Below are 72,089 nucleotides of genomic sequence, written 5' to 3'. Positions count from 1 at the left end.
CGCAAGTGACAAATAAAATTTGATCTATGGATTATATTTCTATGTTTGGTTGCGGCTGCCACTTTGCCTTTTACAAATTTCAAAATACAATTATGAGAAAAACATAGGCCTACCATTTAGAAAGAAAATGCCTATTGCTGAAAAGAGAAGACTTCTCTGTCTGTATTAGAAAATTTAAACTTTTGAGAGATTCTCAGCGAACAGTACTGTTTTTCAAAGTAGTTTATCTTCAGATATTGGCACAAGCCATTGGCCAATGAGCAAATAGCCTGGAAAGTTTATTTTGTAGCCTAATGTAGTCCATACTATATATATACAAATACATATACAGTTGAAGTCGGAAGTTTACGTACACCTTAGCCAAATACATTTAAACTCAGTTTTTCACAATTCCTGACATTTAATCCTAATAAAAATGCCCTGTTTAGGCCAGTTATTTTTTTATTTTTTTTATTTCACCTTTATTTAACCAGGTAGGCTAGTTGAGAACAAGTTCTCATTTGCAACTGCGACCTGGCCAAGATAAAGCATAGCAGTGTGAACAGACAACACAGAGTTACACATGGAGTAAACAATTAAGTGAGGAGCACCACTTTATTTTAAGAATGTGAAATGTCAGAATAATAGTAGAGAGAATGATTTATTTCAGCTTGTATTTCTTTCATCACATTCCCAGTCAGTCAGAAGTTTACATACACTCAAATAGTATTTGGGAGCATTGCCTTTAAATTATTTAACTTGGGTCAAACGTTTTGGGTAGCCTTCCACAAGCTTTCCACATGAATTTTGGTCCATTCCTCCTGACAGAGCTGGTGTAAATGAATCAGGTTTGTAGGCCTCCTTGCTCGCACACGCTTTTTCAGTTCTGCCCACACATTTTCTATAGGATTGGAGTCAGGGCTTTGTGATGGCCACTCCAATACCTTGACTTTGTTGTCCGGATAGGGGGCAGTATTTTCACTTTGGATGAATTGCGTGCCCATAGTGAACTGCAGCCTACTCTGTCCTAGATTGCGAATATATGCATATTATTATTACTATTGGATAGAAAACACTCAAGTTTCTAAAACTGTTTCAATTATGTCTGTGAGTATAACAGAACTCATAGGGCAGGCAATCTTCCAAACAAGAAGTGAAATTCTGAATGTGGGGCAACTTTGACGTCATCGCCCCCTCCTTTCCCAACAAGATATGGATCTGGTAGCACTTCCCACGCCTTCCACTAGATGTCCTCATTCAGTAGAAAGTGGAATGGAGCATTTGCTGTGAACTTTGACCGAATGGGAGGGGAAATAGTCAGTGTCCCGACAGAATGTCATTTTCCTGTGGCGCATTTCTCTGTGGGTGCTACCGCTGTTCCATTTGGCTCCAGCTGAAAACGTATGATGGTTGGAACGTTATTGCATATATATGATAATAACATCCTGAAGATTGATTCTCTACTTAGTTTGACCAATTTATTCGACCTGGAATATATCTTTTGGAAGTTTTCGTGCGAGTTATCCTGGACCAGCAGTCAGTTTTTGGGCACGTGAGCTGAAAGTGATAGCAAATGCAGCTACTTGGACACTAGTATTGGACATTATGGAACAAAACAATGATTTATTGTGGAACTAGGACTCCTTGCACTACATTCTGATGAAAGATCATCAAAGGTAAGGGAATATTTATGATGTAATTTCGTATTTCTGTTGACTCCAACATGGCGGAGAAATACTTTTACGTCTGAGCGCCGTCTCAGATTATTGCAATGTTAGGCTTTTTCCGTAACGTTTTTAAAAAATCTGACACAGTGGTTGCATTAAGAACCAGTGTATCTTTAATTATATGTATCTTTAGTCAAAGTTTATGATGAGTATTTCTGTTATCTGGCGTAGCTTTCTATAAGTCCTCCGGATATTTTGGAGGCAGTTCTGAACATGGCGTCAATGTAAACCGAGATTTGTGGATATAAATATGCAATGTATTGTGTAACATGTTATATGAGTGTCATCTGATGAAGATTTTCAAAAGGTTAGTGATTCATTTTATCTCTAATCCTGCTTTTGTGACTCTATCTTTGGCTGGGAAAAATGGCTGCGTTTTCCCTTTGATTTGGTGGTGGTCTAACATAAATATATGTTGTGTTTTCGCTGTAAAACATTTAAAAAATCGGATATGATGGGTAGATGAACAAGATGTTTATCTTTCATTTGAGTTATTGGACTTGTTAATGTGTGAAAGTTAAATATTTCTAAAGAATATTTTTGAATTCCCTGCGCCACCTTTTCAGCTAAATGCCATAACAGGCCATTTTGCCACAACTTTGGAAGTATGCTGTTGTTTTATTTCTTTAATTACCTATTGTTCACCTAATACATTTTTTTGCACTATTGGTTAGAGCCTGTAAGTAAGCATTTCACTGTAAGCTCTACACCTGTTGTATCCGGCGCACGTGACGAATAAACTTTGATTTGATTTGATGCTTGGGGTCATTGTCGATTTGGAAGACCCATTTGCTATAGACCAAGCTATAACTTCCTGACTGATGTCTTGAGATGTTGCTTCAATTTCTCCACATAATTTTCCTTCTTCATGATGCAATCTATTTTGTGAAGTGCAATGGTGTTACGTTCTGACCTCTATTTCTGTTGTTTTGTATTTATTTAGTATGGTCAGGGCGTGAGTTGGGTGGGCAGTCTATGTTTGTTTTTCTATGTTTTGGGGCATTTCTATGTTTTCGGCCTAGTATGGTTCTCAATCAGAGGCAGGTGTCATTAGTTGTCTCTGATTGAGAATCATACTTAGGTGGCCTGGGTTTCACTGTGTGTGGGTGGGTGATTGTTCCTGTCACTGTGTTTGTTGTCACAGGATAGGACTGTTTTGCGTTTTCACATTTCTTGTTTTTGTTAGTTTGTTCATGTGTAGTGATTTATTAAAACATGAATAACCACCACGCTGCGCTTTGGTCCGCTTCTCTTCCTCCTACAGACGAACGCCCTTACAAATGGTTTCTCCTGCAGCAAAGCACCCCCACAACATAATGCTTCCACCCCCGTGGAATGGTGTTCTTTGGCTTGCAAGCCTCCCCCTTTTTCCTACAAACATAACAATAGCCATTATGGCCAAACAGTTCTATTTTTGTTTCATCAGACAAGAGGACATTTCTCCAAAAAGTACAATCTTTGTCCCCATGTGCAGTTGCAAATCGTAGTCTGGCTTTTTTATGGCGGTTTTAGAGCAGTGGCTTCTTCCTTGCTGAGCGGCCCTTCAGGTTATGTCGATATAGGACTCGTTTTACTGTGGATATAGATACTTCTGTACCTGTTTCCTCCAGCATCTTCACAAGGTTCTTTGCTGTTGTTCTGGGATTGATTCACACTTTTCTCACCAAAGTACGTTCATCTCTAGGAGACAGAACACGTCTCCTCCTGAGCGGTATTATGTCTGCCTGGTCCCATGGTGTTTATACTTGCGTACTATTGTTTGTACAGATGAACGTGGTACCTTCAGGCGTTCGGGAAATTGCTCCCAAGGATGAACCAGACTTGTGGAGGTTTACAATTGTTTTTCTGAGGTCAAGGCTGATTTATTTTGATTTTCCCATGATGTCAAGCAAAGAGGCACTGAGTTTGAAGGTAGGCCTTGAAATACATCCACAGGTACAACTCCAATTGACTCAAATGATGTCAATAAGCCTATCAGAAGCTTCTAAAGCTATGACACAATTTTCTGGAATTTTCCAAGCTTTTTAAAGACAAAGTCAACTTAGTGTATGTGAACTTCTGATCCATTGGAATTGTGATACAGTGAATTATAAGTAAAATAATCTGTCTGTAAACAATTGTTGGAAAAATTACTTGTGTCATGCACAAAGTAGATGTCCTACCCGACTTGCCAAAACTATAATTGTTAACAATAAATTTGTGGAGTGGTTGAAAAACAAGTTTTAATGACGCCAACCTAAGTGTATGTAAACTTCCGACTTCAAATCAAATCAAATCAAATTTTATTTGTCACATACACATGGTTAGCAGATGTTAATGCGAGTGTAGCGAAATGCTTGTGCTTCTAGTTCCGACAATGCAGTAATAACACGTAATCTAACTAACAATTCCAAAACTACTGTCTTGTACACAGTGTAAGGGGATAAAGAATATGTACATAAGGATATATGAATGAGTGATGGTACAGAGCAACATAGGCAAGATACAGTAGATGGTATCGAGTACAGTATGTACAAATGAGATGAGTATGTAAACAAAGTGGCATAGTTTAAAGTGGCTAGTGATACATGTATTACATAAGGATACAGTCGATGATATAGAGTACAGTATATACGTATGCATATGAGATGAATAATGTAGGGTAAGTAACATATAAGGTAGCATTGTTTAAAGTGGCTAGTGATATATTTACATCATTTCTCATCAATTCCCATTATTAAAGTGGCTGGAGTTGAGTCAGTGTCAGTGTGTTGGCAGCAGCCACTCAATGTTAGTGGTGGCTGTTTAACAGTCTGATGGCCTTGAGATAGAAGCTGTTTTTCAGTCTCTCGGTCCCAGCTTTGATGCACCTGTACTGACCTCGCCTTCTGGATGATAGCGGGGTGAACAGGCAGTGGCTCGGGTGGTTGATGTCCTTGATGATCTTTATGGCCTTCCTGTGACATCGGGTGGTGTAGGTGTCCTGGAGGGCAGGTAGTTTGCCCCCGGTGATGCGTTGTGCAGACCTCACTACCCTCTGGAGAGCCTTACGGTTGAGGGCGGTGCAGTTGCCATACCAGGCGGTGATACAGCCCGCCAGGATGCTCTCGATTGTGCATCTGTAGAAGTTTGTGAGTGCTTTTGGTGACAAGCCGAATTTCTTCAGCCTCCTGAGGTTGAAGAGGCGCTGCTGTGCCTTCTTCACGATGCTGTCTGTGTGAGTGGACCAATTCAGTTTGTCTGTGATGTGTATGCCGAGGAACTTAAAACTTGCTACCCTCTCCACTACTGTTCCATCGATGTGGATAGGGGGGTGTTCCCTCTGCTGTTTCCTGAAGTCCACAATCATCTCCTTAGTTTTGTTGACGTTGAGTGTGAGGTTATTTTCCTGACACCACACTCCGAGGGCCCTCACCTCCTCCCTGTAGGCCGTCTCGTCGTTGTTGGTAATCAAGCCTACCACTGTTGTGTCGTCCGCAAACTTGATGATTGAGTTGGAGGCGTGCGTGGCCACGCAGTCGTGGGTGAACAGGGAGTACAGGAGAGGGCTCAGAACTCACCCTTGTGGGGCCCCAGTGTTGAGGATCAGCGGGGAGGAGATGTTGTTGCCTACCCTCACCACCTGGGGGCGGCCCGTCAGGAAGTCCAGTACCCAGTTGCACAGGGCAGGGTCGAGACCCAGGGTCTCGAGCTTGATGACGAGCTTGGAGGGTACTATGGTGTTGAATGCCGAGCTGTAGTCGATGAACAGCATTCTCACATAGGTATTCCTCTTGTCCAGATGGTTTAGGGCAGTGTGCAGTGTGGTTGAGATTGCATCGTCTGTGGACCTATTTGGGCGGTAAGCAAATTGGAGTGGGTCTAGGGTGTCAGGTAGGGTGGAGGTGATATGGTCCTTGACTAGTCTCTCAAAGCACTTCATGATGACGGATGTGAGTGCTACGGGGCGGTAGTCGTTTAGCTCAGTTACCTTAGCTTTCTTGGGAACAGGAACAATGGTGGCCCTCTTGAAGCATGTGGGAACAGCAGACTGGTATAGGGATTGATTGAATATGTCCGTAAACACACCGGCCAGCTGGGCTGCGCATGCTCTGAGGGCGCGGCTGGGGATGCCGTCTGGGCCTGCAGCCTTGCGAGGGTTAACACGTTTAAATGTCTTACTCACCTCGGCTGCAGTGAAGGAGAGACCGCATGTTTTCGTTGCAGGCCGTGTCAGTGGCACTGTATTGTCCTCAAAGCGGGCAAAAAAGTTATTTAGTCTACCTGGGAGCAAGACATCCTGGTCCGTGACTGGGCTGGATTTCTTCCTGTAGTCCGTGATTGACTGTAGACCCTGCCACATGCCTCTTGTGTCTGAGCCGTTGAATTGAGATTCTACTTTGTCTCTGTACTGGCGCTTAGCTAGTTTGATAGCCTTGCGGAGGGAATAGCTGCACTGTTTGTATTCGGTCATGTTACCAGACACCTTGCCCTGATTAAAAGCAGTGGTTTGCGCTTTCAGTTTCACACGAATGCTGCCATCAATCCACGGTTTCTGGTTAGGGAATGTTTTAATCGTTGCTATGGGAACGACATCTTCAACGCACGTTCTAATGAACTCGCACACCGAATCAGCGTATTCGTCAATGTTGTTATCTGACGCAATACGAAACATCTCCCAGTCCACGTGATGGAAGCAGTCTTGGAGTGTGGAGTCAGCTTGGTCGGACCAGCGTTGGACAGACCTCAGCGTGGGAGCCTCTTGTTTTAGTTTCTGTCTGTAGGCAGGGATCAACAAAATGGAGTCGTGGTCAGTTTTTCCAAAAGGGGGGCGGGGCAGGGCCTTATATGCGTCGCGGAAGTTAGAGTAACAATGATCCAAGGTCTTTCCACCCCTGGTTGCGCAATCGATATGCTGATAAAATTTAGGGAGTCTTGTTTTCAGATTAGCCTTGTTAAAATCCCCAGCTACAATGAATGCAGCCTCCGGATAAATCGTTTCCAGTTTGCAGAGAGTTAAATAAAGTTCGTTCAGAGCCATCGATGTGTCTGCTTGGGGGGGGATATATACGGCTGTGATTATAATCGAAGAGAATTCTCTTGGTAGATAATGCGGTCTACATTTGATTGTGAGGAATTCTAAATCAGGTGAACAGAAGGATTTGAGTTCCTGTATGTTTCTTTCATCACACCATGTCACGTTGGCCATGAGGCATACGCCCCCGCCCCTCTTCTTACCAGAAAGATGTTTGTTTCTGTCAGCGCGATGCGTGGAGAAACCCGTTGGCTGCACCGCTTCGGATAGAGTCTCTCCAGTGAGCCATGTTTCAGTGAAGCAAAGGACGTTACAGTCTCTGATGTCCCTCTGGAATGCTACCCTTGCTCGGATTTCATCAACCTTGTTGTCAAGAGACTGGACATTGGCAAGAAGAATGCTAGGGAGTGGTGCACGGTGTGCCCGTCTCCGGAGTCTGACCAGAAGACCGCCTCGTTTCCCTCTCTTTCGGAGTCATTTTTTGGGGTGCTGCATAGGATCCACTCCGTTGTCCTGTTTGTAAGGCAGAACACAGGATCCGCGTCGCGAAAAACATATTCTTGGTCGTACTGATGGTGAGTTGACGCTGATCTTATATTCAGTAGTTCTTCTCGACTGTATGTAATGAAACCTAAGATGACCTGGGGTACTAATGTAAGAAATAACACGTAAAAAAACAAAAAACTGCATAGTTTCCTAGGAACGCGAAGCGAGGCGGCCATCTCTGTCGGCGCCGGAAGTCACTGTATGTGTGTGTGTGTGTGTGTGTGTGTGTGTGTGTGTGTGTGTGTGTGTGTGTGAGTGAGTGTGTGTGTGCAGTACCAGTCAAAAGATTGGACACCTACTCATTCCAAGGTTTTTCTTTATTGTTACTATTTTCAATGTAGTAGAGTAATAATGGAGACATCAAAACTATGAAATAACACATATGGAATCAAGTAGTAACCAAAAAAGTATTAAACAAAACAAAATCTATTCAATATTTGAGATTCTTAAAAGTAGCTACCCTTTGCCTTGATGATAGCTTTGCACACTCTTGGCATTCTCTCAACCAGCTTCTTGAGGTAGTCTCCTGGAATGCATTTAAATTAACAGGTGTGTCTTGTTAAAAGTTAATTTGTGGAATTTCTTTCCTTCTTTATGCATTTGAGCCAATCTGTTGTGTTGTGACAAGGTAGGGCTGGTAAACATTAGATAGCCCTATTTGGTAAAAGACCAAGTCCATGGTAAGAACAAGAACAGTCCATGGCAAGGCAAGAACAGCTCAAATAAGCAAAGAGAAACGACAGTCCATCATTACTTTAATACATGAAGGCCAGTCAATCCGGAAAATGAATGGAAATGTGTAAGTTTCTTCAAGTGCAGTCACAAAAACCATCAAGTGCAATGATGACCGCCACAGGAAAAGAAGACCCAGAGTTACCTATGTGATAAGTTCATTAGAGTTACCAGCCTCAGATTGCAGCACAAATAAATGCTTCAGAGTTCAAGTAACAGACACATCTCAAATCAACTGTTCAGAGGAGACTGCGTGAATCAGGTCTTCATGGTCAAATTGCTGCAAAGAAACCATTACTAAAGGACCAATAAGAAGAAGAGGCTTGCTTGAGCCAAGAAACACGAACAATGGACATTAGACCAGTGGAAATCTGTCCTTTATTCTGATGAGTCCAAATTTGAGATTTGGATTCCAACCACCGTGTCTTTATTAGACGCAGAGTAGGTGAACGGATGATCTCCGCATGTGTGGTTCCCACCGTGAAGCATGGTGGAGGAGGTGTGATGGTGCTATGCTGGTGACACTGTCAGTGATTTATTTAGAATTCAAGGCACACTTAACCAGCATGGCTACCTCAACATTCTGCAGCGATACACGATCCCACCTGGTTTGCGCTTAGTGGGGCTATTATTTGTTTTTCTACAGGACAATGACCTAACACACCTCCAGGCTGTGTAAGGGCTATTTGACCAAAGAGAGTGATGGAGTGCTGTATCAGATGACCTAGCCTCCTCAATCAACCGAGCTCAACTGAATTGAGATAGTTTGGGTCGAGTTGGACCGCAGAGTGAAGGAAAAGCAGCCAACAAGTGCTCAGCATATGAGGGAACTCCTTCAAGACAGTTGGAAAAGCATTCCTCATTAATAACCTCTTATGGCTGCATCCCTTGTTCTCAATTTCTGCCTGAAGACATACCCTAATCTAACTGCCTGTAGCTCAGCCCTTGAGGCAAGGATATGCATATTCTTGGTATCATTTGAATGGAAACATTCTGAAGTTTGTGGAAATGTTAATTGAATGTAGGAGAATATAACACAGTAGATCTGGTGGAAGAAAAGAGAAAGAAAGTGCATACGTTTTCTGTTTTTTAAATGACCTATAACTATATGCAACAGTGCAAATAACTATATACAACATCTCAAAAAGCAATTCTAACACACACAATTATTTTTATTTTTTTAAATATTAGAAAATAAATATTTAAAAAACAGTACACCCTTTGGAAGTCCTCTACACAATATTTTGCTGCCTGTGCCATGTCCCATAGCAGTCTCTTTCTGATGTAAAGCAGAGGCAAACTGAACAAGTGGTGCAGGTCATGCGACACAGAACACAACGACGCCTCCATGCTGTGCCCTTTTGGCCCTGAGGCCTGCAGTAATGAACTGTGGCATATGAACACCACTGGAGGCAGGAGTAGAGGGGGCAGAGGTAGAGTGGGCAGCTTGGCACCGGGGGCAGAGGTAGAGTGGGCAGCTTGGCACCGGGGGCTCCCAGTCGGAGTCGCTATCACTGTGAAAGAAAACATTTAAAAAAATATTTGTATTGTATGAGCCTTTTCGCGTCACATAAAATAAACAGATATGTATTGTATAGAGCATAGGGAACAGTCACTAAGGTGAAGTGCTGTTCCATTCAACTCCGGCCATTGTTGTGGGCCTGCCCTCCCCTGGAAAGCACCCAATGGCTATTTCATATGGAAATGGAGAGGAGTAGCAGGCGCAGTGGCCATGTGTGTGTTTGCTGTTCTACTCCATTCCATTTGAATAAAAAAATGGAAAATATATATATCTGACATGGAATATATATATATATATATATATACATACACACATACATATATACACACACACACACACACACAGACACACACACACACACACACACACACACACACACACACACACACACACACACACACACACACACACACACACACACACACACACACACACACACACACACACACACAAACAAACAAACCACACATTTTATTGCAAATTGCAAAATATACATATATTTTTTTGCCAAAAATATATATATTTCATAAAACGGCATTCGCACTTACCCGTCCAGAAGTACGTCCTGTCCTTGCAGAAACAGCTCCTCAGCTTCTGTTTGAATCATAACACTCACAGATTCCTCAAACAAAAATCTGTCTCACTTTCCAGATCAATCTCCTCTATAATCTGGTGCAAATCTGTATACTTAGACTTTGACTTCACTTTTCCTGATTTATTCGCCTTGATGTCTTCAATGAAATCGTTGAAAATACAACTTTCAAAAATACTGCTGTGCGTAACAAGCGTCACAGCAACTCCTCTGATAGTCAAGGCGAGAATGGAGTTCCTTACGCATGCATTTACAAACAAGGAATGGTGGTCCAACCCAAAACCATTACATACTGGTGTTGACCTCAGTTCATTGGCTATCTACCCAGCTAGATTTCAAGAAGATCAGTGGTCATTGGGCAGAAATAGTCAATCAACGAAGCTTCGCTAAAATTATTGGTGCGCAAGGTAGTCATTGCTCGTTGTCTTCAAATCAGTTCACTTCGGTCAATACTCCCCACAAAAAAACAATGACGTTTGGCTGTGTTGCAAACATCCAGGGGAATGCACTGAAACCCACCATGACTAGATAAACAATGGTTTACCGTGTGTAATTACGTCGAATGCTCTGTAAAAAATTGATAGAGATGGAATTCACGGCACAACGGGTTACAAAATGTTTCGATTTAGGCTATAAAAATGTATTTTATCAAAGAAAACGGCACTTCATTTGATCACTGGGACCCTCAGGAAGAGAAATAAGAGCAAGATATCAGAATGTAAGTCATAATTCTACCTTCAGATGTGAATGTGTAAAAAATGTCATGGCGGAAAATGTTTTTGTTGTTGAATGCTCTTCTCATGGTATTTGTTCTCTGTAATAGCTATTTTAAATCGGAAAACGTAGTTTGATTAGCAAGATTCTAATCTTTTGAAGGGTGTAAGACACTTGCATTTTCAAGAATGTTTAATGTTACGACATCGTATTTTTAGTTTTCACTCTGAAATTTCCCCTGATGTTGATCCCTGTACGGGGATTGCAGCCATAAGAGGTTTTAAGCTGGTTAAGAAAATGCCAAGAGTGTTCAAAGCTGTCATCAAGGCAAAGGGTGGCTACTATGAAGATTATGAAATATAAAATATATTTTGATTCGTTAACACTTGTTAATGCTAATTTGTTAACACTTTTTTTGGTTACTACCTGATTCCATATGTGCTATTTCATAGTTTTGATGTCTTCACTATGATTGCATAATGTAGAAAATAGTTTAAAACAAAGGGGGAAAAAGTCCACCAGCGAAGGGAAAAGGTGATTGTAGAGAGCAAAGATGCAAGAAGGAATTATACAATGAGCAAAGTGATCATGCTGTTTGTATGTGGCTGCTTTAAAAGTGAACTGTTCTTGTGGGTGATCAGGTGTGTACTCATTCCGCCAAATTCTGTTGAAAAACTTTTCTTAAATAGAAGCAAACGGAATGAAACAGGGATAAACATACCTGATCAGCTAGTATTCAAGAGTGTGCAAGGCAGTATTGAATGTGTTACTGTCACCTTGATAACTCAAATTATCTCTCGACCTGTGCACCTACACTACCATTCAAAAGTTTGGGGTCACTTAGAAATGCCCTTGTTTTTGAAAGAAAAGCCATTTTTTGTCCATTAAAATAACATAAAATTGATCAGAAACACAGTGAAGACATTGTTAATGTTGTAAATGACAATTGCAGCTGGAAACAGCTGATTTTTTTATGATATATCTACATACAGTAGGTGTACAGAGGCCCATTATCAGCAACCATCACTCCTGTGTTCCAATGGCAATTTGTGTTAGGTAATCCAAGTTTATCATTTTAAAAGGCTAATTGATCATTAGAAAACCCTTTTGCAATTATGTTAGCACAGCTGAAAACTGTTGTTCTGATTAAAGAAGCAATACAACTGGCCTTCTTTGGACAGGTTGAGTATCAGGAGCATCAGCATTTGTGGGTTCGATTACAGGGTCAAAATGGCCAGAAACAAAGACTTTCTTCTCAAATTCGTCAGTCTATTCTTGTTCTGAGAAATGAAGGCTATTCCATGCGAGAAATTTCCAAGAAGCTGAAGATCTCATACAACGCTGTGTACTACTCCCTACACAGAACACGCACAAACTGTCCCTAATCAGAATAGAAAGGGGAGTGGGAGGCCACGGTGCACAACTGAGCAAGAGAACATCAGTACATCAGAGTATCTAGTTTGAGAAACAGATGCCTCACATGTCCTCAACTGGCAGCTTCATTAAATAGTACCCGCAAAACACCAGCCTCAACGTCAACAGTGAAGAGGCGACTCTGGGATGCTGTCCTTCTAGGCAGAGTTCCTCTGTCCAGTGTCTGTGTTCTTTTGCCCATCTTAATCTTTTCTTTTTATTGGCCAGTCTGAGATATGGCTTTTTCTTTGCAACTCTGCCTAGAAGGCCAGCATGCCGTTTCCAGCTACAATAGTAATTTACAACATTAATAATGTCTACATTGTATTTCTGATCAATTTGACGTTATTTTAATAGACAACATTTTTTCCCTTCTTTCAAAACAAGGACATATCTAAGTGACCCAAAACTTTTGAACGGTAGTGTACGTCGTAACTTTAATTCGTAGGTTAGGTTGTAGCAACCTTGTGATGTGTATAAGGAACATTTTAGTATCATGTCGTAGCCTAAACCTATCGATGCTATATTGATCTGGGTGAATGGAACATGAATGACAGCCATCCCAATATGCTGTAATAGAAATAAGGTCGTGCTCATTAAAAATGAATCGCCCTCCCTCATCTTAAAGGGCACCGACCGCCACTGATGTCACATCATTCATTGTGGGACATCCATTCTTTTATGGCTACAGTATGTGTCTCTCTCTGTAACAGTCATCAGCATTTCCCTGGGTGAGCACAAAACAACTTGCTGCCACACTTTTTAAACAATGTCTCGTGTTTTAATGCAACGGTTTAGAAATAAAGATACATGGGGACAACCACTTTGGGCACTCTCATATTTACGCACAGCTCCCCAATAGGGCATCCCCTCAAACTTGGGCTCTGATCTGGCGTTTGCCAATGACTTGAAGTTTACTGTATGTATCAGTACAAGACCTGTTCAAACTGCAGCAAAAGGTGAGCATTCCTCGACTACTATGGTTTCCCATATAAGGTTGTGGAAGTCAACCCTATCATGCACACAGAGATCAAATGCTTGCCGGAGTACCAAAGGATGTCCATCCATATGGAGGACTTCCAAACTTTAAGCAAAATGCTATTTTAAAATATTTTTTAGAAAATAAATTTTTTTTCAATTTAGTTTAATAAAACCTTCCCCCTCTTCCTTCTCTTGCCTGTTTATCAGCAACTGAACAACTCCTCTGTCATCATCAGTGCAAAGACATGCATGGTTGACAACTAGGCTAAATATATGTCATTTAATCAGACGAGGGTACAAAACATTAACACCTACCTAATATTAGTATGAAAAAGGACAAAAATGCATGCAGTCACTACTGTAAATCGCTCTGGATAAGAGCGTCTGGTAAATGACAAAAATTTAAATGTTAATAAATTATCAAACATTTCTAAAAACCTGTTTTTGCTTTGTCATTATGGGGAATTGTGTGTAGATTGTTGAGGAACAAGCCCTGAAACACTGAGTGGTGTGGTGCAGAGCCATTTACTGGATGCATTTGACAGCTCCCAGAAGTATGAATGCCATGACTTCTGTGGAGGCCGCATTGCAGTCATTGGCTTGACCATGCAGAGCCTTTTACCCAGAAAGACTCACAGCTGTAATCACTGCCAAAGGTGATTCTAACATCTATTGACTCAGGGGGTTGAACACTTACCTAACCAAGATAGTGTTTCATTTTCCATAATTATTTATTTTATTGAATTTCTTTTCACTTTGCTTGGACATTCGTATTTTGTGTAGATCGTTGACAAAAAACATTTCAATAAAATCCATTTTAATCCCACTTTGAAACAACAAAATGTGGGAAAAGTCAAGGGGTGTGAATACTTTCTGAAAGCACGGAACATAATATAGCCCTAATTTCACTATTTTTCTGAATACATAGCTCTTATGAAGACTTAGAAGAGTGATGTCAAGTAAGGGTTACCTACATTTTACTCAGATGCCCCACATTTACAACTGAATCATCTCCTTTTTATGAACTTACTGTACAGTATGTGATATGTTCATTAAGTGCTAAAGAGCTGATGGTGCAGCCTGAAAGACCTACACAAATCAACCAAGACCCAACCTCCCTTTGGTGCTATGTAACTCTACCCATTTATTGAATATTAGAGAATCCAACATCAGCAGAATTCTTATGAAGTGAGGTTCTAACAACAATAATATGTTTTCCATTTCTACAGGCCTTTCCCCAATTCAGCCTCCCATTTGGAAATAACCTCCCACCATAATTGTAAAATAACAATATAAATATGGTTGAATGAGGCATACAGTGCATTCGGAAAGTATTCAGACCCCAAGACCCCCCCCCCCCCCAAAAACAACAAAAAAAATCTTTACAGCCTTATTCTAAAATGGATTCAATTGTTTTGTTCCACCTCATCAAACTACACACAATACCTTATAGAGACAGGTGTGTGCCTTTCCAAATCATATCCAGTCAATTGAATTTACCACAGGTGGACTCCAATCAAGTTGAAGAAACATCTCAAGGACGATCGATGGAAACAGGATGCACCTGAGCTCAATTTGGAGTCTCATAGCAAAGGGGCTGAATACTTATGTACTTATGTAAATAAGGTATTTAATTTTTTTATGTTAAATAAATTTGCAACAATTTCTAAAAACCTGTGTTTGCTTTGTCATTATGGGGTAGTGTGTGTCAATTGATGAGGGGAAAAAATGATTTAATACATTTTAGAATAAGGCTGTAACGTAACAAAATGTGGAAAAATTACAGGGGTATGAATACTTTCCTAATGCACTATACAAACATACAAAATCACATCAAAAATAATTAAGACAATGTACATGGAAAAGCAAAGATCAATTCATTCTATATCTAATGGCCCAGAGGGCCAAACCTGTGGTTTGCATTGAAGAGGGCAGTCCTGATCAGCGCAGATGAAGGATATCAAGGATCTGGAAGGATTCTGTATTTAGGATGGGGATAAGATCCCTCCCATTGTGTTCTCCAACTCATAAAACATTTTAGAAAAAGTCTCTGCGCCGTTATCCTCGCAAGGTATTGAAAACAGGGGTGTCAATCTTGACCCCTACCTTTGAGAAAAAAAGTATTACTTGTTAAACAATATCTATTTCTCTGAGTAATTGTGTTGGTATAAAATATAATTTCCCTTTTTTTTAATAAAATATAGCTCAATATTTTTATTTATTTTACAGTCATTTATGCTCATCTTTATCAAGGGTGTCAATAATTTCCGACCCCACTGATTGTTACAATACAGCATGAATTCTTGAATTAATGTTGCGTAAAAATCTGAGGTCAGCATTTTATGAACTAATCTTCACATTTGATTTTAGCTTTTGTTGACCAAGTATACCACTGTATCACTCGACTACCTTACCAAATCATGTGCAAATGTTAGGCTAAATATTTCTTACATGGCAACTAAATGTTCAGAAATGAGATACAGGCTTTCCTAAATGTGTCAAATCTAAATATATGATGCTAAGACTTTATGGTTGTATCCATATACATGAAAGACACAAAGTTAAAATCATCCACCTTCAGATTTTCCTTAACATTTAAGAACATGGGCATATTTTTGTTGAGATTCCAAAAACCCTAACAGTATAGTCCTTCCTGATTTGTTTCTCATCATTCAGCTTCTTTGTGGGTTATATATATATATATATATATTACCTTTATTTAACTAAGTCAGTTAAAGTCAGTTAAGAACAAATTCTTATTTTCAATGATGGCCTAGGAACAGTGGGTTAACTGCCTGTTCAGGGGCAGAACGACAGATTTGTACCTTGTCAGCTCGGGGGTTTGAACTTGCATATATGTAAGGAATGGGGAACAAAGCCTAGATTTACAGATGAAATCATAGGAATGTTTATAATCATATAAATAAAAAAACTGACAAACAATGACGGGACAGATGGCAACTCCAAATAAGTACAACAAAAAACAAAAAGTCCTTCCCCATGCCACAGGATCTAGGAAAACTTCTACTGGGGTCATTGTCACGGCTACAAACTTCCACGGTTACGCTCTCGATCAGTGTGGGATAGAGATGCATCCACAGACATGGCAACTTCACTGCTCAATAACAACTGTCCACAGATCAGTGCTGTCTGGGATAAAACTAGTTGACTGTCCACACCTCATGGCGTCATCCATTTGAAATTTCTGCATCAGAAAATGGGAAAAATACCATAACAACCTCCAAATTCTGCTTATCATGTGCAACACAAATAACACACACACGCGGGAGCGCGCACACACACACACCAAGTCGGTGCACCACATCTCAACTTCCTAATAGCGTCACATAACAAGGCTCTGTCCAGTAACTTGATGCAGACAGTTGACACTTGTGGTGAGAAGATAGTGAAGGGTTCCTATGAAGTTCTGCCTTTTTGTTCGTCTAGCGGTATTGCTCCCCTGACGTCGTCCTCCGTTGGCCGTTGTCCTCCGTTGGCCGTTGTCCTCCGTTGGCCGTTGTCCTCCGTTGGCCGTTGTCCTCCGTTGGCCGTTGTCCTCCGTTGGCCGTTGTCCTCCATTGGCCGTTGTCCTCCGTTGGCCGTTGTCTACCTCGTCGTTTCCATGGGGTCTTCTTTGAAGTTCTCACACTGCTCCATCACCTTCCTGAAAGAGAGAGAGGGAGGCTTAAGCATTTTCATTTCATTCACCAGGGTTGGGCTCCATTCTATTCAAATTCAAGTTAATACATACATTAAGGGGGATTATGGCAGTCCTCAATTTATGAACAAAATGTCAACTCATTGCTTGAAATGAAAGTAAATGCAATGCAATAGACCCCAAATTGATCAACAACCACTCCATAAATATCGCATTGGTTCTAAAAGTTTGATGGGTTAATAGGTGAGTTCATACCGCGCCATGTCCTTGGTCTCTTCATGTGATGTCTGGAGCTCCAGCACCTTCTCCAGGAGAACAATCCCTCCTTCTTTTATCAGCAGAGGGCAGTACTTACTCGCTGAGGGAAGAGAGGAAGAAAATGAGTGAGAAAAAAAATTCTCGAAAGCAGACATATTTCCCCGATGAGTGACAAAGTGTGGGCACTGGGCTGTATTCTCTTAAAATAAATACTCCAAAAGTCAATCCACACTTATTTTATTAATAATATAACAATATAAAGAAAGAACTGACCCCAGGCTAGAGGTCTCTCAAATTGATACAGTGAGGCAAAGATGGATCCCACCACTGACACCAATAAGCAAGTTTACCCAGCAACTTGCTTAGTGGTGTCAGAAGTGGGATCAGTCTTTGTATCAATACTCACGGTAGACTGACACCAGGTTGAAGAGTGCCCACGTGGCCCAGTGCTGACTGACTGGGGCGATGCTCTGAGACAGCAGGCGCAAGATGGGTTCAAAGGATCTGAACAGAAAAAAGGGAGGGAGAAAGCCAGGTAAGTGTTCATTCAGAAAAATAATTCAGAAAAATGAAATCCACTCGCACATCTTGTAGTTGGAATCAGGGTGATATTTGTAACCTTAACAGCGGCGGCTTGCCTATACAGGCATTTTATAGAGATTGTGATCAAGAAAGTAACTGTATTAAAAATACATAGGGCCTTCAAAAAGTGTTCATACCTCTTGACTTATTCCTCATTTTCATGTTACATCCTAAAATCAAAATGGATTAAGTTTAATTTTCTATAATGGAAAAATTGATTAAATATAATATCTATTTACATAAGTATTCACACCCCTGAGTCAACACTTTGTAGACATGCCTGGAGGAAACCTGGCACCATCCCTACGGTGAAGCATGGTGGTGGCAGCATCATCATGCTGCGGGGATGTTTTTCAGCAAGGACTGGCAGACTTGTCAGGATTGAGGGAAAGATGAACAGAGAAAAGTAGAGTGAGATCCTTAATGGAAAGGACCTCAGATGGCGTCGGTCTAAGTTTCAACTTCCAACAGGCTTCGGGACACGTCTCTAAATGTCCTTGAGTGGCCCAGCCTTAGCCCAGACCTGAAACCGATCGAAAAGAACGACCTGAAAATAGCTGTGCACCGACGCTCCCTACCCAACCTAACAGAGCTTGAGAGGATCTTCAGAGAATAATGGGAGAAACTCCCCAAATAAAGGTGTAACAAGCTTGTAGCTTCATACCCAAGGCTAAAGAAATTTGGCTTGACCCCTAAGAGCCTCACAAACTTTTACAGATGCACAATTGAGAGCATCCTGTTGGGCTGTATCACCGCCTGGTACGGCAACTGCACTGCCCGCAACCGCAAGGCTCTCCAGAGGCTAGTGTGGTCTGCCCAACGCATCACCAGGAGCACACTGCCTGCCCTCCAGGACACCTACAGCACCCGATGTCACAGGAAGGCCAAAAAGATCATCAAGGACATCAACCACCCGAGCCACTGCCTGTTCACCCCGCTACCATCCAGAAGATGTCAATACAGGTGCATCAAAGCTGGGACAGAGACTGAAAAACAGCTTCAATCAGACTGTTAAATAGCCATCACTACCCGGCTACCACCCGGTTACTCAACCCTGCACCGTCGAGGCTGATGCCCTATATACATAGACATGGTATCACTGGTCAATGTTTACATACTGCTTTTCTCATTTCATATATACAGATGAAGTTGAAAGTTTACATACCATACACCATTTAAACCCAGTTTTTCACAATTTTTCAGCTGTACTGGAAAATTCCACCAGATGGAGACAGGCTGCTTATTGCAAATGGACAAAACATCACCAAATGGACATGGCCGTTTCTTATAAATGGAAAAGACTTCGAAGACGAAACTCGGTGAGCACAGGTTTGGCCAAATGTACTTTTAGCCCAGAAACAAGATGGCGTCGAGGCCTCTCGCTCTTTGAGTTAATGCCCATTTTCTGGGATTAAAGGTCAAAAATGGTAATACAGAGCTAATTTGACCACTTCACGTCAAGTACATAATCCTACGGTGTAAGGAGAAATAGAACCAGACATGTATCTATTGTAATTTACGTGAAATCGTACAATGTCCGTTTGATGATGGTTAAACAAATGTGTTTTTCCCCCAAAAAAGTTATAGATCCAGTTGCGGCGTGTTAAGGCCAATCCGTTAAGGCGGGTTTCGGAGCTCTACATTATTTCTGTGATTTTCTGTACTCACACACACACACGTAGTCAATGTGGTCGGTAGTGAGCGGTGAGTTATATGGCTCTAGAAGGTTCTCAGGCCGAGAAAAATCTTTGTCCATTTGCAATAACTTCACTTCATTTTGAACATTGCGAAAATAACGACATAAGAAAAGTCCCAGAATCACATGACTAGGTACATTGAAACCGCCTCGGCCCATAGAGACGGACCCTAATGTTTGTCCGTTAGCTCTTTCAGCAACGTAGCAACGTCCGGAAAAAGTTCATTTTCAGCACTAATTAAGGTCGCTGCTCGGGCTCCGAATGACCTATCGAGCCAAAACTCGGGGTCGCCTAAGCTAGGCCTACACATAATGTCAGATCTGGACCCGCAGCTAGAACGTAACTACGTGTAGAATTTTTTTTATGGTTTTAACAGAAGACGCTGTGAATTTTGATCGTTGGCTTCTAAACGAGTTGGAAAACGTGGGTTTGGTGTCAGTATGTATCAGTTTGGTGTCAGAATGATATCTTATTGACTGATGGACGCTGACTAGACGGCTGACTTTTGTCCATTTCCAATAAGTTTAAACAGTGATAAACCATCACCAAATGGACAGGCTGAAAACAACACGGAGAGTGTTGGCAAATGGCATCACTGTAGTCTCTAGGCCGTGCCGAGTTCAACGAGGTGCCCCATTTGACCGTAGCTCGCTCGGTCTGACCGCCGCGACCTCGCAAAAAGTATTTCATATCGAACCTTCATAAGGTCCGAGACCCAATCCTTTTGTTCCTCAGTCTTCCCGCTCTTTCATTCAAACCCAACCCTCTTTCTTTGTGTAACCAGCCGTCATATCGGTTTCGTCCACTAGGGCCGTTTTCTTTTATGACATTAGTAATCAATGTATGATCCATCCTGTGTATATGTAATTCTGTGTGATTATTTAGGCATTTAGTAAATAAATAATTAAACAACATTTTGTATTGCTGATTCAACTTGTTAGCCAGGGTTTGTGAAGATTTTACAAATTTTACGACGTTCAGATGAGACTCAATAAGGTGACAATTAATAATCGACTGCTATTGATATAAAAGATTACCAGGTCTTTAAGAGTTTATTCGGAAGACAACAGCTCTATAAACATTCTTCCGTGGTGCCCCGACTTCCTAGTTAATTACATTTAGATGATTATTTCAATCAGGTTTAATTACAGAGAATTGATTTGATAAAATAGCATGTCATATCATTTAATCCATAGTAAAGACACAACACGAGTTTCTCCCTAAAGATAGCATGGATTTACAGGTTATTTATGCTCTAACTCTGCGTCAGTGCAAGTAATTTTCAAAATCCCTTTTGCCACATGTTCAGGGTCACCTGTACCTCTACAGATATCAACACGAAAAGATTGAATGGTTCCCATCATATCCTAAAGGGGAAATGTGAACTTTACCATCAAATAGGGCTGAAATCCCAAAATGGAGAGGCTTAAATCATCAAAGAAAGAGAAACAAACGGCATCACCATAGTCTCTAGGCCGTGCCAAGTTCAACGAGACGCCCCACTTGACTGTAGCTCGCTTGGTATGACCGCAGCGACTGTTCAAAAACCTAGGCCCAAAATTAAGCCTGACCTAAATTTGAGGTGGTTTTCGGTGACAGCGGCAGAACCTTTGAGGCTAGAAACACAATTCAAACACAGGAACATTCTTAAGGTCCTCCCGATCTATGCAAGTTTAACCTTGACCGTGTGGAATTAACCCTTAACAGTAAAAACAGGGTGTTTTCTTCTAACAGTTTACAATGACATCTCTCCCCAATGTAATACATTGCCTGCTGTCCTAACTACAACCTGATGCCTATGTAGGTTATGATTGCCATATCACACTGTCTTTGATGACAATCCACCAGGCCACTATGAGAACTACCTATGTTGATTCTAAGCTTCCTGGAGCAACCGGAAGTGGTGTAATTGACCCTAACAGTGGTTTTGATTTCACAACCTGCAGTTAGTGGAGAAACACAGCATTCAACCCTCTATAAATCAGTCAGTTCTTAACTTAAACATTGAAAATGCTGATTCTGTAAAAGCCTGCCCCAATGAGGATATGTGTTTACTTTCAGCTTCCTGTGACAACCGGAAGTGCCTTAAATTGGTGTCATAGGGGCTGTTTCGAAGGGTTAAAAAGGTCACATCTTTCAAAAAATGTCATGTGTGATTAGACAACCCTCATGAACCGGTACATATTAGAAAACCATTATCTGTTTTTTTTGTTTCCCTTTTTGGAATACTTTCAAGTTCCATCTAGGTAGTGCTATGTATCCATGTATAGTCTGAATTTAATATATTTCCAGTATGGTTGGGGGGCATATAAAGAGCTGCATATGTGAAGAGCAGCTAGCTGTCTCTGATGTTTTTGGGGTAAGATATTGACATCCAGAAAGGTCTTAGCATGGAGGCCCAAAATTAAGCCTGACCTACATTTGAGGTGCTTTTGGGCAACAGTGGCAGAACTGTTAAGGCTAGAAGCACAATTCAACCACAGGAACATTCCTAAGGTCCTCCCGATCTGTGCAACCCTAACCTTGGCTGTGTGGAATTAACCCTTAACAGTGAAAACAGGGTTTTCCTTCTAACAGGGTGAGTTTTGTGGCTTTAGAAGGTTCTCAGGCCGAGAAACAGCCTCGTCCATTTGCAATAACTTAAATTAATTTTGAACGTCGTGAAAAAATGACAACATTTAGAAAAGTCCCAGAACCACAAGATTGGGTGCATTGAAACCGCCTCGGCCCATAGAAACAGTCCCTAAAGTGTCTGTCTGATAATGCTTTCAGGGACCCCGTAGCAATGCCGGGAAAAAGTACATTTTCAGCACTAATTAAGGTCACTGCTCGGTCTCCAAATGACCTATTGACTCAGGATTCGGGGTCGCCTCAGCTAGATCTACACATAATGTCAGAACTGGACCCGCAGCTCGAATGTAACTATGTTATTGAAGGTTTTTTAATGGTTTTAAAACCTGTTGAGGATATGGCTGACTTATGCCCCCTTTGGAGGAATTGGGTACCCCTAGTAAACTGAAAACAAAATGTGTCAAAAATTGCTAATATATGCATATAATAATTATTATTGGATAGAAAACACTCTAAAGCTTCTAAAACCGTTGGAATTATGTCTGTAAGTATAGCAGAACTCACAGGGCAGGCATTCTTCCAAACTAGTTTTGTGGTCATGAAAGTTGGAGCAACTTTGACGTCATCGCCCCCACCCTTCCCAACCACTTATGGATCTGGGGACACTTTCTATGTCTTCCACTAGATGTCCTCATTCTGTAGAGCATTTAATCGTTCAAATCCCGCGATAATTGGCCCTATGGGAGTGATTTGAGTAAGTGCCGCGAGAAAAAACCTGTGCGTTAGGGCGCGAATTGGTCACAGCCATTCCTTTGTTCCAGTACTCAGAAGAAGGACAAACGATGACCGGTTGAATTGAAATTTGTTTTGTGTGTTTAAAACATCATAAAGCTTGCTTCTGCACTTAGTTTGACCTGTTTAGTCAATATATAATATGTAATTTTGAAGTTTTGATGCGCAACTTTTCCGGACCAGAGGACATTTTGGGTGCATTTCAGCTGATGTTATTAGCAGTAGCTAATACAAAGACGCAAGACTTGAAACCAAACGATGTATTGGGTAAGTATGAAGCCATCCAGAACATTCTGAACGAAGACCATCGAAGGTAAGGGAATATTTATGCTGAAATCTGTGTTTCTGTTGACTCCAACATTACGGAGAAATGTAGCTTATATCTGAGCGCCGTCTCAGAATATTGAATAGTGTGCGATTTCTGTAACGTTAAAAATAAATGTAACAAAGCGATTGCATAAAGAAGCAGTGTATCTTTCTAACTATATGTAGAACATGTTTATTTAGTCAAAGTTTATGATGTCTATTTACGTTATCTTGCCGCGCTACCTAGATTTCCTGCGGACATTTTTGAGTAATTTCTGAACATGAACTCAATGTAAATGGACATTTATGGATATAAATGGCATATTATTGAAAAAAAAATGTACTGTGTAACATGTCCTATTACTGTCATCTGATGAAGATTTTCAAAAGGTTAGTGAATGATTTATTTTTTAATCCTGCTTTTATAATTTTATATTTTCTGGGACAAAATGGCTGCCTCTTGTCTTGGTTTCGGTGGTGATCTAATATAAATATGTGGTGTGTTTTCGCCGTAAAACATTTAAAAAAATCTGACATGCTGGGTAGATGAACAAGGTGATTATCTTTCATTTGAGCTATTGGACTTGTTAATGTGTGGAGGTTAAATATTTCTAAGAATATTTTTGCGTTCCATGCGCCACGGTTTGAGCTGAACGGGGGGGGGGGGGGGGGGGGGGGGGTGGCATCAACAGGTTCCTCTAGTGACACCCCATCCCGTGAACGGGACCGTTGTCATCATCTGACACTAATTAGCATAACGCAACGGACATAAATATAATTATGCCTTGCTAGCAGCAGGCATCCTTGTCACGAAAATCAGAAAAGCAATCAAATGAAATCGTTTACCTTTGATGAACTTCGGATGTTTTCACTCACGAGACTCCCAGGTATTTTTGTAGGCGAAATAGCTCCGTTTGTTCTTCACGTTTGGCTGAGAAATCGACCGGAAATTGCGGTCACGACAATGCCGAAAAATATTCCAAATTAGCTCCATAATATCGACAGAAACATGGCAAACGTTGTTTAGAATCAATCCTCAAGGTGTTTTTCAAATATCTATTCGATAATATATCTACCGGGACAATTGGTTTCTCAGTAGAAGCGATTGGAATAATGGCTACCTCTGTACTTTGCGCAAGATTTTCTCCGGGAGCATCATGTGACCACTTGCGTAATGTAGCCCCCTACGGGTATTCTTCAACATAAATGCGTAAAACACTTTTTAAGGGTGTGTGAAGTTTTTCAAAATTTCTGCTATTTTTGACTTTTGACTTTTGACTTCCTATGAAATCATATTGCAAATGGACAAAACATATGCCTTATGCGCAAGTAAAAAAATAATTGTTGACTTGTGTTGCATTTGCAATATGAAAAACCACGGTGGAGCGCGCTCGCCACCTGTTGGATTTTCAAAGTGTTACACCTGGCATTTGCCATATGGCATTTGCAATCAACTTTGAACGAAATGACGCCAAATTGACACCGTGGATATGGTTTGTCCAGTGCCACTGACTTCCCATTCATTTTTGTCCATTTCAGGGGGGTGTTCCCTTATAAAATATGGGGCACTTCCGGATTGGATTTTTCTCAGGCTTTCGCCTGCAACATCAGTTCTGTTATACTCACAGACAATATCTTTACAGTTTTGGAAACGTTAGAGTGTTTTCTATCCAAAGCTGTCAATTATATGCATATTCTAGCATCTTGTCCTGACAAAACAGACAGAACATTTTTTTTCCAAAAATGAAAATACTGCCCCTAGAGTTGCAACAGGTTTTAACAGAAGGTGCTATGAATTGTGGGCCGGCTCTGAAATATGTGATAGTTGGCTTCTAAAAGAGTTGGACAAAGTGAGTTTGGTGTCAGTACGATATCCTATTGATGGTTGACTTGATGGCAATATAATATATTGGAATTGCACATTTTATATTGCAAATGGACAATGTACATTTCCAATGGATTTAATGATGGATTTTCCACAGGCTGAAATCAACACCAACGAGCGATGGAGAGGAACCATTATCACTGCTCGGCCACCCCGAGTTCAACGAGCCAGTCAATTGGGCATTTCTGCAGTATATTAGAGCATGTCCAATTCGTGATGGTAAATGCCCATTGTAAGACATTGCAAATGGACAGTGTAAAATTGTACATTTGCAATGTATTTAAGGAGGGATTTAACATCACCAAATGGACAGTGTCCATTACACATACACTATATTGTCAATGTGAACATGCTCTTCTGCAAGTTGACAGTGTCCATTGCCAATGTATATCCATAAAATTAAAATAAAAAATGTAAAAAAAATGGTCCAAAAACACTTTTTATGAGGTTTAAAAATGTTGGAAAAAAATTTAGATTTTGAAAATTTCACCCTTGGGACCTGACTTTGTGACCATTTCCCATATGAAAATCTATGGTGGAACACGCTCGCCATCTTTGGGATTTTTGGAGTATGACACTTGGCATTTGCCATGTTCCGCTTACAATATGGTTTTGATGAAATGCCGTCCATTTGAGTGATATTTGCGAGTATGTATGTAACAGGATTATATTGGTGAATCCCCTTGCCACTTTATTGTTAAGCCAATGGGTTTTTGGTTTGAGTTTGTCTTGCCTTCACCTACTCAACATGGCATCTTATTGGCTGGTTTGCGTAGCTTGCTGACAAGGGGGGATGTTCCAGTTAGAATCGTCCCAGTGAACAAGCACCAAAGCAGCGGTAAGTTGTTGGTTGCAAAGCACTGTACATCAAAAGTGATTTTTATACTCTCAAGTGATGATTTAAATGTAAAATGTATATCAAATTGTTTGTAAATGTTATTCGAACATCACACATAAGATGCAGCGGTTTTTGGAGAATATTTGTTGTGCATTTTGTTGTAGAGAATTCCCGCCAGTACTAGCTAGCAACTTACTGTGTCTGGTGGGGGGGGGGGGGGTTCATATATTTTGTACAGTGGGTGAGTGCAGAGTTGGATGGTGAGACGTGCATTGCATGACGTGCAATTTTGTGCCGTTCCTAACAGGTACATTGTTAAAGATATATTGTATATTGTAATTGTTTTATTTTGGTAACTAGCCCAGTGAACAAGCACCAAACCAGCGTGCGTGAGTGCAGAGTTGGATGGTGAGGCAATTTTGTGCCGTTCCTAACAGAATAAATCTACATGACTGGTGCTACATGTTGGAGTTCCGTGTCGATGACTGATTGTACACAACGCAAGAAGAGTACTGTTACATGTACAGTGCCTTGCGAAAGTATTCGGCACCCTTGAACTTTGTGACCTTTTGCCACATTTCAGGCTTCAAACATAAAGATATAAAACTGTATTTTTTTGTGAAGAATCAACAACAAGTGGGACACAATCATGAAGTGGAACAACATTTATTGGATATTTCAAACTTTTTTAACAAATCAAAAACTGAAAAATTGGGCGTGCAAAATTATTCAGCCCCCTTAAGTTAATACTTTGTAGCGCCACCTTTTGCTGCGATTACAGCTGTAAGTCGCTTGGGGTATGTCTCTATCAGTTTTGCACATCGAGAGACTGACATTTTTTCCCATTCCTCCTTGCAAAACAGCTCGAGCTCAGTGAGGTTGGATGGAGAGCATTTGTGAACAGCAGTTTTCAGTTCTTTCCACAGATTCTCGATTGGATTCAGGTCTGGACTTTGACTTGGCCATTCTAACACCTGGATATGTTTATTTTTGAACCATTCCATTGTAGATTTTGCTTTATGTTTTGGATCATTGTCTTGTTGGAAGACAAATCTCCGTCCCAGTCTCAGGTCTTTTGCAGACTCCATCAGGTTTTCTTCCAGAATGGTCCTGTATTTGGCTCCATCCATCTTCCCATCAATTTTAACCATCTTCCCTGTCCCTGCTGAAGAAAAGCAGGCCCAAACCATGATGCTGCCACCACCATGTTTGACAATGGGGATGGTGTGTTCAGCTGTGTTGCTTTTACGCCAAACATAACGTTTTGCATTGTTGCCAAAAAGTTCAATTTTGGTTTCATCTGACCAGAGCACCTTCTTCCACATGTTTGGTGTGTCTCCCAGGTGGCTTGTGGCAAACTTTAAACGACACTTTTTATGGATATCTTTAAGAAATGGCTTTCTTCTTGCCACTCTTCCATAAAGGCCAGATTTGTGCAATATACTGATATATACTGACTGATTGTTGTCCTATGGACAGAGTCTCCCACCTCAGCTGTAGATCTCTGCAGTTCATCCAGAGTGATCATGGGCCTCTTGGCTGCATCTCTGATCAGTCTTCTCCTTGTATGAGCTGAAAGTTTAGAGGGACGGCCAGGTCTTGGTAGATTTGCAGTGGTCTGATACTCCTTCCATTTCAATATTATCACTTGCACAGTGCTCCTTGGGATGTTTAAAGCTTGGGAAATCTTTTTGTATCCAAATCTAAACTTCTTCACAACAGTATCCCGGACCTGCCTGGTGTGTTCCTTGTTCTTCATGATGCTCTCTGCGCTTTTAACGGACCTCTGAGACTATCACAGTGCAGGTGCATTTATACGGAGACTTGATTACACACAGGTGGATTGTATTTATCATCATTAGTCATTTAGGTCAACATTGGATCATTCAGAGATCCTCACTGAACTTCTGGAGAGAGTTTGCTGCACTGAAAGTAAAGGGGCTGAATAATTTTGCACGCCCAATTTTTCAGTTTTTGATTTGTTAAAAAAGTTTGAAATATCCAATAAATGTCGTTCCACTTCATGATTGTGTCCCACTTGTTGTTGATTCTTCACAAAAAAATACAGTTTTATATCTTTATGTTTGAAGCCTGAAATGTGGCAAAAGGTCGCAAAGTTCAAGGGGGCCGAATACTTTCGCAAGGCACTGTATATGGATCGCCAAATGCCAATAAGATGCCACTCATTTTTGTCCATTTCATGGGGGTCTTCCCTTACTGAATGTACTGTATAGACAGGTGTGTGCCTTTCCATATCATGTCCAATCAATTGAATTTACCACAGGTGGACTCCAACCAAGTTGTAGAAACATCTCAAGGAAGATCAATGGAAACAGGATGCACCTGAGCTCAATTTCGATTCCCAAAGCAACGGGTGGAAAAAGTGAAGGGGTCTTAATACTTTCCCAATACACTGTACTACTCTCTGCCCCTCAGTGACAGCCAGCTCCACCTCTGTGGGCACATAGGTCATGCGAACATTGCTTCCATTGTTTTGCCAGCTATTTGCTATGAGGGGGAACTGCCCCAATGAAATCGCAGGATATCATAGGATAAATTATAACAGCACAAAGTAAATGGACCGTCCGGGGGTGCTCAAATGTGCGTCTGTTCAGTCAGAACTTCTGGGTCTGCGCTAGTCTCTTCCTCCCAATGAGTCTCTCGCGCCAGATGACTTACTTCTGCACGTGAGACTATATCTGCTTTATCAGGTACAGATGGCCCTAAAGTATAAAGATAATTGTAAGTAACTTGTCAATAAATAATCATAACAGTCATGAGAGCTTGGGACCTGATAAACGGATCAACTACATCCAACAAGAGTCCAAGGACAGAGGGATACACTAGCTAGAACCTTCTCATCGTGGATCTGGTAGAACAAAAAGCATGGCCAATTTGATTGTTTCCCCCTGATGTTGTTTATAAGGTTTTACTGTAGGTGACAGGGCGACATGTTGTGTGGACTAAAACAGCATATACCAGGTGTATCACAAAGCATTACCAAATTAATTAGCCAGCTACAGAACATTTTTGAAATAGTTTGGTTCATTTATTGGTCAAATTAACCAGTTAGCTATCTACTCTTTATAAGCAGCTAGCTAGCTCCTAGCTAGTTAGCTCTCATGTCAAACTCAAGTCTTTCAAAACTAATATCTGACTAACTCGGAAATGAGAAGTTATTTCAGAATGAAAGTTAACTGGCTAGCACATTATGCTTTGTGACATTATGTTAGCTAACTATCCTGGTGCATTCGTTCTTTTGTGAGCTGGCTGCTCTTTCTAAATAATCTAATCTGTTCGAAACAGTGGCAGCAGGTGCAGCAGTGGTCATTCGGTTTTTAACATGCAACGTTGAAATAGGTGTATTTATGCTGTTATTCAAATGCAAAGATTGCTTTATATATCTTTTCAAAGAAACGATCTGTAGCTCGAAAACTTGGCATCATATTTCTGTCATGCTGCTTTGTTGACAACTCCAACCACCTCGGGTATTCAGCCAATCAGCGGCCACCGCTGTGTCTCAAGAGACCCATCTCGATTGAGCTCTCTGTTTACCTGTAGTTGATATTCCGGCGGGAGGTGACGTCCCAGCTCTGGATAGCGTCCATCATCTTGTCCATGACCATGTCCCTCAGTGGCTCTTCCATGGCCCACGCATCTGGCCCATCGAACACGATGTGGGACAGCACCCCGCACGCATTATAGGATACCTCGATCCCATCCGCCTTGCTGTCCAGCAGGTTACTGTCACCAGAGAACAGTCACAGTAGCAAAGCAGAATCCAACTTTATTTATCCAGGTTAGTGTCAATAGTATTGCAATCTCTATTGCAAGACGAACCTGGGTCCGTATGCATCAAGCGACTCATAGTAGATGTGCTGATCTAGGATCAGGTCCCCCCTATCCATGTAATCTTATTCACTGTGATTCAAAAGGCAAAACTGATTCTAAATCAGCACCCCTACTCTGAGATGCTTGATACATATGGTCCCTGGTCCAAGATAGCAGCAGGATCAGACAAGACTGCATTTAACCATTTAATATAGACAAAGGACCTTCTCTTACCTGAAGACAGAGATGAACTGTGGTGTGAGGAGTTGTGGTCGCAGAGCCCTCACTTCTGCTACATTACCCAGCAGCCCCAGCATGTTACGGTGGAGCTCCTGCTTGTCTGGAAACTCCTGAGAGCCAGGGGAGGACAAAGAGGACATACAAAAGCAACACACAGGATGATGAGACTGAGAATCTTCAGTGGAAAAAACTGTTTGAGGGGCAAAACCTAGCATTCCCTGACAGAACAGAACCCTTCAGGTAAAAAAAAAAGAGAGATGAGAGATTGAGTTTAGGTTGTAGATTTAAACAAATCCCTGAGGTGTGCTAACCTTCAGGCAGTCCAGGAAGAGGCTCATGCCCTTGCAGTTAAGGAACATCTGACAGTTGTCTGGCGTCTCGTCAGTGATGTTCCACAGAGCACTCCAGGAGAACTCCATTACCTGGTCACACTGTAGAAAGAGCAAAAAAATGTGGTTGGTATTTGTTTTTATCCAAAGTGAACTCTAGGTAGCCTGCCAGGCAATGCCATTCCAGACAATACACATGAATTGGCTTAACACGCAATGTTTCCTTAAGGATTGCAGAAATACTATTAGGTCTGGAATGAGCTAAGACTCATCACAATCCAAATGTGATGTGGTTCAATCCAGTTTTACAGGTTCTGCGAGGTAATTTCAGACTTGTAGAATGGTAGGGATGTACAAAATATGGATTTTTGATTCACAATAAATAATCCAAATGAGACTCACCATCCTGTCCTGTAGCTTTTTCTGGATGAGATTCAACATTGTCTGAGAAAAAAAAAGTGAGCATGAAAATCATATGTGACAACTTCACGAAGCATCAATGACCTACTGCGTTTGAGAGAGAGAATCTATGAATCTGTGTATAAGTATATGGATACATCAGTCTTCCCTACCTTGACGAATCCCATCTTGCCCACAGCCTCCTTGTGGTGGTTGTCCACCTGGCAGACCAGGGCGTTGCAGAGGTGCACGGCGATGCGCTGGATGGACTCGTCCTGCCGGGCCGGCTCCAGGATCTTCAGCAGCAGCAGGTTGACCCGGCCGTACTGGAACTCCAGCTCCTCAGGGATGCTGAAGTTACACAACGTCAGGCAGCAGTTCCTCTGGACCTGGGATTGGTGAGGAGGGGGGAAAGGGGGAGCTGAGTTGAGGGATATGGTGGAAACTCCTTCAGCCTTAGTTTATACCAATCCATCCCTTTAGAATTTGTGAAGGGAATAAACTTTGCTTTAACTTGAGAAGGGAAGAGACTACTAGGGTGACATGTTGGTTGGCGTGATGGTTCAGTTGACCCCTCCAGACCGGGGTTCAGATACTTTTTAAAATATCTCAATTTCACGTACATTCGAAGTAAGTATTCAGATATCTTTTATTTGAAAAGACAAGTAGTTGAATGTTTGGTCCTGCTTTAAATGACGTTCACCTTATAAAGGCTTCATAACGCCTTTACAATCCCTTCACAAGCACTACATAAATGTGTTAAAAAGCATATACAGCGGGGCAAAAAAGTATTTAGTCAGTCACCAATTGTTCAAGTTCTCCCACTTAAAAATATGAGAGGCCTGTAATTTTCATCATAGGTACACTTCAACTATGACAGACAAAATGAGAAAAAAAAAATCCAGAAAATAACATTGTAGGATTTTTTATTAATTCATTTGAAAATTATGGTGGAAAATAAGTATTTGGTCAATAACAAAAGTTTATCTCAATACTTTGTTATATATCCTTTGTTGGCAATGACAGAGGTCAAACTGTCACGCCCTGGTCTTAGTATTTTGTGTTTTCTTTATTAATTTGGTCAGGCCAGGGTGTGACATGGGTTATTTATGTGGTGTGTTTTGTCTTGGGGTTTTTTCGTACGTATCGGGATTGTGGCTTAGTGGGGTTTTCTAGGTAAGTCTATGGCTGTCTGGAGTGGTTCTCAATCAGAGGCAGGTGTTTATCGTTGTCTCTGATTGGGAACCATATTTAGGCAGCCATATTCTTTGAGTGTTTCGTGGGTGATTGTTCCTGTCTTTGTTGTCACCAGATAGGCTGTTTAGGTTTTCTCACATTTATTGTTTTGTTAGTTTTCTTCATTAAAAAACCATGAATAGAAACCACGCTGCATTTTGGTCCGCCTCTACTTCACCCGAAGAGAACCGTTACACAAACGTTTTCTGTAAGTCTTCACAAGGTTTTCACACACTGTTGCTGGTATTTTGGCCCATTCCTCCATGCAGATCTCCTCTAGAGCAGTGATGTTTTGGGGCTGTTGCTGGGCAACACAGACTTTCAACTCCCTCCAAAGATTTTCTATGGGGTTGATCTGGAGCCTGGCTAGGCAACTCCAGGACCTTGAAATGCTTCTTACGAAGCCACTCCTTCGTTGCCCGGGCGGTGTGTTTGGCCCCATTCATTCTTTCCTTTACACGGATCAGTCGTCCAGGTCCCTTTGCAGAAAAACAGCCCTAAAGCATGATGTTTCCACCCCCATGCTTCACAGTAGGTATGGTGTTCTTTGGATGCAACTCAGCATTCTTTGTCCTCCAAACACAACGAGTTGAGTTTTTACCAAAAAGTTCTATTTTGGTTTCATCTGACCATATGACATTCTCCCAATCTTCTTCTGGATCATCCAAATGCTCTCTAGCAAACTTCAGACGGCCCTGGACATGTACTGGCTTAAGCAGGGGGACACGTCCGGCACTGCAGGATTTGAGTCCCTGGCGGCGTAGTGTGTTACTGATGGTAGGCTTTGTTACTTTGGTCCCAGCTCTCTGCAGGTCATTTACTAGGTCCCCCCATGTGGTTCTGGGATTTTTGCTCACCGTTCTTGTGATCATTTTGACCCCACGGGGTGAGATCTTGCGTGGAGCCCCAGATCGAGGGAGATTATCAGTGGTCTTGTATGTCTTCCATTTCCTAATAATTGCTCCCACAGTTGATTTCTTCAAACCAAGCTGCTTACCTATTGTAGATTCAGTCTTCCCAGCCTGGTGCAGGTCTACAATTTTGTTTCTGGTGTCCTTTGACAGCTCTTTGGTCTTGGCCATAGTGGAGTTTGGAGTGTGACTGTTTGAGGTTGTGGACAGGTCTTTTATACTGATAAGTTCAAACAGGTGCCATTAATACAGGTAACGAGTGGAGGACAGAGGATCCTCTTAAAGAAGAAGTTACAGGTCTGTGAGAGCCAGAAATCTTGCTTGTTTGTAGGTGACCAAATACTTATTTTCCACCATAATTTGCAAATAAATTCATAAAAAATCCTACAATGTGATTTTCTGGACTTCTTTTTCTCATTTTGCCTGTCATAGTTGAAGTGTACCTATGATGAAAATTACAGGCCTCTCTCAAGTGGGAGAACTTGCACAATTGGTGGCTGACTAAATACTTTTTTGCCCCACTGTATGTCATGCTTCATAAATGTGGCATAACTGTGACAATCTCCAATGTCAAATGTGACATAACCCACTAGGTTGAATATGATATCAACATGTGCTTTATAAAGGGTGACATGTTGTGCTAAACGGATGGAAAATGCTCTAAAGTAAAGTCATGTTAGTCACATTACACCTAATCCCTTTCCCAGACACTTCCGCCCCAATGCGTGGGAAGGTCTGGTGGACCAACACATCAAACTTGGTCTTCATTAGTTAGGGTTAAAATCACATTTTAAGAAGAAAAATTGTGGAAATGGGCATGGTCTAGCCATAATTATGACTTTTTGAGTAGTGTGTTAAGTAGTGACGGTGACAAATCATTTACTCAGTAAGGTCACTCTGATATCCCAGGCTTATATGTGCGGTCTTCGACACAATCACCCCACTCCCCCACTGAAAGACCAGCCACAAAATGTTGGCACCATTGTAACAGGTTGAAATCGCCAGCATGGGAACAGAAGAGGAACAGAAGAGGAATGAATACCTGGTGCGGTAATCTCAGGTTGGACTACTCCAAATCATCTTGATTTGGCACGCACACACACACGCTTTGCAGGTCCATCAACCCATTTAAAAACCTCTCACATCCTACAGTAACCTGTGGATCATGAGAGAACCTTCATAAATCAGCAGAACGTTAATAACCTATTTATTGACACTACGTAGTGTCATGTCATACTTAGTTTGAAGTGAGACATCTTCATTCATTCATAACACATCCACAAAGACTAAGGCATGACACTGTACTTCATTTGAAGTCAGACCCCTTTGGTCATTTATAACACATACCTAAATGCCTTGTATCATATGACGCTGTACTTACTATAAGGTCAGACACCTTTGGTCGTTCATGACACATACACAAAGGCTTAATGATGTAAACACAAATGCATTAACATTTAGGGAATTATCACTAACAGCTAAAACAAATAAACATCAAATACATGTTTAACCATACATTTCCTTTAATTTGCACAATTTTTAAACAACACAAATACATGAAGTTTTAAAAAGTCCAGCAATGCAATTAATTACATTGAACATTAGACAGGGCTGTGAATAGTGTAGCTCTGAGCTGGCGGACAAACGGTTCTTGCCTCTCTTCCAGCTGGAGGTACTGCATGTTGGTTCCAACCTTAAAAGTAACAACAAAGAAAGTCTGTTAGGAAATGCCTTTGTCACAACATCCGGATAAGGGCATTTCTATGCTGCGACAGAAACTCTAAACGGGAATATGGGAAACTGCATTCCATTCGTATTATTCCATTCCTCTTTCATTTAAAATCTCATGAGGTGACAATGAGTATGTAGGGAGATTTGTATTTAGCTGATCCTACTAGCTAACTCAATTTCAGCTAGCTATCAATTGCTGTAAAGTCACCAAAATTATTGAAATAACGATTGAGGTAGCTACAGTATGTAATCTAACTAATAGAAACTAACTTAAATTGCAATAAATAAAAGTTAACTTACTTGTTTTTTCGCTGTCCAGTGGCAGCACAAGTGAGTCATTTGATTTGCGAACTCGTCACATGATCAATGTCTCGTCAGCAACACAAAAAAATAACTTCCGGGTCATGGAATTATGGACATTTTCCAAATAAAAGTTACCCAAGTAATAGTAGAAAAGTGTCAACCATTCATGATTTGAAAAATAATTGTCAAAAAAATTAACAATGATTCATATTTGTTCATATTTAAGTGACATTTTAATTAAATTGGGGTTTTAAAACACGTTCCAATGCCAAATAAATGCCCCAAAGCAAATCATTGTATATGGAATAAATATTGGCTTAGAGCAAGAACTATTCTGGGTGCAGAAATAAAATACTTGTAGGGAATACTCAGTAGGGTCTGTAGAATGTATACAGTGCCTTCGGAAAGTATTCAGACCCCTGGACTTTTTCCACATTTTTATTACGCCTTATTCTAAATTTGATTCAAATGGTTTTTTCCCCTAATCAACAATACCAAATAATGACAAAGCAAAAAACGTTTTTTAGACATTTTTAGCAAATTTATTTAACATAAACAGACATACCTTATTTACATACAGTAAGTATTCAGCCACTTTGCTATGAGACACGAAACATTGAGCTCAGGTGTGTCCTGTTTCCATTGATCTTCCTTGAGATGTTTCTACTACTTGTTTGGAGTCTACCTGTGATAAATTCAATTGATTGGACATGATTTGGAAAGGCACACAACTGTCTATATAAGGTCCCACAGTTGACAGTGAATGTCAGAGCAAAAACAAAGCCATGAGGTCGAAGGAATTGTCTGTAGAGCTCCGAGACAGGATTGTGTCGAGGCACAGATCAGGGGGAAGAGTACCAAAAAATGTCTGCAGCATTGAAGGTCCCCAAGAACACAGTGGCTTCCATTATTTTTGGATCCACCAAGACTCTTCCTAGAGCTGGCCGCCCAGCCAAACTGAGCAGTCGGGAGAGAAGGGCCTTGGTCTGGAGGGTGACCAAGAAACCGACGGTCACTCTGACAGAGCTCCAGAGTTCCTCTGTGGAGATGGGAGAACCTTCCAGAAGGATAACCATCTCTCCAGCACTCCACCAAATCAGGCCTTTATGGTAGAGTGGCCAGATGGAAGCCACTCCTCAGTAAAAGGCATATGACAGCCCGCTTGGAATTTGCCAAAAGGCGCCTAAAGACTCTCAGACAATGAGAAACAAGATTCTGATGAAACCAACATTGAACTCTTTGGCCTAAAGCCAAGCGTCACGTCTGGAGGAAACCAGGCACCATCCCTACGGTGAAGCATGGTGGGGATGTTTTTCAGTGGCAGGGACCGTGAGACTAGTCAGGATTGAGGCAATGATGAACGGAGCAAAATACAGAGAGATCCTTGATGAAGTCCTGAGCGCTCTGGAGATGGTTCTCAGACTGGGGCAAAAGTTCACCTTCCAACAGGACAACAACCCAAAGCACACAGCCAAGACAACAAAGGAGTGGCTTCGCGACAAGTCACAATATCCTTAGACGGCCCAGCCAAAGCCCGGACTTGAACCTGATCGAACATCTCTGGAGAGACCTGGAATTAGCTGTGCAGCGACACACCCCATCCAACCTGACAAGAGCTTGAGAGGATCTGCAGAGAATAGAAAAACTCCCCAAATAAAGGTGTGCCAATCTTGTAGCGTCATACCCAAGAAGACTTGACGCTGTAATTGGTGCCAAAGGTGCTTAAACAAAGTACTAAGTAAAGGGTCTGAATACTTATGTAAATGTGATATTTAATTTTTTAAATTGTATTTTTGCCCCCAAAAATTGCTTTGTCATTATGGGGTATTGTGTGTCGATTGATGAGTTCCTTTTTTTTTTTTTAAATACATTTTTGAATAAGGCTGTAACGTAACAAAATGTGAAAAAAAAAGTGAAGGGGTCTGAATTCTTTCCAAATGCACTGTACATTCCACATTTGGTGTCTTTTGGCCCTATGGTTCATAAGTTAAGAGATATACCAGAGGTACATTTAATTTGTTCAGCATGATGAGACGCCTACATACAAAGTGTCAAGTCTCTAGGTCAAACAGGTGATGGAGGAGGGTTTAAGTGAGGCCGCTTATAACAGCGCCACCTATAGGCCAATCAGTGCCATTCTTTTGACCAAGTTACTCATGGCCTGTAGTTTCTTTGCCAATTCATTTTTTTCTTCAAACTCTGCTTGAGTTATAACAAAGGTTTTGTGAAATACAATTTGGCAGATTATTTGGTTTTTACAAATAACCATTCAAATACTCAAATAAATGTACTTGTTTTGAGCTGTGTATATATATTAAAAAACAAACTGAACCCAGGTCTGGACCCTTCCCTGTGACCTTACCGTGACCTCCTGGTACTGCTCCATGCCGTTGAGCACCACCTGGATGACCTGCCGGCGCAACCGCACACTCTGATCACTGCGGTACTCTGTGTTGGTCAAGTAGAACAGGGCCGCGCTGCCCGTCACCTGGATGCTCTTGTCATACTTGTGGCACTTCAGTGCAGCGATCACCAGCTGGTGGATCACGACAAGACAGAAGGGTTATAGCACAAGGGGGGTATAGGAATAAAGAACGCAGACCCTTGAGGTGCTGAATAGGAATACAGGTAACTGAGAAAGATAAAAATAAAGCCGCACAATCCATTATTCTTTGAAGTTCACTGCAAAATGATAAAGGAGTGTGCGACTTTCATTTATAAAGCAGAAAACCACAGAGGTGTGATAAGTAAACAAATGTCCGGGCTCTCACGCTATCTAAAGCATTAAAGAAGCATTTCTTTGAAGAGAAACGCTGAGACACTCTACTTTAATTTAAACCATAAAGGTCCCTAACCTGCAGTGCCCGCAGTAGCTGGCTGCAGTGCTGTATCCTGGCGATATCAAACAGCTGGTTGATGGCTCGGTGGGCCAGCTCCGGGCGGAACTCTGTGTAGACCTCGATGGCATTCAGGACCTGGTCTTCATTCTTAGAGCCTGTGACCTGAACCAGACATGATAGACAGATTATGTATTTAAGGGGCAATCAGCAACTGCTACGTATTTTTTGGGGGCTTATGATATATACCCATTCATTCTTGAAGAATATAACTTATGCATGCCTCATGAGCTTGTTCAACTGTCCTACCCCATCAGAACCCAAAATATGAACATGGTTAAAACTAGAAGTACATTTCCTGAATAAAATCTGGTGCGCATGCTAGCTTGTGAGGGATCGATTGATAGGATTGCCTGAACATGTGAAACTTTGTTTGGTGCCATAGCTTGAACGGTTCCAGACAATGTTGGTGGGTTATGTAATGCAAATGTATATAAAATGTATATCGTTATAGTTGATACACGTTCTAGAATTTGATGTTAGGATAGCCTGAACATGAGAAAGTTGGTTTGGTGTCTCTAGCTTGAATGGTTCAAGAGTTATTGTTGATTTTGCTACACCCGCAATAACATCTGCTAAATAAACCACATGACTAAATGTATGTGGACATCTGTTCGTCAAACATCTCATTCCAAAATCATGGGTTAATATGAAGTTGATATGGAATTGGTCCTCCATTTGCTGCTATAACAGTCTCCACACTTCTGGGAAGGCTGTCCACTAGATGTTGGAACATTGTTGCAGGAACTTGCTTCCATTCAGTCACAAAAGCATTAGTGAGGTCAGGCACTGATGCTGGGCGATTAGTGGGCGTTCTAATTCATCCCAAAGGTGTTTGATGGGTTTGAGGTCAGGGACCGGTGCAGGTCAGTCAAGTTCTTCCACACCGATCTCGACAAACAATTTCTGTATGGACCTGCATTTGCATTGCTCATAGTGATCTTAGGCTTGTGTGCGGTTGCTCGGCCATGGTAACCCATTTCATGAAGCTCAGCACTTACAGTTGACCAGGGCAGCTTTAGTAGGGCAGAAACTTGACGAACTGACTTCTTGGAAAGGTGGCATCCTATGACGGTGCCAGGTGAAAATCACTGAGCTCTTCAGTACGGGCCATTCTACGCCAATGTTTGTCTATGGAGATTGCATGGCTGTGTGCTCGATTTTATTTGAAATTGCCGAATCCACTAATTTGAAGGGATGTCCACATACTTCTGTGTATATATAGTGTATATGAAAACACCCTCAAATATTCCATACATTACACAGTCATGGTGTTTGGAGACTTTTTAGTTTGACAGTGTAGCTGCCTGCTCCATAGACCTATATACTATACCTATTTTAGAAACACTTAAAATAAGGGCTGTGTTTTGTGAAGTCTTACCCTGGCATGACATACCCTGGCATATAAAACACATAAAACTTGCACAAGACAGTTCACAGAATTGTCCATTTTAAGAAATGTAGCCAATTTATTATTTACAACATTTAGCTAACAGATAGTTAATCAAGAGATTATTACCTTTGTCTTGATTCAGCAGTCTAGTCCATATCATCATGGCATTTGTAGTTCTTTATGATAGCCACATTAGCAGCTAATTAGCATTTCATTTTTGGGGGGTAAATATATTGCTAAAAGTCAACTTGTCCAAGAGGGATGTACACAGTTACCAAAACGTCACACCTACACGAAACACAGACCATATTTGAAGTGTTTCTACAATCCCCTATTGGAAAAACGAATGGTGGAAAAACAAATTGGAACCATTTCTTTGACCACTAGGTTTTATGGGTATTATGACTCATTCTGTGGTAGACTTTAGGCTCAAATACATACGGAGGCAAGTGTACGTACGTACGTACATACATACATGGTTTCCATGTTTTACCATTCCATTTCAGCCATTATTATGAGCCGTTCTCCCCTCACCAGCCTCCTCTGATCATACAAACATACATATACACCAGGGTGGTATTCATTAGCGCACACTATGGAAAAACGTTTTGCAATGGAAAGAGAAAAAAAATGTTTCTTATTGGGCAATATCAGGTAGTTGTTTCCTATTTCAGTCAGTTGTCTTCTGTTTGATGCTGAATGAATCCCACCCTGTTGTAGTCTCTTAGACTGACTGGATGTGCAGGTTTTTGGTTCAACCCTGCTCTAGCATTTGTTCCAGCTCTGTAGTAACACAGCTAATTTGGCTAATCGTGGACCTGAACAAAGACCTTGATAAGAAAATATTTGAATTAGGGGTGTTAGTGATGAGCTGGAGCAAAAGCCTACGCACCCAGCAGTTCTCCAGGACCGGAGTTGGTCAAACTTTACCTTGTAAGCAGGGATGTGTGTCACATTACAAAGGGTGGTGTTGTAGAGCCCCAGAAACTGCAGAGGCCTCTTTAGCTCCTGGAAAGGGTAGATGCTGCTCTTGCAGGGCTCGATACTAAAAAAGAAAAAAAAAGACATGAGTCTGTCACACTTACATAACATGGAAAACGTACAGAGAATACATCAACTAGTCCTACTACTTACATGACAAAGGATGATGCTGAAATCCACATGACCATAGAGCAAACATAAACTCTTCATACATAAACTCATACATACACGCACGCACGCAGTCGGAAGTTACATACATACACTTAGGCTGGGATCATTAAAACTTGTTTTTCAACCACTCCACAAATTTCTTGTTAACAAACTATAGTTTTGGGAAGTCGGTTAGTGCATCTACTTTGTGCATGACACAAGTCATTTTTCCAACAACTGTTTACAGACAGATTATTTCACTTATAATTCACTGTATCACAATTCCAGTGTGTCAGAAGTTTACATACACTAAGTTGACTGTGCCTTTAAACAGCTTGGAAAATTCCAGAAAATTATGTCATGGCTTTAGAAGCTTCGGATAGGCTAATTGACATAATTTGAGTCAATTGGAGGTGTACCTGTGGATGTATTTCAAGGCCTACCTTCAAACTCAGTGCCTCTTTGCTTGACATCATGGAAAATCAAAAGAAATCAGCCAAGACCTCAGGAAAAAAATTGTAGGCCTCCACAAGTCTGGTTCATCCTTGGGAGCACGTTCATCTGTACAAACAATAGTATACAAGTATTACCACCATGGGACCACGCAGCCATCATACCGCTCAGGAAGGAGATGCGTTCTGTCTCCTAGAGATGAACGTACTTTGGTGCGAAGAGTGCAAATCAATCTCAGAACAACAGCAAAGGACCTTGTGAAGATGCTGGAGGAAACAGGTACAAAAGTATCTATATCCACAGTAAAAATGAGTCCTATATCGACATAACCTGAAAGGCCGCTCAGAAAGGAAGAAGCCACTGCTCTAAAACCGCCATAAAAAAGCCAGACTACGGTTTGCAACTGCACATGGGGACAAAGATTGTACTTTTTGGGGAAATGTCCTCTGGTCTGATGAAACAAAAATAGAACTGTTTGGCCATAATGACCATTGTTATGTTTGGAGGAGAAAGGGGGGGCTTGCAAGCAGAAGAACACCATCCCAACGGTGAAGCACGGGGGTGACAGCATCATGTTGTGGGGGTGATTTGCTGCAGGAGGGACTGATGTACTTCACAAAATAGATGGCATCATGAGGTAGGAAAATTATGTGAGTATATTGAAGCAACATCTCAAGACATCAGTCAGGGAGTTAAAGCTTGGTCGCAAATGGGTCTTCCAAATGGACAATGCCCCAAGCATACTTCCAAAGTTGTGGCAAAATGGCTTAAGGACAACAAAGTTAAGGTATTGGAGTTGCCATCACAAAGCCTTGACCTCAATCCTATAGAACATTTGTGGGCAGAACTGAAAAAGCATGTGCAAGCAAGGAGGCCTAAAAACCTGAGTCAGTTACACCAGCTCTGTCAGGAGGAATGGGCCAAGATTCACCCAACTTATTATTGGAAGCTTGTGGAAGGCTTCCCAAAAAGTTTGACCCAAGTTCAACAATTTAAAGGCAATGCTACCAAATACTAATTGAGTGTATGTAAACTTCTGACCCACTGGGAATGTGATGAAATAAATAAAAGCTGAAATAAATCACTCTCTCTACTATTCTTCTGACATTTCACATTCTTTAAATAAAGTGGTGATAAAATAAAGCTAACTGACCTAAGACAGGGAATTTTTACTCTGATTAAATGTCAGGAATTGTGAAAAACAGAGTTTAAATGTATTTGGCTAAGGTGTATGTAAACTTCAGACTTCAAATGTAGATGCTTTGAGAGTCATCTAAACTCAGCAAAAAAATTAAGATCCCTTTTTCAGAACCCTGTCTTTCAAAGATAATTAGTAAAAATCCAAATAACTTCCCAGATCTTAATTGTAAAGGGTTTAAACACTGTTTCCCATGCTTATCAAAGAACCATAAACAAATAATGAACATGCACCTGTTATAAGGCAGGTCGTCAACAGCAACAACATTGCCTATGGGCACAAACCCACCGTCACTGGAACAGACAGGACTGGCAAAAAGTGCTCTTCACTGATGAGTCGCGGCTTTGTCTCATCGGGGGTGAAGGTCGGATTCAAGTTTTTCGTTGAAGGAATGAGCATTACACCGAGGGTCTGTCATGGTATGGGTGGTGATTCACAGCATCATCGGACTGAGCTTGTTGTCATTGCAGGCAATCTCAACGCTGTGTGTTACAGGGAAGACATCCTCCTCCCTCATGTGGTACCCTTCCTGCAGGCTCATCCTGACATGACCCTCCAGCATGACAATGCCGCCAGCCATACTGCTAGTTCTGTGTGCGATTTCCTGCAAGACAGGAATGTCAGTGTTCTGCCATGGCCAGTGAAGAGCACAGATCTCAATCCCATTGAGCACATCTGGAACCTGTTGGATCGAGGGTGAGGGCTAGAGCCATTCCCCCAAAAAATGTCCGGGAAGTTGCAGGTGCCTTGGTGGAAGAGTGGGGTAACGTCTCACAACAAGAACTGGCAAATCTGGTGCAGTCCATGAGGAGGCGATGCACTGCAGTACTTAATGCAGCTGGTGGCCACACCAGAAACTGACCATTACTTTTGACTTTGACCCCCCCTTTGTTCAGGGACACATTATTCCATTTCTGTTAGTCACATGTCTGTGGAACTTGTTCAGTTTATGTCTCAGTTATTGAATCTTGTTATGTTCATACAAATATTTACACATGTTAAGTTTGCTGAAAATAAACGCAGTTGACAGTGAGAGGATGTTCCTTTTTTTGTTGAGTTTATAAGCTAGTGTCATAGAAGCAACTCACCTTGGACGTCCCATGGCCTCCTCGAAGTGTGGGACTGTGCAGTTGTCCAGCATGATATGACCTGAGATGTCCAGTGACACCAGGTTGACTAGGCCCTGCACAATGGCCGTCAGGATCTTACGGGTCATCTTGAACTTGGAATTGCGCTCTCTAGAGATATCCAGGTGCCTAGGGAACATAGAAAGAAGGGTACAAAATGTTTTACAAGTCTACTGCACAACTAGTGATCTTTGCTTGATTTAGATCATTCAATTTGAGAAGCTGAGAGTTCAAGATAATAAATTCATCATGATGAACAGTTCTTGTTGATTAATTATTGACCAAAACCCTACATCTATAATCATCACCTAGCTCTAGGACTTAAAACAAACAATGACACACACAGTATTCTGCAGCATATCTTGAACTCTCAACTTGAACTCTCTAAATCAAGCAAATTCTGATGGTTATCCCAGAACCAAGGTGCCCGAAAAATAAACCATTTTGAGGCCGTTCTCAAGAATAAACGTTTTACCTCACCCTTCCCAGCTCACCTGAGGTGTCCCAGCTCCACCACCGTGTTGATTAGCTCCTCGGAGAGGTCCACATTGTAGAGCACTAGCGAGGCCAGCCTCTCCTTCCAGTGGGCCAGGAAGGCAGCCTTGGGCAGCGGCACCCCGGACAGGTCTAGGGAGGTGAGGGCCGGCAGGGGCTTGAGCAGAGCCTCAGCGTCCACCTCCTCAGGCAGACCCCCGAGGTTGAGCAGCCGCAGCCGGTTGAAGCCCTGGAAGCTGAAGTCTGTCTCCGGTGCCTGTCTGGAGGCTGGCCTCTCTTCCTCCTCTTCTTCGTCGCATGCCAGTGGGGCACCACCCTTGCGATAGAAGATGCGGCTGCAGCCGAACAGGCTGAGGGAGACCAGGGTCTGGCGGAATCTGGTTAAAGTCCTGAGGCTGTGAGCTGATAGGTTGTTGCAGTTGGTGAGGTGGAGCTCTATCAAGTCCTGGTTGGGGCGAAGAGTGGCTGTGTTAGTTCAAAACAAACGTTGAATGTCACTGTTTCATTGCTTAGCCTATGTTTCCTGAATTGGTCATGTAGAAAGGCAACATTGACCTGTTTTGGTAACACTTTACCTAAAGGCTGCAGGTATAATTATTTATACAGTGCATTCGGAAAGCATTCAGACCACTTTACTTTTTCCACATTGTTACGTTACAGCTTTATTCTAAAATGGATTAAATAAAAAAAATGTGTCATCAATCTACACACAATACCCCATAATGACAAGCGAAAACAGGTTTAGACATTTTTTGCAAATATATTAAAATAAAAACAGAAATACCTTATTTAGATAAGTATTCAGACCCGTTGCTACGAGACTCTAAATTTAGCTCGGGTGCATCCTGTTTCCATTGATCATCCTTGAGATGTTTCTACAATTTGATTGGAGTCTACCTGTTGTAAATTCAATTGATTGGACAAGATTTGGAAAGGCACACAAATGTCTATATAAGGTCCCACAGTTGGCAGCGCATGTCATCAAAAACCAAGCCATGAGGTCAAAGGAATTGCGCGTAGAGCTCTGAGACAGGATTGTGTAGAGGCACAGATCTGAAGAATGGTACCAAAAATGTATGCAGCACTGAAGGTGCCCAAGAACACAGTGGCCTCCATCATTCTTAAATGGAAGAAGTTTGGAAACTGAGCAATCGGGGGAGAAGGACCTTGGTCAGGGAGGTGACCAAGAACCCAATGGTCACTAACAGAGCTCCAGAGTTCCTCTGTGGAGATGAGAAAACCTTCCGGAAGGACAACCATCTCTGCAGCACTCCACCAATCAGCGATTTATGGTAGAGTGGCCAGGTGGAAGTCACTCCTCAGTAAAAGGTACTGTACATGACAGCCCACTTGGAGTTTGCCAAAAGGCACCTAAAGACTCTCAGACAACGAGAAACAAAAGGTCTGATGAAACCAAGATGAAGTCTTTGGCCGGAATGCCAAGAGCCATGTCTGGAGGAAACCTGGTACCATCCCTACGGTAAAGCATGGTGGTGGCAGCATCATGCTGTGGATATTTTTTTCAGCGGCAAGGACTGAAAGACTAGTCAGGATCGAGGCAAAGATGAACGGAGAAAAGTAGAGAGAGATCCTTGATGAAAACCTGCTCCAGAGTGCTCAGGACCTCAGACTGGGCCGAACGTTCACCTTCCAACAGGACAACGACCCTAATCACACAGCCAAGACAACGCAGGAGTGGCTTCGGGACAAGTCTCTGAATATCCTTGAGAAGCCCAGTCAGAGCCCGGACTTGAACCCGATTGAACATCTCTGGAGAGACCAAAAAATAGCTGTGCAGTGTCGCTCCCCATCTATACTGACAGAGCTTGAGAGGATCTGCAGAGAAGAATGAGAGGAAGTCCACAAATACAGGTGTGCCAAGCTTGTAGCATCATACCCAAGAAGACTCAAGGCTGTAAATCGCTGCCAATGGTGCTTCAACAAAGTAGTGAGTAAAGGGTCTGAATACTTATGTAAATATGGCATTTCAGGATCATAACCCCACTTGATCCCTCACGAAGATTTGAAAGTCCCAGAATGGTTGAATTATAAGGCCGCAATTTGATTGGTTTAATTATATAGGGGCAATTTGAAAATGGGCTTATGACCTTTTTGAGTTGCGTCATGTTATGAATTTCCCTTCTGTACAAGAAAACTGTACTGTACAAGACAAAACCCTTTGGTATCAATTATCAAGTCTAGCCTTACAGTACCAGGTGAACTAACGCTGTCGGACATTAAGGGGTTTGTGAACCGAGACCTTCCAGCCTTGACCCTGCTCAGTTGTGCTACTGTCAATTTAAGCAGTGGAAACACTACTCCATTAGCCTGTTAACACCTGTAGCTGAACTTCCAAATAAAGACAACAGTGGAGAAAGAGACAGGATTCACCTAACCAAAGGGGTTCCAGCAACATTGTAAACTGTTTTAGACACTGATGGTCCGGGTCTGTTCGTGCTCCAGTCCTCCCTATTATAATTAGCAACAGCAGATATGAAAAGCACGTTATGTCCCGCAGAGGTGCAGCAAAGTTCCCTCATTTATGTTTCTGTAACTCCCCTGAATGTCTGTCAATCCAGAATACCTTTGTCAATCCCGAATACCTTTGTCAATCCAGAATACCTTTGCCAATCCAGAATACCTTTGTCAATCCAGAATACCTTTGTCAATCCAGAATACCTTTGCCAATCCAGCAGCTAGTGGTTCTCTAAACAAGTGCTATTAGTTCTATTGTGAATTTCACAAATATGGAGACCAGCTAGGTTTTCAAATCACGTAGAGGGCTTAGGCTGTTGAACGTAAACGTGCAAAGCTTGATGTCAAAGATGGATCTTCTTGATGTCTGGATGCTTGATGTGGCATCCTGATCTATAAGTGTCTCTTTACTCAAAAAGTGTGGGTGTTTGGTTATAGGTTATACGCATGTGTTTGTAGCAGGGATTTCCCACCCCCCTGCTGCATTAACAGATGCTGTTGATAATATTTCTGAATATTTAAAACATTTCTGTCATCTGAATTCATTATTTTAGGAGATTTTAACCTGGAATGTTTTACCCCAGCCTCTGATCATTTGAAGAATATTTGTTCGTCTTGGCTTTAACCTAACTTAGATGAATGTAAGAAACCCATCAAACTCCTCACTAATTTTGACAAACAAGTACTTATTTGCCTCCACAAGTACTTATTGAGTGGTGTCTTTGCTAAAGACATCAGTGATCACTGTCCTATTGTATGTATTCAAGATACCAAACAGAAAAACATTGTTCCTTGCATAATGTTTATTTATTTATTTTTTTACTCTGAGCTTTCCTTTATCAGCTGCATGCCGGACCCTGAATTGGCTCTAGAACTTAATCTGTTTTGATCTCTGGCAGACAAACACACCACCTTTAAACACCCTCAAATTTAAAAATAGAACAATTCATTGGTTCTCTATAGAACTTTCAGATCTCATTATGATGCAAAAAATCAGGCCTGGGCCAAGGCTAGAAAAACTGACTCGATAGCTGATTGGCAGTGTTTCAGAGAAATAGATGTACTTCGTCATTTAAGAAAATGATCCGTCTAAATTTGGGAAAACAGTTAACGCACTGAGGCATGGAAATGCCTTTCCTGACTAAGCAAGTTGTGTCAGACTCTCGCATCATTACTGAGAAAAATGTGATGCTTTTAGTCAACATTTTATCTCTGCAGACTTTTTATTTGATCCTTTCATGTTGCAGCTTTCTGCTCCCCTGATTGTAGAGTCATTGACATTTTTTTATCCGACGATAATCTCGGGTGCTTTCCCCAGGGTTTGAAAGACAGACCATGTCCTCCCTCTCCACAAAGGTGGTGATTTATTGAGATAAACTTGTTATTGACCAAATATTTATTTTCCACCATAATTTGCAAATACATTCATTAAAAATCCTACAATGTGATTTTCTGGATTTGTTTCCCTCATTTTGTCTGTCATAGTTGAAGTGTACCAACGAGCGCATAGACCAGGCAAATATAAACATTTTAAAACATTACAATACCTTCATTACATAATTCACAACACACTAAATGTGTGCCCTCAGACACATACTCCACTACCGTATATCTACAAGCGTATGGTATGTGTATGTATGTATGTGTCTGTGCCTATGTTTGTGTTACTTCACAGTCCCCGCTGTTCCATAAGGTGTATTTTTATCTGGATTTTAAATCTAATTGTACTGCTTGCAACAGTTACTTGATATGGAATAGAGTTCCATGTAGTCATGGCTCTATGTAGTGCTGTGCGCCTCCCATAGTCTGTTCTGGACTTTGGGGACTGTGAAGAGACTTCTGGTGGCATGTCTTGTGGGGTATGCATGGGTGTCTGAGCTGCGTGCTAGTCGTTTAAACAGACAGCTCGGTGCATTCAACATGTCAATACCTCTCCCAAATACAAGTAGTGATTAAGTCAATCTCTGCTCCACTTTGAGCCAGGAGAGATGGACATGCATATTATTATTATTGGCCCTGTCCGGGGGTGTCCTCGGAGTGGGCCACAGTGTCTCCTGACCCCTCCTGTCTCAGCCTCCAGTATTTATGCTGCAGTAGTTTATGTGTCGGGGGGCTAGGGTCAGTTTGTTATATCTGGAGTACTTCTCCTGTCCTATTTGGTGTCCTGTGTGAATCTAAGTGTGCATTCTCTAATTCTCTCCTTCTCTCTTTCTCTCTCTCGGAGGACCTGAGCCCTAGGACCATGCCCCAGGACTACCTGACATGATGACTCCTTGCTGTCCCCAGTCCACCTGGCTGTGCTGCTGCTCCAGTTTCAACTGTTCTGCCTTAGTATTATTCAACCATGCTGGTCATTTATGAACATTTGAACATCTTGGCCATGTTCTGTTATAATCTCCACCCGGCACAGCCAGAAGAGGACTGGCCATCCCACATATGCTCTCTCTAATTCTCTCTTTCTTTCTCTCTCTCGGAGGACCTGAGCCCTAGGACCATGCCCCAGGAATACCTGACATGATGACTCCTTGCTGTCCCCAGTCCACCTGACTGTGCTGCTGCTCCAGTTTCAACTATTCTGCCTTATTATTATTCGACCATGTTGGTCATTTATGAACATTTGAACATCTTGACCATGTTTTGTTATAATCTCCACCCGGCACAGCCAGAAGAGGACTGGCCACCCCACATAGCCTGGTTCCTCTCTAGGTTTCTTCCTAGGTTTTGGCCTTTCTAGGGAGTTTTTCCTAGCCACCGTGCTTCTACACCTGCATTGCTTGCTGTTTGGGGTTTTAGGCTGGGTTTCTGTACAGCACTTTGAGATATCAGCTGATGTACGAAGGGCTATATAAATAAATTTGATATTAACGTTAGCTCTCTGTGTTCATCCAAGCGACAGCCGTGCCGCACTGTTCTGAGCCAATTGCAATTTTTGTAAGTCTCTCTTTTTGGCACCTGACCACACGGCTGATAGTCCAGGTGTGACAAAACTAGAGCCTGTAGGACCTGCCTTGTTGATAGTGTTGTTAAGAAGGCAGAGGAGCGCTTTATTATGGACAGACTTCTCCACATCTTAGCTGCTGTTGTATCAATTGTTTTGACCATGACAGTTTACACCCAGGGTTATACCAAGCAGTTTAGTCACCTCAACTTGCTCAATTTCCACATAATTTATTACAAAATGTAGTTGGCGTTTGGGGAATGATTTGTCCAAAAATACAATGCTCTTTGTTAAGTGTTGCAGTAATTTCAGTTGCTGTAATAGCTGAAGTGTAAATCAAATCAAATTGTATTTGTCACATGCGTCAAATACAACAGGTGTAGTAGACCTTACAGTGAAATGTTTACTTACAAGCCCTTAACCAACAACGCAGTTTTAAGGAAATACCCCCAAAAAAAGTAAGAGATAAGAATAACAAATAATTAAAGAGCACAATGTGGAGGCTATATACAGGGGGTACCGGTACAGAGTCAATGTGGAGGCTATATACAGGGGGTAACGGTACAGAGTCAATGTGCGGGAGCACTGGTGTCGAAGTAATTGAGGTAATATGTACATGTAGGTAGAGCTATTAAAGTGCCTATGCATAGATAATAACAGAGAGTAGCAGCAGTGTAGAGGGGGGGGGGGGGGGGGGGGCAATGCAAATACCTGTTCAGGAGTCTTATGGCTTGGGGGTAGAAGCTGTTTAGAAGCGTCTTGGACCTAGACTTGGCACTCCGGTACCGGGAACAGGTTTTTTTCTTCTAGTTAGGCTATATTGATCTCTGGCTCCCTCTTTAGTAATTTGTCTTAATTAAATAAATAAAAAATCAGACAAGCTCAGTAGCCCACATTTAGTTGCTATAATTAAAACATAGGGTGTGTCTATATATATATTTTTTTTGATCAATCCATTTTTGTTTTTTTGTCGGGGACAACCCTAATCACCACACCGACTGCCAATCATGTCACCCGACACTCACTTGGAGCCATTCAGTGTTGTTGTTTATGTATGTAGCTAGTTGGCTAAGCTGTAGCATTAGCAAGGTCTTTCAAAAGGAGACAACTCATAAATGCGGCAATTTGGGAGATTCTGACAGTGAGGAGTTGCCCCCCAAGTTTGTGGCCATTGAGCATCCTGAATCTGAGGACCCATAGCCCACTGACAAAGTCCCAGGTCCCTCTGAAGATGCTGGTGGTGATGTAGGCAGATCAACAGTCGGTGAAGTACAGTAGGTTGGCGGTAGCTGGAAGACCTCTAGCCATTTCATCCCTCCTGGCCCTGCTGTTGGCTTTGATGAGTCCCAGTCTGGAGTTCAAAGCCCCCTTTTTTGTAATTGGACAGACAGTTCACATAAATTAAATACAGTTCCATTATTCAATTATATGGACAATATCTTATCCACTTCCCCACTCCCTAATCATCCTCTCCACTCCCTACTCCCTCTCCAAACAGTATGTTGCTAGCATACAAAAGATGTCTTCAATCTTCGGCACAAAATATGTCCAGTTCCACTTATGATGGCAAGTTATGTTCAATACTGTGTGTGTGTGGTTTCTGAAAGTACAGAATAAAAGAGGACTTATTAGCAATTAGAATACAATATCAGGATATAGCAATAAAACAATATTATAAGTAACATAATAATTGAAGAGCTCCACAAGGGGGCAGGGCAGAGCTATGTAGGCCAAATACAGGCCAATGCTATGGTCATGATAAGGTCAGCCTGGGCAGCTTCAGGATACAACACAAGCTAATACTTATTTGATGCCATTAGCATTAACATTGTTTTACAGAACTAATAGAAAAACGTAACTATATAAGCGCAAATGAGTATAACACCATAGAAGTTATGAAATCAGTACCTTGTGTGGCCGCAGTTATAAAGGAACACACATAAATACGGTGTGCTACAGTAGAAATGACATAACACGATATACAGAAATTGGTAATAATGCACTTACTTTGACACTTTGGCACACAGGAATTATTAGTAAGGAAAACAACAATGAGGCAAAGCGGGCACCAGGGGGAAAACGTTTAGGCAGGATCTGTTCTGACTGGAGATGTGCAAATGTCTGCATCCAGTAAATTACTTCTATCATCACACGCATTAGAATCCTCACTCTGGGGGGACCGTTAGAGACATTTGGAATAGAGAACGACCGATAAATTGGCCAAGCCAATATATCAGGCCCGATATTGGCCTTTTCTAGTCTATCGGCCCTTCTCTATCGGCTTAGCCGATAGTCCCTCTACATAGCGAAGAAGCTGCTATGACAGCCGCCACTCAACCCCTGAGCCACAAGCACTGCACAAGATCTTCATCAGCAGAGGCAAGCTAGCTCATTCTCCAACAGAAAGGAGCAGTATTGCGAAATGGATGAATTGACAGTGGCCTAAATCAAACTCCTGTTGAAAATATTAGTTTAGTTTTTCACTAATAATAAGGCTCGTGTCGACGTCCCGGGACATGCATACAATAAGCAAGCTAGCTTAGCAGATAGCTATGTGACCTGTTAGTAAAGATTACAATAACTAACCCCTTAATCTGTTGTGTTAGCTAGCTAGCTGGCTAGATAAACATGGTGCTAAGATATTAGATAGGAGCTAATTGACAACTTTTTGTTCTACCAGATCCACGATGAGAAGGTTCTAGCTAGTGTATCCCTCTGTCCTTGGACTCTTGTTGGATGTAGTTGATCCGTTTATCAGGTCCCAAGCTCTCATGACTGTTATGATTATTTATTGACAAGTTACTTACAATTATCTTTATACTTTAGGGCCATCTGTACCTGATAAAGCAGATATAGTCTCACGTGCAGAAGTAAGTCGTCTGGCGCGAGAGACTCATTGGGAGGAAGAGACTAGCGCGCCAACATAGCAACATAGCTAGCTAGCTGATTATCACAGTGCCTCTTCAACCTCAGGAGGCTGAAGAAATTTGGCTTGCTACATAAAACACTTACAACCTTTTACAGATGCACAATCGAGAACATCCTGTCGGGCTGTATCACTGCCTGGTACGGCAACTGCACCGCCCTCAACCGCAAGGCTCTCCAGAGGGTAGTGAGGTCTGCACAACGCATCACCGGGGGCAAACTACCTGCCCTCCAGGACACCTACAGCACCCGATGTCACAGGAAGGCCAAAAAGATCATCAAGGACAACAACCACTCGAGCCACTGCCTGTTCACCCCGCTACCATCCAGAAGGCGAGGTCAGTACAGGTGCATCACAGCTGGGACCGAGAGACTGAAAAAAAGCTTCTATCTCAAGGCCATCAGACTGTTAAACAGCCATCACTAACATAGAGAGGCTGCTGCCTACAAACAGACTTGAAATCAATGGCCACTTTAATAAATGGATCACTAGTCACTTTCATGCCACTTTAATAATGTTTACATATCTTGCATTTGCTCATCTCATATGTACATTACGTATTTTATACCATCTATTGCATCTTAGCCTATGCTGCTCTGTCATTGCTCATCCATATATTTATATTTATATATTATTATTCCATTCCTTTACTTAGATTTGTGTGTATTAGGTAGTTGTTGTGGTATTGTTAGATTACATGTTAGATATTGCTGCACTGTCGGAACTAGAAGTACAAGCATTTCGCTACACTCGCAATAACATCTGCTAACCATGTGTATGTGACCAATAAAATTTTATTTGGGATTTGATTTAAATCACTAGTTCCAGACTTGTCTTCGTTCTGTCTGTTGTTACTTGGCTATCTGACAAACTTTTCGTTTTTTACTTTTAAAACATTCATCTACATCTCCGTTATTTCATCGCTAAACTTTTTTCATTCAACTTTCTCACCCCGGACACTTTATCTGGGCTCCCAAGTGGTGCAGTGGTCTAAGGCACTGCATCTCAGTAAGTACAGATAGTAGTATAAATCCCCCCACACAGTCCCCGCAGCCTCTTCTGGAAAGAAAGCTTAGCATGCTCAACTGGTGTCGCTCATTCAGCCGACAGAAACTTTCAACCGGTTCTCCCCATTAAGCAACGAATCGGAGTCAGAGGCCTAGCTTTCTCAGGTCTCTCCTCCACCCGTTACGGGGTCTGAGCTGCTTAAAAATAATCATACAGCGATCATACACTGTTTACCAGGGAGCAGGGCTACTGACGTTAAGGCTAATCTGAAGATGGTCCTGGCTAAGGCTAAAACTGGCGAGAGTAGAGGGATATTGTTATCCACGTTAGCACCAACGATGTTAGGATGAAAAAGCCAGAGGTCACCAAGCGCAACATAGCTTCAGCGTGTAAATCAGCTAGAAAGGTGTCTGCATCGAGTAATTGTCTCTAGCCCCCTCCCAGTTAGGGGGAGTGATGAGCTCTACAGCAGAGTTTCACAACTTAATCGTTGGTTGAAAACTGTTTTCTGCCCCTCCCAAAATATAGAATTTGTATATAATTGGTCCTCTTTCTGGGACTCACCTACAAACAGGACCAAGTCTTGCATGCTGAGGAGTGACAGATTCCATCCTAGCTGGAGGGGTGCTCTCATCTTATCTACGAACATAGACAGGACTCTAACTCCTCTAGCTCCACAATGAGATAAGGTGCAGGCAGCAGGGCGTTAGCGTAGTGGAGTCTGCCACTTACACAGTCAGTGTAGTCAGCTCAGCTATCCCTGTTGAACCCGTGACTGTGCTTCGATCTAGGTTGAGCAAAACAAAACATGGTGTTGTTCGCCTTAGAAATCTCACTGGAATAAAGACCTCCTCCATTCCTGTCATTATTGGAAGAGATTGTGATATCTCAAAATAGGGCTATTTAATGATACATCCCTCACTTCTAAGGCAGTCATGGTCAATTAACTAATCACTGATCATAATCTTGATGTGATTGGCCTGACTGAAACATGGCTTAAGCCTGATGAATTTACTGTGTTAAATGAGGCCTCTCCTCCTGGTTACACTAGTGACCATATCCCCTGCGCATCCCGCAAAGGTGGAGGTATTGCTAACATTTATGACAGCAAATAAAAATTTACACCAAAAAAAAGAAATGACTGTTTTCATCTTTCGAGCTTCTAGTCAAGAAATCTATGCAGCCTACTCAATCACTTTTTATAGCTACTGTTTACAGGCATCCTGGGTCGTATACAGCGTTCCTCACTGAGTTCCCTGAATTCCTATCGGACCTTGTAGTCATGGCAAACGATATTAAAATTTTTGGTGACTTTAATATTAACATGGAAAAGTCCACAGACTCACTCCAAAAGGCTTTCGGAGCCATCATCGACTTAGTGGGTTTTGTCCAACATGTCTCTGGACCTACTCATTGCCACAGTCATACCTTGCATCTAGTTTTGTCCCGTGGAATAAATATTGTGGATCTAAATGTTTTTCCTCATAATCCTGGACTATCGGTCCACCATTTTACTACATCTGCAATCGCAACAAATAATCTGCTCAGACCCCAACCAAGGATCATTAAAAGTCGTGCTATCAGACCACCCAAAGAATTCTTAGATGCCCTTCCAGACTCCCTCCACCCACAGAAAATCGTTTAACCACAAACTGAGGATCTAAATGTAACCTTGCGTAATAGAGTAGATGCAGACGCACCCCTAAAAACAAAAAAAATTTGTCACAAGAAATTTGTTCCTTGGTATACAGAAAATACCTGACCCCTGAAGCAAGCCTCCAGAAAATTGGAACGGAAATGGCGCCACACCAAACTGGAAGTCTTCCGACTAGCTTGGAAAGACAGTACCACACAATATCAAAGAGCCCTCACTGCTGCTCGATCATCCTATTTTTCCAACCTAATTGAGGAGAATAAGAACAATCCTAAAATTATTTTTGAAACTGTCACAAAGCTAACTAAAAGCAGCATTCAACAAGAGAGGATGGCTTTCAATTCAGCAGTGCTAAATTCATGAACTGCTTCGATGAAAAGATCATGATCATTAGAAAGCAAATTACAGACTCCACTTTGAATCTGCATATTTCTCCAAAGCTCAGGTTTCCCGAGTAAAAGAGAACTGCCAGGACCTAGGATTAATGGAGACACTCAAGTTTTTTTTAAATCCTGTATCTCTTGAAACATTCATCAAAATAGTCATGGCCTCTAAACCGTCAAGCTGCATACTGGACCCTATTCCAACTAGAATCTCCCATTCCTCTCAAAACATTTTTAAAAAAGCTGTTGCGTAGCATCTCACTGCCTTCCTGAAGACAATGTATATGAAACACTTGTCTGGTTTTAGTACCCATCATAGCACTGAGACTGCACTCGCGAAGGTGGTAAATCACATTTGAATGGAGTCAGACCAAGGCTCTGCAACTGTCCTCATGCTCCTAGACCTTAGTGCTGCTTTTGAAACCATCAATCACCACATACTTTTGGAGATGTTGGAAAACCTAATTGGTCTACATGGACAAATTCTCACCTGGTTTAGATCTTATCTGTCTGAAAGATATCAGTTTGCCTCTGTGGATGGTTTGTCCTCTGACAAATCAATTGTAAATGTCGGCATTCATCAAGGTTCCGTTTTAGGACCTCTATTGTTTTCACTATATATTCTACCTCTTGGTGATGTCATTCGGAAACACAAAGCCAACTTTCACTGCTATGACGGACGACACAGCTGTACATTTCAATGAAACATGGTGATGCCCCAAAATTGCCCTCCCTGGAAGCCTGTGTTTCAGACATAAGGAACTGGATGGTGCCAATTTTTTTCCTTTTAAACTTCATACTCACCTCAGACCAGAGGCTTGTCTGATTCCCTTGCCTGAGGTCAAGGATGACGCGCATTAAACCAGGCCGCTTTGAGTCTTTGAGGGCAAAACCAGCAAAGACCGTTTTTTTTGGAGGCGGCTGTAGAAAAGGCTCTAATTTTTCTTATACTTTTTAGGGAACTGTCACTTTAATTCAACTTTTTGGTTAACTTTACCTTAAAATGCAGGCACCTCTGAGCCATAGAGATGTGTGGGGATTGCATGGTATCAACGCTGTCCATGTTAAGATATGCTTTTGGGCACTAGAGACCTCTATACATCTCCATGCTCTAAACGCACCTGCAGCCAATTCCCTTAATAAATACCAAAGGTCTTTGTCTTTTAGTTCCGTGTCAAACAAGCCATGCCTTGGAAGAACAAGCATTTACCCCTTTATCTGTGTGTCCAATATCAAACAAATGGGAGCTAAATCTCTCTAAAGGGGAACCTAAAGTCTCTCTCCCTATCCTTGTTCTCTTATTGAAAGGGACACCTGCAACCTGTATCAGCTCCTACGTCACCCAGTGCATTCTAAAATAAGCAACCTGCCTTAACACACAGTGGCGTCTGCCATTCCATATTGAGGCAAACATGCAACAGCTCTGTGCCATTTTATCTTTCCTCGATTCCTTGCCTTTTTTTGTGCCTTCTCCTAAAACCCCATCGGAGAGGACCCAAGGTTCCTCCCCTCAGACCTCCAATGGGTTTTGAGAAGGAGGCGAGTAGCGAGGAAGTTCATGTCATTTTAGGTGGAATCTTATGTGAATGATACATTTGTAATGTTTTTTCACTGCACATACAGTGCCTTGCGAAAGTATTCGCCCCCCTTGAACTTTGCGACCTTTTGCCACATTTCAGGCTTCAAACATAAAGATATAAAACTGTATTTTTTTATGAAGAATCAACAACAAGTGGGACACAATCATGAAGTGGAACAACATTTATTGGATATTTCAAACTTTTTTAACAAATCAAAAACTGAAAAATTGGGCGTGCAAAATTATTCAGCCCTCTTAAGTTAATACTTTGTAGCGCCACCTTTTGCTGCGATTACAGCTGTAAGTCGCTTGGGGTATGTCTCTATCAGTTTTGCACATCGAGAGACTGAACTTTTTTCACATTCCTCCTTGCAAAACAGCTCGAGCTCAGTGAGGTTGGATGGAGAGCATTTGTGAACAGCAGTTTTCAGTTCTTTCCACAGATTCTCGATTGGATTCAGGTCTGGACTTTGACTTGGCCATTCTAACACCTGGATATGTTTATTTTTGAACCATTCCATTGTAGATTTTGCTTTATGTTTTGGATCATTGTCTTGTTGGAAGACAAATCTCCGTCCCAGTCTCAGGTCTTTTGCAGACTCCATCAGGTTTTCTTCCAGAATGGTCCTGTATTTGGCTCCATCCATCTTCCCATCAATTTTAACCATCTTCCCTGTCCCTGCTGAAGAAAAGCAGGCCCAAACCATGATGCTGCCACCACCATGTTTGACAGTGGGGATGGTGTGTTCAGCTGTGTTGCTTTTACGCCAAACATAACGTTTTGCATTGTTGCCAAAAAGTTCAATTTTGGTTTCATCTGACCAGAGTACCTTCTTCCACATGTTTGGTGTGTCTCCCAGGTGGCTTGTGGCAAACTTTAAATGACACTTTTTATGGATATCTTTAAGAAATGGCTTTCTTCTTGCCACTCTTCCATAAAGGCCAGATTTGTGCAATATACGACTGATTATTGTCCTATGGACAGAGTCTCCCACCTCAGCTGTAGATCTCTGCAGTTCATCCAGAGTGATAATGGGCCTCTTGGCTGCATCTCTGATCAGTCTTCTCCTTGTATGAGCTGAAAGTTTAGAGGGACGGCCAGGTCTTGGTAGATTTGCAGTGGTCTGATACTCCTTCCATTTCAATATTATCGCTTGCACAGTGCTCCTTGGGATGTTTAAAGCTTGGGAAATCTTTTTGTATCCAAATCCGGCTTTAAACTTCTTCACAACAGTATCTCGGACCTGCCTGGTGTGTTCCTTGTTCTTCATGATGCTCTCTGCGCTTTTAACGGACCTCTGAGACTATCACAGTGCAGGTGCATTTATACGGAGACTTGATTACACACAGGTGGATTGTATTTATCATCATTAGTCATTTAGGTCAACATTGGATCATTCAGAGATCCTCACTGAACTTCTGGAGAGAGTTTGCTGCACTGAAAGTAAAGGGGCTGAATAATTTTGCATGCCCAATTTTTCAGTTTTTGATTTGTTAAAAAAGTTTGAAATATCCAATAAATGTTGTTCCACTTCATGATTGTGTCCCACTTGTTGTTGATTCTTCACAAAAAAATACAGTTTTATATCTTTATGTTTGAAGCCTGAAATGTGGCAAAAGGTCGCAAAGTTCAAGGGGGCCGAATACTTTCGCAAGGCACTGTATGTATTACAATTATACACTTCAACAGTGTTTACCACTCCTGCTCCTGGGACATCAATGATTACACATTGTAACTATGTAATAGATTAGAAACATGATTGATTTGTAATTCATATATACAGAAAAAAAACTATGCATATCTAACTCCATCCTCATTGATCTGAGGACACAGGATAGTATTTCAATTAAATACTTAATTTCAACCAGTGGAGAGTGTGAAATGCTTTATTGAAAGAAGTCCATTATCCAGGTGTTATAAATACATAGATGCATTATAATTATGATATTTGTAATATTATATTATAAATACAAGTTCATTCTGTACTTCAATGCACATATGGTGTGCATTATAAAACGAGGAAGAGAGAGGTGTAGAAGACAGAAAGGGAAATAGATAAGAACAGCGGCAGACAGCATATGTTTAATGAATTACTGTGCTACCCTAATATTCTCTCAGTTCATAACCAGCCTTGGGCTCCCAGTCAGCCCGAAGGTTATCTTAAGAGCGGGTGAGGTGTCGATGACCGGACTGGCTTCCTCTCTCACATCAAATCACCCCTGCAGACGAGAGACAGGTGGATAGAGAGAGAGCATGATTAAGCCTTGTGTTTTTATTCTAACACGGCCAGTCATCATAATCATCAGGAGGTGAAATGCAAAACTGACCTGGGATCATTAACTCTGGGACTACTACATCTCTGTCTGTATTTCAATGTAAAGCATCTCCTTAATAATACTTCCTGTATAATATAAACTGACCTGGGATCATTAACTCTGGGACTACTACAGCTCTGTCTGTATTTCAATGTAAAGCATCTCCTTAATAATACTTCCTGTATAATATAAACTGACCTGGGATCATTAACTCTGGGACTACTACATCTCTGTCTGTATTTCAATGTAAAGCATCTCCTTAATAATACTTCCTGTATAATATAAACTGACCTGGGATCATTAACTCTGGGACTACTACATCTCTGTCTGTATTTCAATGTAAAGCATCTCTTTTTAATAATACTTCCTGTTGACCCGACCAAGTGACCTCTCACCTAGGATCATGCTGTGCCCTCTGTGTCAGCCAGTTCAGATGCGGCAGGGGTTCATCAAGACAGCTGATATTACCTAGAGGATTTAGGGAGAAGGGGGAGAGGGATGAAGTAAATTAGAGAGACTTATTGTGCGTGTGTTGTCTCACCTGGTGTCCACACTAAGTGGCTACAGAGTACTTTATGCTGAAAAACAGACACAACAATAGAAGATGATGTCAATAGAAGATACTGTATGTGATGCAGACAGACATCTATCGGAGTGTACCTGAAACATTTAAATATAGAGGCCTATGTGTCTCACCACTTGGTTATTGCCAGGCTAACCCCCAGGGAAATCATGACTTGGCAGCAACACATATAGTCCAGTGAAAATGGCTGTGTTTATGTGGTGTGAATCTGAAAATTAGCAGCTGACATCTTAAGGGTTTTTAAATTAATGCATGTGAGACAGGTTCCATGTACAACAAGACAGGCAGAGATGGAGAAAAATAACACAGAACATTTCAATTACCTCTGGTTATGGACACTTTTGCCACAGTAAAGCTTCCACGGCCTGTTCCTCGAACATCTGGAAATATCTACATTTTCGACCCCTTGATCAGCTCGCTCTCTGAAAGTAAAGAAAATTTCTTATTTTTTGTAGATATGAAAACAATAACTGAGATATAAAGCAGCAGATGTCATTTTCAGGATACGTCAATACAGCACAGAAAGCTGAACACCAGACTGGTATTGTGGTTGTTCATTAGGTGATGGGAAATATGCAATGATACCTGCACCATCTACACGCTGCAAAAACTCTTCGTGACAGAAATATTGTATTCTTTCATCCTCCTGTAAAAAAAAGTTAACCGTTACACTGTCATGAAATATGATACTATATCGACTATGAAACAAATATGACATGGCCTGCTTATGAGTTGCCATGAAAGAAAGTTAGATTAATTCAACATTCGTAGTTAAATGTTTTTGGTTAGCTTGAGAATAATAATTGCATGATTTATCATTCTACGGTATGCATGTATGTAATATAGTAGAATGTTATGAACATACACTGAATCGTAGAAGCTAACTACTAGCTATGTAAAAGTTGGATGGAAGAACGCCCAGTGCTGCTTACCTGAGATTCCATCATCACATAGTCCTTCTTCGTAGGTGTCTGCTTTGACTTCCTTTGTGTCGGAAAAAAGTTGCTTTCAGAACAATTATTTTTTATTGAAAATAAAGTTTTGCTCTCGACAAAAATACACAAATGTACCCCCATAGCATATAACAGTTTGCCTGTGAATAACCACACCTTCATACAAACCTGCTACTGTATGCAGAATTCTTCACGCACAACTGAAGATGCTGCCATATCCTGCCAGCACGCCCACAAGTGAGCCACTCAGGTGCAGAATGATGATGCGTGGAAGAGGGAAAGGAACGAGATGGGAACAACAACAATTTGTTGCAAGTTGGGGAGGGGGGCTAATAGCTGAACAATAGACTATGCAACCTTTACTAAAGAATAGTCTAATTTCCGAGGTAGGTGTGAAAAAACAAAACAGATTTGCCCTAATGACCAAGGGATGGCTTGCTACTCAATGTAATAAAGTAATGACTTTTCAAATAAGTTACCTTACACGTTATGTTGGCTGACAATTTGTTAGCTACGCTGTCCTTACGAACCACATAGCACATCATTACAGCAGTACGTACTGGTATGTTAGCTATCTACCTAATGTTAGTAGTTATACATCAAACTTGCCAGAATATTAACTATAGGCTATCTGACTACCCAACGTTTATTGACTTGATTATTCCCATCATTCTTAGCTTAGCTAAATGGTATAGTCATTGTGCGTTCTCAATGGACATTTGGGTGCTTTCATAAATTCGCTCTGGCCATCTACACCGATTTCAGAGCACTCTCGCCTGAGTGTACCAGAGCACAGAATAATGAACTTACTCAACACCGGTTGAATATGGCCAGTGTCAGTAAAGTCGGCAAAAATGCGTAATTAAATTGTTTCCAGCAGCACAGTCACCAATGCTCCGGGTAACACGAAAACTGCTTGACTAGCTCTGCTTGAGCAAGTAAATGTGTGTCTGGAAGTAGCTAGCCAACGTTACCTTGAGTGCTTGACTGCCGTTGTAAGGCCAGAATGCTCAAATCAACACTACTCATCGGCCTGAACGTCCAGTGTACTCAACAGTCTGAATTTACAAACTGACAATGCTCAGAATTTATGGCCGTTGTACAGTGCCATATTTTCTGTTCTATCCTAACGGAAACCCAGAGGGTTTTTCATTTTTCATAGAATAGAATCACTGTAATATTAATCATATTAATTAAGCAAGTACCAGTCAGAAGTTTGGACACGCCTACTCATTCCAGTATTGTTATTTTTACTATTTTCTACATTGTAAAATAATAGTGAAGACATCACAACTACGAAATAACACCGATCTCCCGCGTGCCCTGCATTCTGTAGTACAGACATAGCCTGCTCTCCCTTATGTAAGGAATTAGGCACTTTCCCATGTTTACTACAGTATGCTTTGTAGACTACACAGTAGCCTGATAAAAAAATAAACACATTTCGTAAAATAATACTCTTTCAAATTGCAGAGGTTGATTTAGTTATGGATCCATAACGAATTACTATGGGAATAAATATAACTGATTTACAGAAATATTGGAAAAAAGTTGTCTCTTGAAGGTAAACAATTTAGAATCCTCTAATCCTGTAGCCTACTCCCTACCGTCACATTGTACAGCGGGATATTTTCCATTCCATCCTAACGGAAACCCTGAGGGTTTCATTTTTTCTCTGAATAGAAACACCATAATATTAACATCTTGAAACTAGGGGGCACTATTTTCATTTTTGGAAAAATAACGTTCCCAAAGTAAACAGGCTATTTTTCAGGACCAGATAATAGAATATGCATTTAATTGACAGCTTATGATAGAAAACACTCTAAAGTTTCCAAAACTGTAAAAATATTTTCTGCGAGTATAACACAACTGATATTGCAGGCAAAAGCCTGAGAAAAATCCAATCAGGAAGTGACTCTTATTTAGAAACCTCTGTGTCCCTATTGAGCAGTGAAAGGGATATCAACCAGATTCCTTTTTCTATGGCTTCCCTAATGTGTCTAGTATCACAAGACATAGTTTCAGGCTTTTATTTTGAAAAATGAGCGTGGGCGACAACATTGCGTCAGTGGTCAGCTAGTGGCTCTCAGAGCGATTTGTGCGTAATAGACAAATGCGGCCATTGTTTCTCTCGCTCCTACTAAGAAGCCAACTGACCCGGTTGATATATTATCGAATAGATATTTGAAAAAATACCTTGAGGATTGATTATAAAAAACGTTTGCCATGTTTCTGTCGATATTATGGATCTAATTTAGAATATTTTTTGGCGTTGTCGTGACCGCAGTTTCCGGTGGATTTCTCAACCAAACGTGAAGAACAAACGGAGGTGTTTCGGCTATAAAAATAATCTTTATGGAACAAAATGAACATTTGCTGTCTAACTGGGAGTCTCGTCAGTGAAAACATCCGAAGATCATCAAAGGTATACGGTTAATTTGATTGCTTTTCTGATTTTCGTGACCAAGCTTCCTGCTGCTAGCTGGACATTGATACACTTACACAAACGCATGTCTTGCTTTGGCTGTAAAGCAAAATTTCAAAATCTGAGACGACAGGGTGATTAACAAAAGGCTAAGCTGTGTTTCACTATATTTCACTTGTGATTTCATGAATATTAATATTTTCTAGTAATATTTTTTGTCCGTTGCGTTATGCTAATTAGTGTTAGTTGATGACAATTCTCCCGGATCCGGGATGGGTAGTTTAATCAAATTAATTAAGCAAAATTTATTCAAATCAATCCCATATACTATGTTATCACAAAAAAAGTTTTAAATTCTCTGGTAATGCCAATACGGAATACTATCAAATGCTTCAAACTAGAAATAACTTGCAGTAACAAAAAATGGCTGAAAATTTAATGACGTACTACAGAATTCTGCGGCAGCACGCAAGGTGTGCCGCAGTATGACGCAGCTTTTAAAGGAGGAACCACTGTACCATACCCCATTCAAAGGCACTTAAATATTTTGTCTTGCCCATTCACCCTCTGAATGGATGAATACACAAACCATGTCTTTAACCTGTCTCCTCCTCTTCATCTACACAGATGAAAGTGGACTTAACAGGCGACATCAATAAGGGATCATAGCTTTCACCTGGATTCACCTGGTGAGTCTATGTCATAGAAAGAGCAGGTGTTCCTAATGCTTTGTTCACTCATTGTATGTGCTTTTTTTCAATTAGCAAAATTTTGCCATTGGACATTATTATACTTTTTTTGCATTAGTGCGTCTTGCTGTTGTTTTGGTCCTGTTGAGTCTACCACTCGAGTCTACCTATAGCCTGCTCTCAGATCTGTTTGTACTGTCTAGCCAACTCCTATGGTCCACAGGGGCTATAAAACACAAACAGAACTGGGACCAGACTAATCTGCCTCCACAATGTCCCACCTGTTTCCCAATGGCCTCCAGGTCCCTGTCACGCACAAAGTCCTCCCTCAGCTGTACCCGGGTGAGCCTGGTGCTGTGCGGGTCCGAGAACAGCTGGAAGAAGCCGTCCTGCGGCTCAAAGTTACTGTCCATATGGACCAGTTCCGTGTATCTGTGAAGATGGATACATAAAACAGCAGACAAATAATTATTCCAGACATAAGATCAAATTGATATACAGTATCAAACTATGGTTGGCATTTGACAATTAATTTACATACATTATACATTGAGATTTGAAGCAAATCATAAATCAATGCTCATGAGCTGCTGCTAATAAAGTGATTGATCATGAAAGCATCCTTGACACCTCATAAGACCATTGCAATATAATGTGAAAAATTAGACAAACCAACAAGCAAAACCAGTCTGACAGTGCTTAATTGAACATTAGGATTAGCACCCATTACAAATCCCAATTATACGTACGTGTTGACCAGCTTGTCACAGATCTCGCTGGGCAGGAAGACGTCTGAGCGCAGGCAGAGCTTGTTCCTCTCTCCCAGGTAGCACATGGTCCTCCTCAGGTTCCTCAGGCAGAAGGCTGTGGTCAGTGCCATGAGGCTGTCGGGGTTGTCCCCTGCCTTGGCTTCCATGCCGGCTGCTGCTTCTCACTTCCCCTCTGTTTGACAACAACAGGGCAAAGCAGGTGGCCTCAGGAGGTAGGTGCCGGGAAGCTCTCAAAGGGTAGGCATCGGGATAGATGAGGTGGTCACAGAAGAGGCAGTGTGCTCAAGACCTCCCTAACTCCGGGGTTAGGTCTACAAGAAGCTGCTGGAGACAAAGACAAGTTGTTGTCATTAGGATACTTGACATTGCTTTGATAGAAATATCAACATCTATATACTTCATGTTTAAGGAAATGACAATTACAGTCTAATGATGCAAGTTATTATCATAAACTCATTGTTAACACTGTAAATCGCGTCATGAAAAAAAGTATGATTAAGACTGTAAACAAAGTATTTGGCTAGCTAATTGGCTAAATAAAGAAAGCGTTTCCATTTAAGCGAGATCTAAACAAGTGGGACTTGGCAGGTGAAATCCGTACCAGTTTGTCTGCTACATGGCCAAACTAAATGGATTTAGGATAATCCAAATGGCAAAATATGTAATGACAGGCTTCGCTTCCATAACATTAATGTGGTTCTTTCAATCAAGAATGTTTGCGGAAACTAGCTTAAATATTTAGCTAGATAGCTAACTGCTTAGCTACTTCTGAATCATTAACGTTAGCTAGCTCCATTTGATGGCAGTAGTTAACTAAGTTACCGAACTACAAACACCTCGACAAATCGATCAAGTACAAATGAGTATGTCAAGTAGCTAGTGGCTAGCCACGCCATGGAAGGTGTTTACTAACTGAGGAACGCTCAACTCAATTCCCGTCTGTCGAGGCGGAGCTGAGTAACCTTGTTGATAACTGACCGCGCGATTTACTAGCGATATTATTGGGTCGCCATCGGTTGATACTTGTAAAAACGTCAATTTTGTAAACGCTTACCTGTACAACTGCGGCCTGAAATTCAGGTTTTTAATAAAAATGTATAGAATACTACAATCGCCGACTTTATCCTCATTTGTGTTGTTGAATCTCAGCTTACATAGTAACTTTCAAGCCGTTATGTCTCAACCAATTAGAAAAAAGTCGGTGCTTGTATTCGATAACATATTTTATTAGAAGTATGAATTTCAACCATGACATATAGCTATTTTGCTAAATAACGTTAGTTAGCTACATCAAATCCATTGCTGGCTAGGTCAGCTACTGTAACTCTTATTAATTAGATTCATTAGCTAGCTAGTGAATAAATGTTTGGCGATCTAGCTAGCTTTAGACAGGATTTGTCAACATTGCTCATTTCCAGTTTATCGGACACTGTCATACCTTAGCTTTGCACACGGGTAGTTCTTTGGTTGATTCAATTCATTTATTGTTTAATCATTTATATTTTCCTCTGTTTTTCGTGTTCGTCTGATGTCAACAAAACAACATCCTCTTCCGGTTCATCTGTGTTGTTATGATTTGCTTCCTGCTTCAGGGGAAGATTATGTTAATTATTTCCCATTTAATTTTAAGAAAGCATATTGTTGCATGATCACTGTTAGTTAAATTCTCTCCACATTTTGGATAAGGAACGTAGCGGACTATTTGCATTGACACCCTTATTTTATTCTTATCTATTCTTATTTTGTTACGCTGACTCGATGTACAGTCACTTGACTCTAAGCACACACACTGTCAAGTGGAGGCTGCTGAGAGGAGGACGGCTCATAGTAATGGCTGGAATGGAGTCAATGGAGTGGTATCAACCACATGGAAACCACATCTTTTATGTGTTTGATACCATTCCTCCCCTCAGCAGCCTCCACGGAAACACAGACACACGCACTCTCTGTTTATTATCTATGCATAGTCAATTTACCCCTAACTACATGTACAATTACCTCGACTACCCTGTACTCCTGCACATTGACTTGGTACAGGTACCACTTCTATATAGACTCGTTACTGTTACTTCAAATCAAAGTTTATTTGTTATTTACAATCCCTAACCAACAGTGCAATTTTTAAGTAAAAAAATAGGTATTAGGTAAACAATAGATGAGTAAAGAAATACAAAAGAAAATAAAATAAATAAATAAAAACTGTAAAAAGACAGTGAAAATAACAGTAGCATGGTGGTACCGGTACAGAGTCAATGTGCGGGGGCACCGGTTAGTCGGACTAATTGAGGTAATATGTACATGTAGATATAGTTAAAATGACTATGCATAGATGATAAACAGAGAGTAGCAGCAGCGTAAAAGGGGGAGTTGGCGGGTGGGGGGACAGAATACAAATAGTCCGGGAAGCCAATGTGTGGAGGGCACTGGTAGTCGGGCTAATTGAGGTAATATCTACGTGAATGTATATTTATTGTGTTACTAGTTTGCCTTTAGTTTATTTAGCAAATTTGTCTAACTTTTTTTTTAAACTCTGCATTGTTGGTTAAAGGCTCCTAAGTAAGCATTTCATGGTAATACAATTTGTTTAATGTTTTTTTATTAGCTATCTCAAACTGATGAGTTTTAATGAACTTGTAGCCAGGTCTGGCATAGCATACACTACACAAAATATGTGCATAGTTACTGCAATAAGCTATTCTAATTATTATTTACATTAAATAATGCAAAGTAGAAGAATAACGATTGATTATGGTGAGATGGCATAACAAAAAAAATAGCAGTGGTGACCCTAGCCCTAATTCATAAGTCAAATTCCATTAGGCCATTGGTACACTTTAAAATATATGTTTTATTTATTTCACCTTTATTTAACCAGGTAGGCTAGTTGTGAACAAGTTCTCATTTACAACTGCGACCTGGCCAAGAAATAGCAAAGCAGTGCGACAAAAACAACAACATAGGATGGGATAAACAAACGTACAGTCAATAACACAATAGAAAATCTGTATGCAGTGTGTGCAAATTAAGTAAGGAGGTAAGGCCATAGGCCATAGTGACAAAGTAATTACAATTTAGCAATTAACACTGGAGTGATAGATGTGCAGATGAAGATGTGCAAGTAGAAATATCGTTGTGCAAAAGAGCAGAAAAAAAAAGAAAAAAATATGGGGATGAGGTAGGTAGTTGGTTGGATGGGCTATTTATAGATGGGCTGTGTACAGCTGCAGCGATCGGTAAGCTGCTCTGACAGCCGATGCTTGAAGTTAGTGAGGGAGATATAAGTCTCCAACTTCAGTGATTTTTGCAATTCGTTCCAATCATTGGCAGCAGAGAACTGGAAGGAAAGGCGGCCAAAGCAGGTGTTGGCTTTGGGAATGACCAGTGAAATATGCCTGCTGAAGCGTGCTACGGGTGGGTGTTGCTATGGTGACCAGTGAGCTGAGATAAGGCGGAGCTTTACCTAGCAAAGACTTATAGATGACCCGGAGCCAGTGGGTTTGGCGACGAATATGTAGCGAGGACCAGTCAACGAGAGCATACAGGTCACAATGGTAGGTAGTATATGGGGCTTTGGTGACAAAACGGATGGCACTGTGATAGACTGCATCCAATTTGCTGAGTAGAGTGTTGAAGGCTATTTTGTAAATGACATCGCCAAAGTCGAGGATCGTCAGGATAGTCAGTTTTACGAGGGTATGTTTGGCAGCATGAGTGAAGGAGGCTTTGTAGCGAAATAGGAAGCCGATTCTAGATTTAATTTTGGATTGGAGATTCATAATGTGAGTCTGGAAGAAGAGTTTACAGTCTAACCAGACACCTAGGGATTTGTAGTTATCCACATATTCTAAGTCAGAACCGTCCAGAGTAGTGATGCTAGGCGGGCGGGCGGGCGCGGGCAGCAATTGGTTGAAGAGCATGCATTTAGTTTTACTAGCATTTAAAGGCAGTTGGAGGCCACGGAAGAAGTGTATGGCATTGAAGCTTGTTTGGAGGTTTGTTATCACAGTGTCCAAAGAAGTGCCAGAAGTATACAGAATGGTGTCGTCTACGTAGAGGTGGATCAAAGAATCACCTGCAGCAAGAGCGACATCATTGATATATACAGAGAAAAGAGTCAGCCCTAGAATTGAACCCTGTGGCACCCCCATAGAGACTGCCAGAGGTGTGGACAACAGGCTGTCCGATTTGAAACACTGAACTCTGTCTGAGAAGTAGTTAGTGAACCAGGCGAGGCAGTCTGGTAGTTGAGTCTGCCGATAAGAATACGGTGATTGACAGAGTCGAAAGCCTTGGCCACGTCAAAGAATACAGCTGCACAGTACTGTTTTTTTATCGATGATGGTTATGATATCGTTTAGGACCTTGAGCGTGGCTGAGGTGCACCCGTGACCAGCTTGGAAACCGGATTGCATAGCGGAGAAGGTACGGTGGGATTCGAGATGGCGGTGATCTGTTTGTTCACTTGGCTTTCGAAGACTTTAGAAAGGCAGGGCAGGATGGATATAGGTTTGCCCCGACACTTCAACAATGCCCAAATGCTCTGTCCAAACGCAAATATGCCTTGCACGGTATACAGTTTTGTAATGGTTTGGATCATAACTTTCATTTAAAGGATAAATTATTTTTCAAATACAAAAAAAGATACACTTACTAACTTTATGCATTTTCTTCTTTTTCTATGATATAATGGCGGTCCGCAAACCAACGTTAAAGGTGCATGCTGCCACCTACTGTGGTGGAGTGTGTGGTAAATCACAGTTTACAACATTTATAAATCCTCCTACCCAACTCAACAAAAAGAGCCCAACTAACTTCTAATAGCCCCATCCCCCAAATCCCTTCCAAATGCCCCCAACCCCGTCCCACTTCAATGACCCTACACTTCAATCTTTACCTCTCTTCAACATACTTACAACAATATAACAACACATGCTCCACCGTTTCATCGACCATATTATCCAGACACAAACCATTCACATACTTGCCAACCAGATGTAATAACAGGTTCAATGTACAATGTCCTAAGTGCAATCGAACAAACACCACCTCTTCCTCCATAATTTGACTTTTGAATCTTGGTCCACCAACCTTTATTTGGAGGGCATATAAATGACAGCCCTTGGGCTCAGAGTCCCATCTCTTCTGTCACACATCTATCAAAATGGCTCTGATCTTACATTTAGCCTCACCTCCACCCAGTGAAACATTACTACCAATTATACAGTGCCTTGCGAAAGTATTCGGCCCCCTTGAACTTTGCGGCCTTTTGCCACATTTCAGGCTTCAAACATAAAGATATAAAACTGTATTTTTTTGTGAAGAATCAACAACAAGTGGGACACAATCATGAAGTGGAACGACATTTATTGGATATTTCAAACTTTTTTAACAAACCAAAAACTGAAAAATTGGGCGTGCAAAATTATTCAGCCCCCTTAAGTTAATACTTTGTAGCGCCACCTTTTGCTGCGATTACAGCTGGAAGTCGCTTGGGGTATGTCTCTATCAGTTTTGCACATCAAGAGACTGACATTTTTTCCCATTCCTCCTTGCAAAACAGCTCGAGCTCAGTGAGGTTGGATGGAGAGCATTTGTGAACAACAGTTTTCAGTTCTTTCCACAGATTCTCGATTGGATTCAGGTCTGGACTTTGACTTGGCCATTCTAACACCTGGATATGTTCATTTTTTAACCATTCCATTGTAGATTTTGCTTTATGTTTTGGATCATTGTCTTGTTGGAAGACAAATCTCCGTCCCAGTCTCAGGTCTTTTGCAGACTCCATCAGGTTTTCTTCCAGAATGGTCCTGTATTTGGCTCCATCCATCTTCCCATCAATTTTAACCATCTTCCCTTTCCCTGCTGAAGAAAAGCAGGCCCAAACCATGATGCTGCCACCACCATGTTTGACAGTGGGGATGGTGTGTTGCTTTTACGCCAAACATAATGTTTTGCATTGTTGCCAAAAAGTTCAATTTTGGTTTCATCTGACCAGAGCACCTTCTTCCACATGTTTGGTGTGTCTCCCAGGTGGCTTGTGGCAAACTTTAAACAACACTTTTTATGAATATCTTTAAGAAATGGCTTTCTTCTTGCCACTCTTCCATAAAGGCCAGATTTGTGCAATATACGACTGATTGTTGTCCTATGGACAGAGTCTCCCACCTCAGCTGTAGATCTCTGCAGTTCATCCAGAGTGATCATGGGCCTCTTGGCTGCATCTCTGATCAGTCTTCTCCTTGTATGAGCTGAAAGCTTAGAGGGACGGCCAGGTCTTGGTAGATTTGCAGTGGTCTGATACTCCTTCCATTTCAATATTATCGCTTGCACAGTGCTCCTTGGGATATTTAAAGCTTGGGAAATCTTTTTGTATCCAAATCCGGCTTTAAACTTCTTCACAACAGTATCTCGGACCTGCCTGGTGTGTTCCTTGTTCTTCATGATGCTCTCTGCGCTTTTAACGGACCTCTGAGACTATCACAGTGCAGGTGCATTTATACGGAGACTTGATTACACACAGGTGGATTGTATTTATCATCATTAGTCATTTAGGTCAACATTGGATCATTCAGAGATCCTCACTGAACTTCTGGAGAGAGTTTGCTGCACTGAAAGTAAAGGGGCTGAATAATTTTGCACGCCCAATTTTTCAGTTTTTGATTTGTTAAAAAAGTTTGAAATATCCAATAAATGTCGTTCCACTTCATGATTGTGTCCCACTTGTTGTTGATTCTTCACAAAAAAATACAGTTTTATATCTTTATGTTTGAAGCCTGAAATGTGGCAAAAGGTCGCAAAGTTCGAAGGGGCCGAATACTTTCGCAAGGCACTGTATCTCATTTCAAAGCTCTTTTGGTTAACTGGTCTACAATTTCATTCCCTTCCACACCCGAATGTGCTTAGACCCTGCAGAATCTCACTACTACACCCATAACATTAATACCTCCAATAGTAGGTCACTCCTATTAAATTTACTATATTATAAACATTTAATACATACAGAGAATCTGAGCATACTATAATTCTAACAGATTGTCTGTCCTCCACCCACTGGAGGGCAACTTTTATCGCAAACATCAAATGGAGAAGAACATTCAACAAGAATTTGCCACTAACAATTTAAAACCCCAGTCAATCAACCATCTTTCAACATCCACTATAGCTTGTTGAATAGATTTGATCATGAGAGACATTCCTTCCCCTCTTCCAAATAGCTCCATCATCAGCATATACACATCGTTATTCATAATGTTGAACAAAATAGGAGTGATAGCACTGCCTTGAGGAATACCACTGTCATCTCCATAGGCATCAGATAAAATGGATCCTATTTTAACTCGAAAAGAGTGATTAAATAAGGCCAAAACCCAGTTAAATAATCTCCCACCAATACCACGTCTTTCCATCTTAATCAGTAGGCCTTCTCTCCACATATTGTCAGAAGTATTTTCAATGTCAAAAAAGACAGTAGCCATTATTTATTTTATGATCAGAGTTTTTCAACATCATTACTCACCTTTACTAATGTATCCAAAGTAGATCTACCTTTACGGAATACCCTTTGACATTGAATCAATAAACCTCTATGTTCCAGGAAATATTACAATCTATTGACTATATCTTTTCTATAATTTTACACAAGTTAGAGGTCAGTGCTATTGGTCTATAACTATCAACACATGAAAGGTCCTTACCAGGCTACAAAAGGTAATATTACTACACGTTTCCAACCAGAAGGTATAACCCCTCACTCCAAATCGTATTACATAATCCCAGGAGAACATGTATGACCTCATCAGGTAGATGCTTAAACATTACACGACCGATCATGACCTGGGGCTGTATATCCACAGCCTTTTAAGGCTAAACCCATCGCATGTATGGTAAAGACAGCATCTAAAGAAGAGTCAACAGTGTCCCTTTTCTT

At 41.3% G+C, this 72,089-nt stretch overlaps 1 protein-coding gene and 1 long non-coding RNA gene across 3 annotated transcripts; both read right to left on the bottom strand.

Annotated features, from left to right (window-relative positions):
- Positions 1-14,323: 14,323 nt before the first annotated feature.
- LOC110509521 (protein zer-1 homolog) lies at positions 14,324-65,960 on the bottom strand. 2 transcript variants are annotated; one of them, XM_021590437.3, is made up of 16 exons: positions 65,601-65,960; positions 64,142-64,483; positions 63,674-63,824; positions 43,460-43,905; positions 42,927-43,094; positions 39,987-40,101; positions 37,622-37,768; positions 37,129-37,302; positions 30,759-30,974; positions 30,589-30,630; positions 30,169-30,288; positions 29,852-29,967; positions 29,342-29,530; positions 17,522-17,619; positions 17,113-17,215; positions 14,324-16,863 (listed from the first exon to the last, which is right to left on the bottom strand). In XM_021590437.3, exons 2-16 carry the CDS (start codon positions 64,306-64,308, stop codon positions 16,806-16,808), a joined length of 2,310 nt encoding a protein of 769 aa, XP_021446112.3. In that variant the 5' UTR covers positions 64,309-64,483; positions 65,601-65,960; the 3' UTR covers positions 14,324-16,805. The 2 variants fall into 2 exon arrangements, with proteins under 2 accessions (XP_021446112.3, XP_021446111.3); XM_021590436.3 differs by having other exon boundaries at positions 64,142-64,486; positions 65,601-65,735.
- Positions 58,295-60,553, bottom strand: LOC149970613 (uncharacterized). Its single transcript, XR_016493440.1, has 6 exons — positions 60,444-60,553; positions 60,255-60,306; positions 59,908-59,968; positions 59,646-59,744; positions 59,135-59,207; positions 58,295-58,643 (listed from the first exon to the last, which is right to left on the bottom strand). It is a non-coding gene; the product is annotated as an uncharacterized LOC149970613 (long non-coding RNA).
- Positions 65,961-72,089: the final 6,129 nt, after the last annotated feature.

The sequence above is a fragment of the Oncorhynchus mykiss genome, chromosome 29 (genome assembly GCF_057628025.1).
Source record: "Oncorhynchus mykiss isolate SJ-2025 chromosome 29, ASM5762802v1, whole genome shotgun sequence".
In the NCBI taxonomy this organism is placed as follows: domain Eukaryota; kingdom Metazoa; phylum Chordata; class Actinopteri; order Salmoniformes; family Salmonidae; genus Oncorhynchus; species Oncorhynchus mykiss.
The sequence above is the reverse complement of the archived record's forward strand: the minus strand, read 5'-3'. Positions and strand labels throughout refer to the sequence as shown.

Coding starts and splice junctions, on each gene's coding strand:
- LOC110509521 (XM_021590437.3), bottom strand. CDS start 64,308: ATGGAAGCCAAGGCAGGGGACAACCCCGACAGCCTCATGGCACTGACC. Junction 30,975..37,128: donor AGCAGTACCAGGAGGTCACG/GTAAGGTCACAG, acceptor CACCAATCCCAG/GTCCAGAGGAACTGCTGCCT. Junction 29,968..30,168: donor TCTTCCTGGACTGCCTGAAG/GTTAGCACACCT, acceptor CCTGGCTCTCAG/GAGTTTCCAGACAAGCAGGA.